Here is a 54669-nt window from a genome sequence, read left to right as displayed (position 1 = left end):
TCAAATGCAAATATTAAATAATTATCATTATTAATTAATCAATGATCGTCTGAAGCTAATTAATTGATTTACTTTTAATTGATTCCTTGAAGAAACAAGGGTGGAGAGAGGGAAACCCTATTTTTTCTCCGCAAACATTGTGTCACGTGACTGCCGTCCTTCCCTGTGCTGGCCATTTTCTATGGTAAGTAGGACGAGGTGTGTGAATTAGTTCGAAATCTTCGTGAAAAATGGTAACTGCGCGTTGTGCTTACGGCTGTTCCGAAAAACAAGTCAAAGGAGGACTCTTCACTTTTCACAGATGTAAAGGTCAAACGAAAACAACCCATTAGCACTCCCCAGATATCTGAGGGAAATGATAAGAGAAAAGAATAGAGCTAGAAGAAGGTGGCAAAGAACCAGAGATGCTACACATAGGCTCAGATATACAACATTACGAAACAATACACGTCGAGAAATCAGGGAATTTACAAGTGAACGATTTCTAAGGTTCCTAGAAGATGCTAATTGTGAGGATGGGTCGTTCTATAAAATTTATAGAGCACAAAAACCCCGTAGCCAAAGACTTACATCTATACATGGCCCGCATGGACTGGTATATACAGATGAAGATAAGGTAGAAGTATTTGCAGATACCTTTGAACTGCAATTCTCACCAAACATTAATACTTCAAATGTTCAGGTCGAGAGAGTGCTTAGAACTATTAATGAATATTTTGATAACCCTCCACCTGAAACACAAACAGCTCTCACTCCAACAGATATCAATGAATTAAAAACAATAATAAAACATTTGAAAATTCGGAAAGCATCTGGGCATGACCTAATTTCAAATATGGCACTGAAGAATTTGCCCAATAATATTTTAGAATATATTGTCAAAATTTTTAATAGATTGCTGGAGCTCAAATATTTCCCATCTAACTGGAAAACAGCAATTGTTAAAATTATACCAAAAGCTGGCCAAGATTTGCACTTTCCAAGCAATTGGAGACCCATCTCATTGCTTAGTAATTTTGGAAAGTTATTCGAGAGAGTTGTGGTAACACGTATCAACACTTACGAAAAGTCTCATCCAACAATTGGGCCCGAACAACATGGATTTAGAGACGGTCATTCTACAACCACACAAGTATTAAGAGTTATAGAAACACTCCAAGAAGCTAGAATTTATCATGATACAGCTGCAGTTGCACTGTTGGATTTAAGTAAGTCATTTGACAAAGTGTGGCGTGAGGGGTTGCTCTATAAAATGATTAGAATGGCCCTACCCTTTAGCATAATTAAAATTGTACGTCATTATCTTGCAGCAAGAACTTTTTATGTAAAAATCAATGACACAATATCTACAACTAGACGAATTAGATCATCTATAGTGCAAGGCAGTGTTATAGGACCATGCCTCCACAATTATCACATGAATGATTTTCCAGTGGCAATTAAGGGTATTACTGCGCTGTACGCAGACGATTCGATGATAATTTGTACAGATAGAAAACCACAGAAGGCATTAAGTAATTTACAAGAATTAATTGATCAAGTCGAAACATGGTGCGAAAACAGCAGAGTTGAACTTAATGCAGACAAGACAGTATTTATGTGGATCACAGGAAAACTAGATCTACCCCCAGATGCCGGAATAGTGGTTGGGGGGAAATTCATTGAACCTGTTATAAGTACTAAATACCTGGGAATAATAATTGACAAACGATTGACATTTGTGCAACAACGCAATTATGTAATACGAAGAGCAGACGTAGCAAAACACACTTTAAAACGCATACTTGCAAGCAGATCAACATTGACAATCAAGAACAAATTAAATGTATACAAAATGGCTATCAGATCCATACTTTTATATGCTGCACCAGTGTGGCTCTACTCGAGCAATCAACACATGGTTAAATTAGAACAATATCAAAACAAAACAATAAGAGCTATGCTGGGAGCCAATTGGTTCATCAGGAATAGAAGTATAAGAAACGATATAAGAATGCCCACCATACACGCCTTTACTCAAAAGCTGGCTAATAATCTCTTCCAAACTCTTGAAGAGTCAGAATTCCAACATCTTAGGGAAATATCCACTTACCCAAAAGATCAGATATCAGCTTTTTCCAGACCCAAAAACTTTTTGGTTATGAAAAGACCGGAGGTACCGGGATTGTGAAAAATGTATATAAGCAACTATATATAGTGTAAATAATTAGACCAACTGCAAAATATCAAATTTGTAGATAATATATATTTAATCAAATAATCATAATTAACTGCATTTAATAATAATAACATATAATCGCATTTATTAATATGATCTATAGTTGACGCTGAACATAAAAATGAGAGTAGGTAATATATGCATTATGATGAATGATTAATGTTAAAAGAATAGCATTAATTATAACTTAATGACGTCCTAACAGGCTGATGAAGTGACATTCTGTCACTGCCCTGTTGAGTGACACTTTCTGCTTTCTATTTCTCCTCCAGCCAACTTAAGCTTTCTTTTCCCCCTACATTAATAACCCAATATGGGTAATATTAAACTCTAAGTAGTTTAAAAATAAAACATATACAACCATGGCGAAAATAGCACTACTAGTCCAGGATGGCTAAGAAATGACTCAGGGGTATGCACTGATTGCCAATTTCAGTCGGAACCCACAGGCCTCTATGTCATATTTAGGATTTAGGATTATATGTAACATTCACTGAATTCGTCGAAGGCCTCAACTTCAAACTCGTTGAATTCAAATTGCGATTGTACAAAATTATCAATTTCTCGGAGGTTGACCGCGAAACTCCTCTGAGAAAAGTAAAAGCCATCAAACTGAAAAGTGTAGAAGGACGAAAACAACACGCGTCGCCAAATTAGAGATAGTAGCCAACCACTGAAACTCCAACAACGGCAGTCACGTGATGTTATGTTGGCGGCCGTGCATGAAAGAAATGAATAGACTGGCTTTCTCTATTTCTTCTCTAAGGCTTTTACCGTAACATTTATATTGCAAGTTCGTGCACTGCATTCAGCCAAAAGAAATGAATAAATGTAATAAAATATTAAAAAATATATTTTTTTCTAATGAAACAAAATCGAAGTGTTCCAGTGAAGAGTGTATGTATGTAGTACTAACATAATTCTTCAATTAAAATGTATTTTTTCCATGATATCAGAGACCAGCACCAGCAATTACCCCTTACGACCTTCCGACAGTTCCAGATGTATGTGCGGAAAACGTACGTCGTATCTATTCGAACAAATTCGAAGCTAACCACGAGATGTTTTCTGTCAAAAAATCGATCAGAGTATCGACTTCCACAGAAGATGACCTCAGGTACGTGCATAAGAATACCAATTTACCAATTTCAATTTCAATTTTTATTAATATGTTAGATAAATGATAACAATACATTAGGTTAGTGAAAACCACCAAGGAGACACCAAGGTCCCATACTGGTTGTTATAATGAAGTTAATTCAATAACATTTCAATTATCATACAGTGTAAAATAGTCACTATTTACTGATTTTTGAGATTGAAAACAAAAAATCATGAAAAAAACATCAAAATAGGAAGGGGGGTTGGGGGGGGGGGAATGTGATTACACACAAACACATATACTACATAAAATACAAATATATATAAATAATGCAATAATGCAACGGTCACAGGGGGGTGCTTTAGTGATCATAAAAAAAAAACTATAAATCAACATATGATTATGTATGAATTAGACTGGCAGAGCAGAGTTGACAGCATGGGTATTTTAATGAATAATTCGACAGCTGGAGGTGAAAAGACAGTAATACACTTACAACAGGGAGTGATTGAGATTCCGTGGATGAAATCAGAAATAATTTTCAATATTGAAAATTTGTAGCATGTGTTTTTTGAGTTTTTTTCTGAAAATTGAAAATGAGGGGGACTGTATGAGATCATTTGGAAGGCTATTAAAAAATTCAGGAATGAGAAAGCTAAAATGTTTTTTGAGGATAGTTTTATGAACTAAAGGCATTGAGTAAATAAAATTGTGTCTATTAGATGTTCTTGACGAGTTCAGAGGTAAAGAGAATTGGTTTTTTTTAATTATAAGTATGGATCGGTAAAAGTATAGATGTCTTAAAGGAAGGATGTTTAATTGAAGAAAAAGTTCATTTGTTGGAGTGATGTAATTGCTTGCCAAAATTCTAATAACTTTTTTTTGTAAAGAAATAATGGGTGCAATATTGGTGACATAATCACTTCCTCAGAGTGGCAGACCATAAAGTAAGTGTGAATGAAACATTGAATAATAATATGTTAACAAGAAAGATCGGTTTACATATGGTTTCAGGTTGAAGGTATTTGTATAAAATGAAACTGAGTTTTGATTTTAAATGATTACAATGAGATATCCATTTTAGATTTTGATCAATATAAATACCTAGATATTTTATAGAGGATATTTGTTCTATACGTTGACAGCCACATGAATTATTACTAGTACAATTTGGTTCATGGAAAATTATGTCATAGTCAATATGTGGAATATTGCGTAAGGAAAAGTTGATAAATTTACTTTTGGAAATATTGATATGAAGATCATTAGCAATAAACCAATTACGAACTGTTAACAGATCGGTATTTATAATAGAAGAAGTATTCTTAATAGAAGAAGTATATGTCACTGTGAATGTGATATATGTGGTTATTATGCATAACAACCGGTTATTATGCACAATCACCGATCATTTCGGTAAGTTTGATAAATTTCCCTAAATTTATAACTTTCGCCAGTGACCATGCATAGTACCCAAGCGTCGTTTGTAAACTTTTTAAGTACATGAAAATCGTCATCTTCTACCGACGATTATGCATAATACCTGAGCTTTGCGTCATTGGTAAACATGATAAATTCTACTAAATTATATACCCTGCATGATAATTCATGCGTGTATTGAATCATTATATCGGGCTCGACTATATATTCATCGCACATACACTCATTTGTATTTTTTTTTCCCTCATGTTTATCAAATTCACCAGTTATATTAGGGTATTTATGCATAATCATAGATGCGGTAAATTTCAAGTATATATTAAATTATGCATAACGCCGGTAAAAGTGATACTATTTTCAGAATTTATCGAACTTACCAATGCCTCTTGGATGTTATCACTTTCACCGGAGATTATGCATAATTTCTTTAGTACTATTAATCAAATTCACCAACGACGCTTGCGTATTATGTATATTCACCGGTAAGACCGAAATTACACTTTAAAATTTTTGTAAACGCTCTGCTACAACTTGAAAAACGCAACCAATTAGCGTATCCGTTACAAGGTTACAAGAGAATGTAACCTTAGTGGCTTAAGTGGTTTTCTCCACGTTTTGTAAAATATCTTTTGTCAAATTTATGTACTGTAATCTCGGCCAATTACACTATAAAAGTTTTATAAAAGCTCTTTGATAAAACTTGAAAAAATTCAACCAATAAGATCACCGGTTGCATTTGCCCGAATGTAACTGATGCACTTATTGAATGAATTTTTCAAGTTTTATAAAAGATCTTTTGTAAAATTTCAGTGCTACAACTCCGGCTTAAGAAGGATGAATTTAGCAAACTTACTAAGACGATTGGTAAGTATGCACAGTAACCGGTTTCTATATAATAACCGATTTATCACATTTACCGGTAACATATACAGTTAAAATGATTTTTATAAAGTTTTCACTTTAAGAAGTGAATTCAGGCTTCTGATTTGCGGTGCGAAAATTTTAAAAATTTGCTGTTGCATAATAACTGCGACTGTCCGCTTCATATTTTACCATCCACAATGTCTTTGCAACCTGTCACTTAAAAAATGCATAAATGCCTTTCTTTTTTACCTGATTATTTATTTATTCGTACCAATTGTTTTTGTCCAATTAAGTCCAGTTACGTACGGAGTGTTCAGCCCACAGAACTTGCCAATAAACTGCTTTGCGTTCAACACTGTTTGGGGCAAACCGAACTGGACCTTACCGAAAGATGGCGTCCAGATAAGTGAGTCTAATTACTGCATCTCTTGTGTTATCACTTATAACAGCGTTTCCTCAACCTGTGGTCTGTGGGCCAGAAGTTGTCCGCGACGATGACATAGGTGGTCCACAGGCAGATTTCATAAAATTAATCACTCGTTGTAATTGATATTACACTCGTGTGCAAAATTAAGAGAATTCGCACATTGTGTGTGTGTGTGTGTGTGTCTATTTTCACAAAAAGTACTGAACCAAAAGCACTAATATTGCCACCGAAGAAGTATGCAAATAGTCAGTGCCGAATACGTAAGCGTACACGTGCGTGTCGGCGGAGCTGTGACCACGGAGGGGTGATAAGCGCAAGACTACTCATACTCCTCGGCTACATTCGCTGTGTTTCTCGTAAGAGTTTGGTAAATTTTACAAGCTATCAAGTAAAATGAGTAGCCACGAATGTATATGGATGATGGAATGAGATGAAGAATCGTCGGTAGATTGCAGACAGGGCAATCAAAAGTGCAAGTGGTTACAGAGCTAGATGTTACGCCCAGTGTTGTCTGCAATTTGTGGAAACAGTTTTAAGACACTTGAACTACCAGACAGATACCCACGTTAATATTCTCTAACGTAAAGGGTATCTGTTGAAAGTTTCAAGACACTGGATTCATATCGAGAAGACCTGGACAAAATCCTCGAACAGCCACGACGACCAATAAGGATCGTTATTTGACACTTTCAGCGCGGTGCCACAGGACTACTACAGCACCGCAGCTCTCACGTGAGCTGCATGGAACCCGAGTTTCACGGTTTAGTGATGCCCGAAGTCTTCATGAGAGAGAGGGCTTTATGCCACAAGACCCGCTGTTTGCGTCCCGCTTACTGCAGCACACAAGAGAGCGCGTTTAGCATGGTGCAGACAACATCAGCCTTGGACCAAACTTCAGCGGAGCATCGTGCTCTTCACAGATGAGTCGAGATTCAGCCTAGACACTGATTCTCGACGCACACTCATCTGGAGAGAGCCGTACCCGATACGATCCCTCCCACATCGGGGAAATGGACCACTATGGTGGTGGAGGTGTCATGCTCTGGGCAGGCACCATGCTGGTCAGCCGCACACCACGGCCGTCTTAAGAGCTTCATGCGCTCCCGGGCCAAGTGATTTTTCTGAGGCCCCCACCAGGCAAATTCTTGAAAATTTCAACCAGATCTCATTTTTGTGAGGACCTTTTTCTCTTGAGGCCCCCCGGCCGTGCCCGGGAGGGTCCATGCCTTAAGACGGCACTGCCGCACACCCCTCCATGTGTTTGGCAGAGGGTCCGTGACTGCTAGGAGGTATAGAGAGGAGATCTTAGAGCCCTAAGTTCGACTTTTCAGTTGGCTTTCAGTTCCTGTTCATGGACGACAAAGCTCGGCCCATCGTTGACCAGGTGAGCCCCTGGTCAACGATTATCTGGAAAGTGAGGATATTCGGCCTATGGATTGGCCAGCCAGCAGATCTCCTGACCTAAACCCTGCAAAATATGTCTAGGATGCTCTTGGGAGGGCAATTGCATCTCGCCATCCTCCCTCGAGAACCATCCCGGAACTGAAAATTGCATTGCTGCAGGAGTAGGACCGATTGCCACAGAGACTCCTCAACTGACTCGTGCCCAGTATGCCGTCGTGCCGTGCGACCTGTCTGACTGTGAGAGGGGACCCATACCCCATATTAGACCCATTTTCGATTCGTTCTCTCAACGTGCATTTTGGACATTCCTGCAATGATGAGCTTTACTGACAATCATGCGTGCCTACTATGACTTCTGTATGGTACATCTCTTTCTCTGTTACAACTGCGTATTCGTACCAAATTTCATTAAAATTTGTCCAATAGTTTTTCCGAAATTCGACATAATGTGCTAATTCTCTTGATTTTGCACACGAGTGTAATAATATTCATACGGGTTTAAATAAAATTATATCTTCACACTAGGGTTCACCATACATTATCGAGGAGAATGCAGGAAATTGGGACCCTAAATACGGGATATCACTAAATTTTGCAAAAAATTGCAACTCATTGCTTTAAATGCAATTTTCTGAATACTGCTACATTTTCTGAAGGGCTACTACAAATCACAGTGAATAAAAATGTATTTCACAAAAAAATATTCGAATAATCACATTTCATTGAGAAAAATGCGGTAGAAACTGGGATCTTCAATAACAATCCGGAAAATATTCGACATCGCAAATCGTCACCAAAAACATTTTCGGAATCAGGCACAATCACACAAATCGTATTCAAAATTCTGAAAAAATTGCGGACAAAAACGTTAAACCTGACAAATATGTGAGATGGATATTATTTATAATTTTTGAAAATAATTATCAAAATATAATTTACACTGCTGGCCACCGTAAATGCAACACCCTGAAGGAAGCATGCAAATAATATGAAATTTACAACATGCATTAGCGGTGAGATATGCAAATGATTAGAATTTCAGCACAGACGCACATTACGCGCGCCTGTGGCGCCACTTCAAAGCGCTATTTAAGGCTTGGAGATTTGGACGATTTAAGGCTTGGAGATTTGGACGATTTGAAGTACGGCAATTGTGTTTTTCTTGTGACGACCACACGTGGCACGCATTGTCCAAAGGTTCTTCGTCAATCGCCAGATTGAATTGCTTCCCTGGCCAGCTCGCTCTCCGGATCTTTCGCCGATAGAAAACATGTGGTCCATGGTTGCTCAACGATTGACCCAGATTACATCCCCAGCTGCCACACCAGATCAACTTTGGCAACGCGTGGAAGCTGCTTGGTCTGCTGTACCCCAAGAACACATCCAAAGTCTCTTTGAATCAATGACGAGGCGTGTGGCAGCGGTGATCTCCAACAATGGCGGCTACTCTGGCTACTGATTTTGGCAGGAACCACACTTCACAGAAGTCTATAAGTTTAATCATTTGATGCTTGGTCAACATGTTATCTACAAAATAAATATTGTTGCGATATCTCTTGTCTTTCTTGGTGTTGCAATTTGGGTGGCCAGCAGTGTATATTATGAAAAAAACGCTGTGTATTTGCGACTTCAGTAAACATTACAAAATTCAAATAAATAATGTTGAAAAAACGGGACAAATGTATAAAAATAAAAATCGTTAGCAACCAAAATTACAGCAATATCACGTAATACGGGACACAAGTGGTCCGTCAAATTGTTTCACACATTTCAGTGGTCCTTGTTTTCAGAAAAACACTGACTTTTGACATTCTATTGCCTCAATGCCATTTGCATTTTTCAAATATACTATAGCGTTTAATGATAACTGATTGTTTAACGTATGCTATATTTTGATACCGAACGTGTAAATACTTTTAACTAGTTTAGTAATTTCGAAAAATATTGGAGCTTTGCGCTTAATTTTTGCAGCTTGAAGTAGTCTCATTACCTTCTCTCATCAAAAATATTGTACAGAGCGGGCTCAAAAAGCTCCCCAAACGAGATGTTTCGAAATTAATATAAAATCAACCAATTTGCATATGAGAGTCCTGATTATAGGAATATTCCATTGTAAATTAAATACATATATTTCATTTCAGAAAAATTGGCGCGTGCCAATGACTATTTTATGCCACTATGAGCGCAACCTGTAACAGTAAGAAAGTGTGTCTTGGTGTGTGTGTGTGTTTCGTTTAATTGTACAGGGTGTCCCGCAAGTACTAATTCGCATTTATCTCATCAACCGTTCGTCATAGAGGTATGATACTAATTTAGAAAATCCTCAAAATGTGTTAAGGAGTCCCCTCTGTACCAGTTTCGGGAGTGAAAATTCAGTGTGTTGCAAAATAACAAAATATAGATTTTTATACGGTCCCCCGTCTTCCAACTTCAAATTAGAAAGTTGTTGCCCTGTCTCTCGTGAAACCAACAAAAAAAAAATCCATGTTTCTGAGTGCAATATTTTATGAGATATTTCGATTGAAAAATCGGGAAAAATTTTTTTAAATGAGAGAAAGAAGCGTTGCCCGTTAGTTTCTGCTGCTCTTTCTCAACTTTTCTCCGATTTTTGTAATTCAATTATCTCGGCGAATATCGCACTTGGAAACATGATTTTTTTTAATTTGTCTCAGAAGGGACAGAGCTACAACTTTTCCTACGTTGGGAGTCAAAGGACAAAGGGACCGTATGAAAATTTAGGTTCCTTCATTTTAAAACACGTATTTTCACTCTCGACGCTGGTGCAGACACATTTTGAGGGTTTTTTTGAAATTATTCTACGACGAACAGTTGAAGAGCCAAAGGCCGAATTAGGACTTACGGGACACCCGGTACAGAGTAAAAATCACGAATTTTCTTTGCAGAGTACGTTTTCGAATTGCAATCCTCGAGAGCAAACGCTTTCTACAGCATAATACCAAACAGTTTCCAGATCGCAGTTCATCCTCCAGAAAAGATGCTCGATCCGTTCCGGTACGGCTTCTCGGTGAAAGCTTGCACACAGTATCGGATGTACATATCGAAGGTGAATCTTATAATAAAATGTATTCATCACGTACATTTAACGTGTGTATTCTTTATCTAATACCTACTTGAGGAACTCACGTAAAGGGTAATCGGCCAACGGTACGGTACGAAAAAAGTCATTCTCTTCAGTTCAAAGTCACTTTCTTTCAACTGGCTTCATTCACAGTTCCTCCTCCTGGAGACTTCCATGAGGAAATCTATGGAACGTACGGCACATTGTAGAAAATATTGTAATTACAAATACATAATTAGACGTTTCCATTCCAACTCCTCACAATTTCTGATTGATAAAAGCAAGTTTCTAACTCAAAAGTAGGGAGAAATCCTTTTTCAGAGCAATTGAAAAAAAAAAAATGCATGATTTAACATTTTAAAACCTATTGTGGGAAGAAAGAAAAGTTTATCCCGTTTCCGCACGTCCTGTTCTACCGAACGGGACACGTGGTCATCGTACTTACAGCCGGGATTTTTTCGGATAGTTATAAATCGGTTATTAATCGGTATTAGAAATCTCGAGTCCCGATGCCATAACTTTAGGCTGGGCGCACATCGGTTAGTCACGACTAGACAAGACATTTAGACCAATTTAATCACTGTTGTTTATGCTGATTTGTGTAGCGCAACGCACACGAGCTGGTCAGAGAAAAATTGAAACTTTGCTTCATACAAATCAATGTGAACAAAAGTGGCTAAGCTTGTCTAAAGCTGTATTGTCTCGTCGTGCCTAATCGATGTGCGGCCAGCCTTAAACGGCGTGCACTGTACTGTAGCCGCAAAGCAGGGGTAAAAGACGTCGAGGGAAAATAAAATAAGAATGATACAATTTTTTTTTTACATGTACAAATTTTCCGGAGATAAATTCTTGTGAACGTCGAATTCTTAAAAAATGTATGTAATTCTTGCCTTTTTCATTCTTCATGTTATTATTTATTCTGTAATAATGGGAAGATTAATTCTAGAAATTATAGCCCCCGGGGCCGTAGCTAGCCATTTCAAGAATTTGAATTTAGGCCCCCCCTTCTGACCCATTTTTGGGCCCATTTAGGTCCATTCTGGGCCCGCCCTTCCAAGTGGGCCCTGTGCACCTGCCTAGTTACGTCCCTGATAGTCTCATATTATATTCTATTTTGTACGCAGTTCATTCCACTATATTCTTACTGCTCTTTTTCTGATATTTTGACACCCACAAGTTTGTATTACATCGACAACAATTCTAAAACCGATGTCATTAAAATATAGTTTGCTTATTTTAATCAAACATTTCACGTGGCTCTGTTCGCTTTTGTAAATTTTGTATATCTGAATATTGCAGTAATCAGAATGTGATCTGCATATTGCAATAATCAGAATTAAAACTAAAAGTTCATAAATATGTACCTAGCGCCTATCAAAAGTGCTTAGCGCTTCAAATACGTATTTGCTAGAAGTTTTAATGTTTATGATCAAAAAGTATTATCAGTGATGGTCCATTTTTCTTGCGCAGAACGAGAAAGAGCTCCTGCCGGCCCCATATTCTACAAACTGCACCGACTATAAGATTCAATGGATAAGCAGAGGTGGACACGGACCACTCGATCAGACTGTATGAATGTCTATAAGTATCGGTATCGTAGAATTTACATGAATGTATAGTACCAAATCCTTAGATTGATGCTGATAAATTTCTCGGCAGATGTGTATAGAAGAGTGTTTGCTCAACAGATCAATCGAAGCTCACGGCTGTTTCAACCCAGAATACATCACTTCGCCGAACACGAAGCCATTTTGTTTCGGGGATGACGGTAAGCATTTATTATTTTGTTAAATTGGGAGTAAAATTATAATCCTTGTTAGGATCATAACAATTAAAAACTGATATTTTACATTAAAAACTTAAATACGGAAAAAAAAATCAAAACAAGAAATTGAAAAATCACAAAAATAATTTGCGGACCAGCAAATAATAAATGGGAAAAAATATTTTATTACCGGCAAGAAATAATACCGTGAATATGAGGAGGTTGTCAGGCAAATAATTAATAAATGCGAGAAATAATTCACGAACCAGCAAAAATGTAACAAACTGGAGAAGTGACGGCCTAGCAAAAATTAAATAAATGGATGAATAAATTTTACAAAAATACCATAAATATTCGTTTCATGTGTTTTTTTTGGCTTCGATCAGGGGCTAATAAAAAATTAGATTTATTTTATTAAATGACTTAAAAAATTTCAAAAAGTTGAATAACGTTGTATGTAATTTCAAAGTTTTTATTTTTTTTGGTCACGAATAAATTCATTTTACATGACTTTTCTCGATAGTGCGACCTTTGGACTCGGACTACCAGGAATGCCAAACACTCTGTCCATCTGCCTGCTTGTGAGTTATACCAAAATATATTATTGATCATAAATAATTGAAAGTACGAACGTTTTAACAACTGGCTGTTGCGAAGCGGAAAGTGACGTCATCCTTGTATGAGTTGCCATCTGGCGGCAGCGTCAGCAGTTGTGAGCTTGGCCTGAGTCTGGTCTGGCCGTCCATGTACGGTCCCTTTCAGTGTACACGAGCTCCAAGGAAAGATTGAGAGAGATTCGGTGCCTCTGTAGTCTAGTGGTCTAGGGTCCGGTTCACCCGGAAAATGAAAGGACGTGGGTTCGATTCCCCGCTGGGGGCAGTTCAATTTTCTCTGTTTCCAAAATATATCTTCGGAACAGCCAGTTGTTAAAGCCTTCGTATGGCAGCGGAGAGTGACGTCATCCTTGTATAATTGAAAGTGCCTTAAAATAGTGATGGGCAAACTACGGCCAGCGAGCTGGATCAGCACCTCCTGGAGATAGAAGGCCTGTGTATTATTTGCTATAAACGTCATTCAGACTACCTAGCAAATTTGCCACATTTAGAAACACAGCATCCTATTTCGTTTCTTCTTATTTTCTCGTAGAATCTTCCTGATTGGCTCACAAATACCGCATAGCGATTGGATGTGGAGCATAGAAATCGCCAATCCTGAGCTTGATCATTTTTTTCCCCACAAAGATGACACTGGCACGAGCAGGGGATTTTTTCCCCTTACTAAACTGGGGGAAAATGGACTACGTACTGACGTCACAAGCAGCGTGCAGAGGCCTTCTATCTCTAGGAGGTGCTATCTCAGAGGTTCCTTAAACGTATTCCGGTAGAAAAGTATCAATGCACACAACACAATAAATATCTAGGCTATTTCATGAAAATTCGGGAAAAAGAAAGTCGGTGTCCACACCAATTCTCGCCAAAAAATTATCAAATACAATTAAATTGCTAATTATAGCCAAAAATAAAACCTGTCAAAGACAATTAAAGTGGTCGATTACAACCATAAAAATTATCAAAGGCTATAGCGATAGATGGCAACTATCAAGTGAAACTGCCAACTATCGATAAAATTTCTCAAAAATCGCCAACGGCGGGAAACAGGGAGCTTCCAGAAGCCGCAACGGGTGAAAATTTGCAATTCACCAAACAAAACGCATACGCTTGACAAATATGTGAGATGAATGTGTTTATATGACACGATAACTATGACTAAGTCATAAAAAACAATCTTAATGCTGATTTCAAAAGTTCATGTGCGTGTCATTCAAAATAAGAGTGAAACGGGAAATTTTTCATTTAAAAAAAAAGATGTTAAAGTTCAGAATTACAGAAATGTCTCGTAAAATACGGGACATATGATCACACGATACATACAAGTTTCTGACCCACAAGTATCAAACAAACAGAAATACCGCATAATCTGGCCCGAGGACTGAAATGTTTGCGCACAACTGCCTTGAAACATGCGAGAAATCGGCACATACTTTTTTATCATTTGAGAATTATTCATATCTTTTTCTCAGACCAAAATATATCAAGGAATCGGATATTTTCTAGATTCCATGCTGAGGTGAACTCGGAAAGAAAATCATCGGGACTCGGACCCAGACCCTCTTTCATTCCGGGTAACCATGCTAAGATGTACGGCATGACCCAGCTTTCCTTATTTCACTCGCGCTGAAGTAGAGGTATTAATAGCCTCTCTTAACTTCAGCGAATGACTCCCAGTTGGGACGGTAGAGGACGGCTTTTTCTCAGCCCAATATATGAAGGAAACAGATTTTGTTTTTCTTCTCAGCATAAAATCCAGAAAAAACATGTTTCTCCCTGTTCTATATCTAGTTTAAATAATTTGTGAATTTCCAATAAATTTTCCGATAACTCTGATAGGAATCTATTTTGATATCGTACTGTATTTTTTTAGCTACGAGTCAATGGATGTGCGTCACGAAGAATTCACTGCTGAAGACACGAGAGTGAGTTCCTATTCCGTGATTTTTTTGTAATGCTTTCAAAGAGTCTAAAACAGTTAAATGAGAAAAACCATTAGAAAAATGATTATTTTTACAACATAGGAAACGGTAGTTTAATTAGTAAGCACGTATATAAGAGTAACCTTTCCTGGTCTTTGAATATACATACAGGGTGCTCTGTTAATGGACCGACAAATTCAGAGGGTTGTTAGTAAGCATCAAGAGGAACAAAAATTTCAATGGAACGTGGTATTGCAAACTACGTTTGAGGGGGTTAAGATAGCGAAAAACGCATGCAGGCTCTGAGTCCAGACGAGACGAGAGGTGGATGTCAGTTGATCGCTGAATGTGTTCGTGGGTTCGCTCGCCATATCTGACGTAAGCAGCGTCGCGAAACGCATGCGCTGGGGTAGGATCACGCGCTGCGGACGACGTAAATTAGCTCTATTGCGGTAGTAAGCACGTGTTAGTTGCCTGTTTCAATTAGTATCGTGATGGCGTCCGTTTTCGCGTCGTTGCAGACTGTGCAATGACGTCAGCGGCAGCCACTTCCAACAACTCTTGTAATAATTTATGAAATAAATCTTTTTCTAGTTATTATTGTACTTTTTATCGTTCCAGCGTGACGTCGAAACCTCTGTGCATGCGTTTTTCGCGATTTTCACCCTCTCAACGTGATTTGCTACACCATGTTTTATTGCATTTTGTTCCTATTGATGCCTACAAACAACCCTCTGAGTTTGTTTGTCTGTCCATTAACAGAATACCCTGTATATATATTTTAAGTATACAGTATTTATAGTTTGATTCCTCTTGGAACTTCTACTAAGAAGCTCGATTTTTTATATATTGGCACTTTGCAGGGCACTCCATTTTATTTCTTAATTTTTCTATGACTTTTGAATAGAAAACTGTCAAATATTTTTGTAGCGACAATCAAGGAACCGTGAAATTTTTTTTGCCGCTATAACCGAGGTGTTTTCACTCATTTTTGAGACATTGTCTCTTCAAAGTATAAACCTTCAATGACAAGAGGGGTGGCAGCTAAGTGATGGTTGCCAATCTCGTAGAAGAGATCTCATTTTTATTGAAAATTATTAATCTTCGAGTAGGCTTACCATGCGAATGCACCCCTGTCAACGCCATTTATATATGTGCACAAAAGATGGCGCCACTATACAAACAAAAAGAATGATATATTATTTATTATCATAATTTTAAATATGTGTAATTCGAATTCGTTGGGGGGGGGGGAGAGAAATGAAACAACTAAAAACGTTGCAAAACGTGTCGCGATATCTTTGGACGTTGTATTTCGTTGACGTTAAATCAACGTTCATTATGGAAATTGCTGTTCATATTTATGTTACATCTGAGGTATTGAGATAACTGTTTCGCATAATCGAGTTTAATAACATTCATATCACCAATAAACATGTCATTAGCATTCATATATAGCATGTGTTATTGACAATTCTCTGAATAACACGTTGAGGTCGTTTGCAGAACAGGCATGTGTTCGAAGTCTCGTGTGATAATGCACCGAGTGCGTGTCTGCGAATGTGAATCCAGCCTAAAGAAAAAGCAGAAAGGTGACACTGTCTTTGCTACAGCTGGTCAAAAGTTGATTCCGTGGCATGACACCATCACACGATATCTTGCGGCAGTCACGGGAAGCATGTCTGGGGATCGTTAGCGGTAAATTCCCGAAAAAAATAATGTCCAAGGACAAATGTGAAAGATTACACGTATCACAGCTGCCTGAAACGCCCCCCCCCCCCTCCCTATCAGGAGGTTTTTGTAACATTTGTTTCCAGATCATTAGTGCATCCTTTGAATGCGCTGAAAATGTATACAGATTTACGTACGGTAAAATCCGATGGTGGCCGTGAATCAGGACTTTCAAATGCATACATTTATTACACGACGGGGAATTATTATTCTGCCGTAAAAGAGGGGATGACCGCATCTGAGGGGGTGTCCTTTTAGAGGAGTTTTACTGTATCAATCCGACTATTGGTTGAAGCTGTTCTGACCAGGCCAAATCATTTTATGTCTATTTTGTTTATTTGAAGAATTGATTTCCCTGTAATTTTGCAAAGTATTTGTTGTTATGTAGAAGTAATAAGTCTGACATAAAATCACAGAAGGAACCAACGATATAGGCTATACTAGAAGCCGGATTAAGCTGGATTAATTCTTTACACGTACATCTTCAGAGGATATATGGACTGATATCGCGCTGACGGGGACTCCCAAGTGGGGTTTTACCAATTGATTTAACTTCCGTTTTCTCTGAAACGTACATTTGTTCAAGTCAAACGTTGTGTTCAGATTGAAACTGCATATCTGAAGAATGTAGAGCGACGTCTGATTTGAACGGTGTAATCCTGACCGGGAGTTAGGATTTGGTAACAAAACTATGCATTATCTCCGGTCAGCGTGGTAGTGGTTATATTTATCCTCTGAAGACGGCAGCCATAGCTGTCAACACATATTAGGAATTCCCTTTGCCTTATTATTTGTCTTTATCGTTGGTTCTATCTGTGACACCTTGCAATAAGTTACTAGACAAAGCTCGAAATTGGCCAGTTCGTGAACTGGCAATTTCACTGAATATAGACCTGACCAATGTCCGAATTTCGGGCTTTGGCCTGCTAGTTCACGAAGGGAACGGAAATCCCTGGCCTGGCCGATGTCCGATAACAAAAGACATGATTCGGAGTCATCAACAAGTCGGCGTATTTTTTCGTGGTAATTATGTCCTCGTTGGCTATGGCTACCCATCCAACCGCAGTCATGATGCGGTAATAATTGTTTTCCTTCAAAATTTGACACAAAAAACTTGTCAACGAGTGACTTGTCAACTTGAAACAAGTCTATTTTCATGCATGTAGCTTTTTTTCAAATTTCTCTCGTTACATGGACCCAATCCAATACAATTGATATACAGGGTGATTCAGAAAAACATCGCCAAGCTCAAAGGTCAATTTAGAATACGAAAACTAATACAACGCCACAACAGGCAAAATGCCCAACGAGGTTGCTGAGAAAAAGACGTCCATAACAAATATGAATCATATATATTTCAAAAATACAGCAACCCAATTAAAAATGCAATTACAAACAATATATATATACACTGCTGGCCACCCAAATTGCAACACCAAGAAAGACAAGAGATATCGCAACAATATTTATTTTGTAGACAACATGTTGACCAAGCATCAAATGATTAAATTTATAGACTTCTGTGAAGTGTGGTTCCTGCCAAAATCAGTAGCCAGAGTAGCCGCCATTCTTGGAGATCACCGCTGCCACACGCCTCGTCATTGATTCAAAGAGACTTTGGATGTGTTCTTGGGGTACAGCAGACCAAGCAGCTTCCACGCGTTGCCAAAGTTGATCTGGTGTGGCAGCTGGGGATGTAATCTGGGTAAATCGTTGAGCAACCATGGACCACATTTTTTCTATCGGCGAAAGATCCGGAGAGCGGCCAGGGAAGCAATTCAATCTGGCGATTGACGAAGAACCTTTGGACAATGCGTGCCACGTGTGGTCGCGCATTATCCTGTTGAAATATGGCTGTGGGCAATCCCTGAAGGTAAGGAAGGACAACTGGCTCCAACACCTCGGAGATGTAGCGCTGGCTTTTTAAAGTACCGGCAATGCGTACTAGAGGAGTGCGAGAGTGATATCCAATACCGCCCCATACCATAATACCCGGTGCAGGACCAGTGTGGCGGTGCATAACGCAGCTGTTCAGCATCCTCTCTCCACGGTGTCTCCAGACACGAATCCGACCATCGTGGTGTTGCAGACAGAAGCGTGACTCGTCAGTAAAGACAATTTCATTCCATTGTGCCGTCCACATCCTTCTTTCATCGCACCATTGGCGGCGGAGACGTCTGTGGTTCTGCGTCAAGGGTAGACGAAGCAATGGACGTCTTGCGGACAGACCACTCTGCTGTAAACGGCGTCGAATGGTACGCGCAGACACTGGATGATGCGGTACAGACTGAATGTGCTGTGCTATGGTTCGTGATGTGGCTGAGCGATCCGTCACTGCCATACGCACGTCATCACGTGAAGTGGTGCACTGAGGTGGATGCGATCGAACACGTCGGTCCGTCGTACCCTCCTGCATCCAACGATCACATATCCGCATTACAGTTGTTTGGTTTCGTCCAACACGACTACCGATTTCCCTGAAAGATAATCCACAATCTCGGTAGGCCAATATCCTTCCTCTGTCGAACTCGATCAAAAGATGATCGCTGTTTTCTACGAGGCATAATTGGTCGTTTTTTTGAAAAAACCACAAGAAAAACACAATTGCCGTACTTCAAATCGTCGAAATCTCCAAGCCTTAAATAGCGCTTTGAAGTGGCGCCACAGGCGCGCGGGATGTGCGTCTGCGTTGAAATTCTAATCATTTGCATATCTCACCTCCGCTAATGCATGTTGTAAATTTCATATTATTTGCATGCTTCCTTCAGGGTGTTGCATTTACGGTGGCCAGCAGTGTACATGATAAAATATTATACAATGCCCATAAAGAATACCTATAGTTGTCTTATTCTAAGAATGGATAGCTTCTCGATTTACTCCAAAATGTTTATCATACTTCTTTTTAAACGTGTAAATTGTGTTACAATTTACCACCTCCGGGGATAAGCTATTCCATTTATTAACAACCCTATTAGAGAAAAATTCTCTGCGACACCATAGCCTTGCATTGTCCCTCACCAATCGATACTGGTGCCCCTTGTAAAAGCAATCGATTGGCGGTGTACTAAAAGTTCATGTTCCATCCTACCCATCCCATTGAAAATTTTGAACACTTCGATCATATCTCCTCGACACCTGCGTTCATCCAATGTAAAAATATTCAAAAAATGAAGTATCTCTTCGTAACTCAAGCTCCGTGTGCCAATAAGGACACGCATAGCTCTTCTCTGCATCCCTTCAACCAAGTCTATGTACCTCTCTGCAGGTATGGTCTCCAAAACCTTACAGCATACTCCAGTCCAGGACGAACTAAGCCTCGAAAAAGCGGAAGAATGACTTTAAGAGAACGCGAAGAGACCATTTTGAAAATATAACCAAGCATTCTATTCGCTTTTTTTGACCACCGCTGAACAATGTTCAGAAAACCTGAGCCGCTCGTCAATAAGAATTCCCAAATCCGTGACCATAGTTGCATCTGGGATAGTGACACCATTCAACTCGTAAGAGAACCGTGGGTTATTCGAACCAAAATGAGCGACCATTCACTTGTTAACGCTAACCGTCATGCTCCATTCATTTGCCCATGCTGCAAACCTGTTTAGGTTGGTCTGGCGCGATTCCTATCGCTTTGATTCCCGATTACCCCCATTAGCTTCACGTCATCTGCGAATTTGCTAGTAATCCCATCGATACCCTGATCGAGTTTATCGATAAAAAGTGAAAAAAGTATGGGGCCAAGGACACTTCTTTCAGGAACTCCACTGGTGACGCCTGTCCAATCAGAGAATTCCCCGTTCACCACAACTCGTTGTGACCTACCTCTTAACCACGATTCTATCCAATTCAGCAAGTTGCCCCCTATTCCAATCTCGTGTAAACGTTTCAAGAGTTTGCCATGTTGGACCCGATCGAATGCCTTCTGGAAATCAAGGTAAACCACATCTACAATTTGCTCTTACCCAAAGCCTTAGTCACGTAATCATAGAAGCAAAGGAGGTTAGTTACACATGACTTCCCCTTCCTGAACCCATGCTGATTATCCGACAATACATTATTCTCGTCCATCCACTTCACAAACTGCCTTTGATGATAATTTCCAAAATTTTCGAGAGGGAGCTCGTCAAACTCACTGGACGATAATTAGACACCACTTCTCTACTACCCTTCTTAAATATCGGAACAACGTTAGCCAGTTTCCAATCCCTTGGGACGATACCCTCAGCAGCACTACTCCTATATATCTGTGCGACTGGCCCCAAGAATTCATTAGCACATTTCCTGAGGACCCTGGGATAGATATCATCTGGTCCTGGTGCTTTGCTTGCACATACGTTTTTTAGAAGATTTAGGACCATGGAGGTCTTCCACTTGAATATCGTTGAGGTTTTTATTACCCCATGCAACACCCATATATCGAATATCATCATCTCCATTAAAAACCGACGTGAAAAAGTCATTTAAAGCACTACACATACCTACATGCCTACATTGCTCTCTACCCTAGAGCCTCCTATCGAGAGGGGGCCCTTACAACCATTATTGGCGTATATAAACAATGATTTTGGGTCAGAGGCAATGTTATCTGCCAACCTAGATTATACTGCCTTTTTACAATCCGCTATCGCTTTCTTCAACGCATTTCTTTTATCAGTAAACAATGACAGGTCACCTCGTCCACTTTTATACTCTCTGAATGCTCTTTTGTTTTCAAGGTAAAGGTTACGCACGCTATCCGTGAACCATAGAGGGTGCGATTTACAAACACACCTTTTTCGAACATAGGGTCTGACGTCGTGTGAAACAGAGGACAACTTCATACTAATTTCGTCCCATTGACTTACCACCCCGACGGATTCCAACCGGTCTTCCTCTAACCTTCCTCTCAAAACATCATAGTTAGTTCTCCGAAAACAAGGAACAGGTCTTTTAGTATCAACCTTACCAAAGGAAAAGTTACAGTGAAATCTGGCAATACGATGATCACTAGAAGAAAACTTTTCCCCCACCGAAACATGTTCAACTAGATCCTCAGAACTAGTAAGAACTAAATCCAAAATAGCAGTACCCCTAGTGGCTTCTGATACATGCTGATACAAAAAATTTTCGAGCACCAACTCAAGAAAGGCTCTTTATACTGATTTCCAGATGAAAGGTTCTCCCAATCAATACCTGGGTAATTGAAATCGCCTAGTATGAGAACCCTCTTACGCTTACACATGTAGGAAATTTCATCATGCAATTTGGCGATGTAGTTGGGATCCCTATTCGGTGGATTGTAACAAACCCCAACAATAAGTTTATGACGTCTTTTGTTCTCAAGTTCAACCCATATGGTTTCAATATCACTTCTCTGCACGTTACACTCTCTAGCCTTCAAACATGATTTCACGTATATCAACACTCCACCCCCTTTCCTATCAGATCTATTTCTCAAAAAAGTATCGTATCCGGAGATGTGTAAGAAAGATTCATCCCCATCGTTTGCCCAAGATTCTGTAATGGCTATAAGATCCAAACCCTCCACAACTATCATAGTTTCTAAAAAATCTTTCTTATTACCCAAGCTCCTGGCATTTATTAACACACATTTTAATTTGCCCGGTGATTTAGTGTCAATCGAGAAGCCATTCAAGTCAGAGGTGGGTAATTCCCCGTCAGTACTGTTGTGATTATCATTAACTAACCCGCATTCCTGACTACGTGGTCTGGGAGTAAAAAACCTGACCTAAGCCTATCGTAAACCTCCCGGACCCCCTCCTATTTAGATGGATCCCATCCCAACGAAGCCACCTATCGGTAAATGGGGAAAGCTCCAAGAACGTGACCCCAAGCGAGGAGCAAATGTCCTTCAGGCCTAAATTGAATTGGTGGATCCTACACCTATACTACCCGTTGGCAGCACTGGAGTGACTGCCACATTTGAACCCTCCACCCTAGCGAATAATAGTAAATCCCGGTACTCTGACAGAGACACTTATATTCGCTTCTACCTGGTTCGTTCCCACCAACAGAATCACCCGCAAGGGCAACTTTCGGCGACAAAAAATGTCTCGAACGTTGCTAAGCTCCCCCCCCCCCCCCCCCAGGAAGACACGACAACGCTCGAAACCCCGAAAATCCCTACACACTCTGTTCCCAAGTTCCCTAACCGTAGAATCGTCGATAATTAAACCCCCTATCACTATCGCTCTCTACCTCATCCACCCATTTGCCCTCTACACTGTCGTTGTTCGTGGAAATTGCTTCTACATCAACAGGTGGCATAACGACAAGTGGCTCCGTTATAGCCGGGCCCTCTAGAACTCTAACTTTTCCCGTAACGCTTCGACCTCGAGTGGGGTTCGAACCCGCCTTGCTCTGGAAAAGTGTGTGACACAATAATTCCCTGTAGCAGCTCCGGATGGTGTTTACACGCTTATGTTCCTTTGTGATTTTTTATGTTATCATATGCCTCAATTGCCCTTTCAGTTTGGCGATTTTTTCTGAATCGACCGACCTATATATAGCCACGTACAACCCGTTGGCGATGAAAAAAAAATGGATGCTGCGACTGTCGGACTGTCTCACATCTGCACATTTAACTTTGGCCAGGGATCTCCAGCCACTTCGAGAATTGCTCAGCCAAAGCCCGAAACATTTATGAAAATCGGAGTTTGGCCACACCTCTCGGCCATGTCGTGAATTGGCTGCACTTCGGGCTTTGGCAGTAACATGCGCATTGATAAGCTGGAATTTCAACAAACATATGAACACATTGATATTATTAACATTTGAAGTTATGATAATTTTAGAAGATTAATATTTTTCCGTTATTTGTAGACATCAGGAGTTAAGTAAGCATTTCGTATATATTACGTTTTATTTTATTGCAGTATATTGCACGCAACTTCTGACACGCTTTGCTCTTTTAACCTGTTTACGATAACGGGCGATCATTACTTCCAAACACACTTATGCAATAAATTCAAACAAATTCTCTGTGTTTTCTTCCACTATCTAGAATCTTCATAGTAACCCTATTATCTACGGAAGTTGCTCTTTCTTTCCCCTCCTTTCTTTATAATATATCTTTCTACTATATATACACGTAAAAGCGAAAGAGAGCACGTAGGGTGAGGGTGAAAGTTTCCTTTTTCAAACGTGCAGTTAGGTTAGGACAAGGTTACCATATTTATCGCCGATTCGTTAAACTGATATATATATAATTCGAATTTTCTGCCAAAACCTTGTACGTGAAGTGGTTAAAACTCTCCATGGTGAATGATGACTTTTCCATGAACATGATAAATCAATCTCACTGTACTTTGTTTTGCCCCCAAAATTTCCTCTGTTTTTCGAATTTGAATATCTCAGTGAATATTAGAAACATAGAATATATTTTTGTTGGCATCAGGTGAGAGAGGGCAACAACTTTCCAATTGTAATTTAAAGAACAGAGGAACCGTATAAAAAATTAAATTTCGTATTTCAATACATATATGGCCCCCAGTGAAAAAAACATAAACATAACAAGCATTCATCGGGAAAAAAAAACAACTTTTTATTTGGTGCATGACACATTCCAACTTGCACCAATTTGTTAGAAGTTCCTGAATTGGTCACGAGATGCACTTACGGTGTATGATGGTAATGGTCATCATACTGTCATCAGGAATATGAGGGAGAACAGTGTGGTGCACGCCCTTGTCTGAGCTTCATTATATCCATAAGGGGTCATTCAAGTATTACGTCAGCATCGAGGGGAGGGGGGGTTCGTATATGCTGACTTTTGATGACAAGGGGGGGGGTGTTGAAGATTGCTTATGTCATCAACCACCCCTTTTTGAAGATATGAAATATTCTAAGATGCTGACGAAATTTTCCTGCTGGGGGGGGGGGGAAAGGGGGGTCAGTGTTTTGCTAACTTTTGCTGACAAGGGGGGGAGGGCGTCAAAAATGGCTGAAAATCTGCTTACGTAATACTTGAATGGCCCCTAAAGGAAAGAGGGAGGAGGGCTGAAAAACTCCAGGGGGGGGGGGGAATACTCTATTTTCTCTTTTTTTTTTTCAACGCACACCTATCAGAAAACATTCGTCAGTCGTGTTTCTTAATTATTATATTATTAATAAAATGAACAGATCGTAGCGATCTCTTGGGAATACGTGGTGATCACGATATTCAAAAAAAAAAAAAGTCAATGAAATTGCAATAAATGTCTGCTTCCGACTTTCTCGAATGACATTCTCTCGTTAATGCACGAATTTTTCTCTAGGTGCAAAACTCAGATAGTTTTTTACATGACGCGGATGGAGCTGCGCACGTACACGTACAAGCAGAAATATGAGGTAATTATTATTCAAATCCATGCTTTTTTTTATTTACATTCCATCGCTGAACCTAAAGCTGAATCAACACCCACGCACCGCTACGCAGCTTTAACCAGTGGAAAAACCGATTTTGAGGCGTGGCTAGCACAGCGTGGGCTATTATAATGATTGGTTTTTTTCGCCTTGGTCTTATAAAAACTTTCAATGCACTTATAAAAGTGCATTGAAAGTGCCTATTTGGTCAGTAAATTGCAACGGTGCGTCACGTGGCACTTTGATGTGACTGGAGATAGTGTTGCCTTGCAGCAGTCTTCATTTACATTCGCACGAAACGAATTATTTGTTATTATTCGTAACTGAATTACACTGTAAACATTCTTTTTCTGATACAGGATGAGATGGGAACGGGGGGGGGGGGGGTGGCAAACACAGATAAAACCCCTCTTAACGGTCATCCCTGTTTTACGGTCAATTAAAAATGTCCCGGCAGAATGCCTATTTAAATAATGTATTTCGAATCTTTCCTTTACAGTCGATCGCCCTCAGATACTGCCACGGACACCATTCTCATCATTCGTTCCTTTGAACTTGAATCCCTTCATGTACACCAATAGTTGCGGCGTTGGTTCCAATTATGCTCACTAGGTGGCAGCGCAGGTTCTAATATTTGATTTACTTTTCAATGGAATCTTGGATGGAAGTTTGCTAATTTCTGACAACTCTGATCTTAGTTTAGAATCTGAAAATTCGTCGGTAGGAAAATTCTCTCACAGCATTCAATACCAGTGAACGAGTGATTATGTTAGTAAATGTGTGAGCGAGTGAGTAACCGAATGAGTTATTGAAAGAGCTAGCGGAGAAGCTAGTGAGTGAATGACCATGTGAATGACCGAATGAATATGAGAGTGACCGTATGAATGACCGAATGAATATGAGACTGACCGTATGAATCACCATATGCGTAACAGAGTGAGTGACAATATGAACGACCTAGTATGAATGACTGAGTCAGTAGGTGAGATACCAAGTCAGTGACCGTATGCTCACCTGTTCACTCACTTGTTCATTCGCTCACTCAATCGATCATTTGCGATTAATTTTCGCGCACACGGTTATTTTCTCATCTTAGCATTACAGAACATTAAATAAACGCTGCTTTCTGCACTCGGTGAACAAAAATCCTTTAGCCTCGTTCGGCGACACAAATCGCACGGCCCAAGAGTCGCTTCTGGTTCGAGGCTGTAATTAAGAATAATTTTTACCTGTGATGAAAATAGCTATTTGTGTGAGTTGTGTTTTTTTGTTTATTTTCAAAGAACGTCGAACTGTTTGGTTACATCGGCGGGTACCTTGGAATGTGGCTTGGCTTTTCCTTGATCGCTGCTGCGGATTTCATGGAGACTCTTCTCACTTTGATGATTTTCGGATGCCGGAGACCGAAGAACAAAACAAAGGATAATTTCTTGAAGAAGAAGAAACCGCAAATGTTTTTATTTCCTTAAGGCTCGTCATCTAAAGTAATGCACATGTAATACGCTACAAGAGGGGTGCACAACCGTTTCAGTCCACGGCCCAGAAACTTTTATGAATAGGGTGACCGTATGATTCGTATTTTACGGGACGCTCTTGTAATTTTGGCATTCCCAAGTTTTTCGTCAAAATTTCCCTTTTTTCCTTCAATTTTCAACAAGGCAAGTTGGATTTTTGAAATTAAGAATTAAGATTATTCTCTCGTAACTCATTTTGTAATGTCTCTAACAGTATTTTTGACTGTGATTGGCAACTTTACTTGCCATAGATAATTTTTCGTTGTAATTGACATTTTCACTTGTTTCGGACATTTTTCTCTTCGGCCGTTATTGATAACTTCATTCGCCTCTGGCAATTTTTTTGGCTGTAATTAGCAACCTTAGACAAAATTTTTTCGGTAGGCATTTTTTCTGTCATCAGTAACGTTAATTGCTGTTGATTAACCGACAACTGGCGCTATATCCCGTATTTTTATGAAGGTAAATATAATCAGCTTAGAATTTTCTCGTGTTGTGTGTATTGATACTTCTGTACCGGAAAATGTTTTGTACGTTGGATGTGAAACTTCTTGGCGGACCGCGTTTGGCTGTAGGTTGCGCACCCCCTGCTCTTTAACATGTTTTCGGCTATTGATCATATGTGTTCGCAGTGAATGAAATTATATCTGAGGTTAAAGCACGCTAAAAGTGAAGAACAATAACTGAGGAATAAAATATTTTGCTTGCAAACTTATAATTACTATGAAAATTGGATCTTTTTTCTCCTATTTTATATTGTTTTTCTTTTCTATTTATCAAGGCATTTTAAGCGCAAATTGACGGATCATACTGTAATACACGGTTCAAAACTCTTTCTAAAATGTTATATTTCCTTTGTATTCTTCATTCTTATCATTAGAGCCCGGATTATATGTAAATGCATAAGTGCATATGCAATTGCATATTTCAGCACTTTTTTATAGTTGATGCATATAAATGCATAAAATTTTAGAATAAGTGCATATTTTTAGAATTTTGTTCTATCAATCACATTATATTGATGTTTTCAAGATTATTTTCAATTTGTTTTCCTTCGAATTTCTTCATGAAAATATTTCACGATTGAGCAGTGTTTGTTTAGAGCTTATTTTTAGGCCTTTTTAAAAAAGTACATATTTTTGCACTTCTAAATGCACATGTTCTTAAATTTTTACGCATATTTCTTTTAAATATACTCATTTTGTGAATTTTTTTCCTCTTTGTTTTGGTCATACTTCATTGCTTTAATATGAATATTTTTTCCCGCTTTTTGTTCATGGCTTTTTTTTCATGTTTAGTGTTTAGGGAAAATTCAGCATTTTTAAGTGCATATTTTTTTTTGCATTTCACGTAAATTTTTCAGAAATCTTATACAAAACCTATAAAGGCATAAAGCATAAAAGATCTATAAAGCATATTGGAGAAATTAATTTCAAAGAATATTTTTGTGTATTGCATAACATATTTCGGTATTTTTAGATGCATATTTTCATAATTTCCCTCAATTTTATTTGGATTTTTCGACACTTTTGAATGTATATATATACCAAACGACTTGGTAAATCCTAGGTTTTACCACGAGTTGGGGTAAAAGACCGGAAAACGCTTGTAACATACATGTATAGAAATGTTTATATTCGAATATCTGTTTCTTTCTTGCGGTGATAATTTCAGAAAGTTAATACTAAAGTTTTTATCATGAAAAAATGGAAATTATTAATACAGGGTGGGCAAGAAGTCCATAAAAATTTTAGAAATGCATAAAAACCGGAAAAATAACCGAAAGGAAAAACGGTTTGCAGGGTTAGCATCGCTAGGTAACGGGGAAATTTTTTTAAGAAAGGGGAAAAAAATCCCTCAAAAACAGCCAATAGATGGCGCTGACGTACACAAGTCAAAGAAAAGATACGCAAATAACGAACAGAATGCCTCCGAATCGTTTATTACAGCAGTATGTGTTCCACGTGACCACCACCACCACAGGGGATAACACATTGTAGGCGAGTCACAAACCCATCAACGGCAGAGTGCAGCTGGTACGGATGTATACATGACACCTCTCGGTGGATCGATTCTTTCAGTTCCGACAGATTGGATGGACCGTATCGATACACTTTTCTTTGACTTGTGTACGTCAGTGCCACCTATCGGCTGTGTTTTGAGGGGGGGGGTTTCCCCTGTCAAAAACATTTCCGTGACCTAGCGATGCTAACCCTGCAAATCGTTTTTTATTCCGGTTATTTTTCCGGTTTTTATGCATTTTTTAATTTTCTAGAAACTTTTTGGCCACCCTGTACTTATGCACCGATAACCTTTTGTGTACTGGTTGAGATGAAGCTCCTTGTTAAATTGGCACACGCCACCAAAAATATGAGCTGCAGCTCTGGTAGAGTGACTGGCAAAAGAGACATGAACGCCATACGTGTTTCTAAATACGGGGTGATTATAAAAAAACTATCCCGACATATGGGCCCCTAACTATCATACCATTCACAGAAACTGAATGAAATTTTGGCATAAGGTATTTTAAGGTATGCGCTCAAGAATGATATGGAAAACAACAGTGTCACTCTAACAGTTACGGTTACAGTGAGAAAATTTCGAAAATATCAAATGGCAACACCAAGTTTTTTGTATTGGAATGTGATCTCCATTGTGAAAAACCCTAAACACGTTCCAACGGCAACTGTAGCACGGAAATCACCGGCGGTAGATAGGCTAAAAGTGAGGACAACCAATAAAGACAGAGAAGCAGCATAAAATAAAGCATTTTATTGTGTTTCACAAATTTTCCACATGACCTTGTGGAGGACTAATCAGGCTGGGATCGAAGAAACGGTGTGACGAATGAAACGAACATTAATGCTCTGATGCACGGCAAAGTCCTTTTTACTTTTTTCCTTGCCTAGCTCCGGGGATTTTCGTGCTACGGGTGCCATTCCAACGCTATTTAGTGTTTTTCAGTATGGAGATCGCATTCCAATACAAAAAACTTGGTGTTGCCATTTGATATTTTCGAAATTTTCTCACTGTAACCGTAACTGTTAGAGTGACACTGTTGTTTTCCATATCGTTCTTGAGCGCATACCTCAAAATACCTTATGCCAAAATTCCATTCAGTTTCTGTGAATGGTAACATAGTTAGGGGCCCATATGTCGGGATAGTTTTTTTATAACCACCCCGTATATAATAGTAATAACTTATAAATATATTCATCTAACACATATTTGTCAAACATATAAGTTGCTTTTTTTGTTTTCACTTGCCCTTGAAAATTATTTTTGTTGTATTTGGGAACTTTATTTCCATTTGATAGTTTGTTTTGGGGATAATTCCCTATGCCCTGACTCTCTCTCGTACGAGCACCGATTTCCCGTATTTTTATGAAGGAAATATTATCAGCCTATTTATTCATCTACCTGTGTATAATGATACTTTTCTACCGGAACACCTTCCACTGGCCGGATGGAACCCCTTGGAAGGCCGCATTTTGCCCTCGTGCCGGAAGCTAGGCATCCCAATATATGGTATCTTGTGTAAGGATGTTAGTTTTTTTGTTTTTTTTTTAATAGGACCTTTTCCCATAATTATGTTATTATTATTATTATTATTATTATTAACTCTTTTACAGCTGGTTTCTTCCCCCTCAAAATAGACTCGCCAAAAAGTCTTAACTAATTCTTTTCACTCTTTTTCTCCTCACCCTTCTATGAGACTTTGGCCAGGATTATACTGTAAAAGCTCTTTCATTTCATTTCGTGCACCGCCCAGGCTCTATCGACCATTGTCAATTTTAGCCATTGCCCGGATGAGGGGGCTGGGCGATGTCGGGTGCTTTATTATGCATATAAAATATAAAATACATGAACATTGAATATAAAAACACATTATTAAAAAAAAAAAGTATATACAGATTTAAATATTTCTATTATACAATATACAATTTATTCCGATGAGCTCTTCTGATGTCCTTTCCAGCTTTATTGAGCCCGAGCCCCCTGTTCCACTCTGTGCCCAAGCGCCAGGTCCTGAACCATGTTTTCCCTCATTGGCTTGTTGGCTCGGGTGAGCCCTCCGCCGTGTCCAGGCCAGGTCCTAGACCACGCGTCTTCCCTCGTTGGCTTGTTGGCTCGGGTGACCCCTCCGCTGTGGCCAGGCCAGGTCCTGGACCACGTCTTCCCTCGTTGGCTTGTTGGCCAGTGTGAGCCCTTCGTATGACATTGGTCCGACCAGGTGCCAGGTCCTTTCAGCATGAGGGGAGGGGATTGTTCGATTATTCAAAAGCTCCTCAGCTTTTGGTTGGGTGCTTCACAGTTTAAACACTGATCGTTGGGACTTTGTTTCTTGATTACTCTTTCATTGGATCATCCTATTTGAAGTCAGAGTCTTCCCATATTTCGACCGCTTCTTCTCTCTCCGATTGCTCTCCCTCTGTGTCGTATTCTTCGTCTTCTAATTCTTCTATTTCCTGGGAGAGTACCCTATCGACGCTGTCTTCTGCCCTTGCTCTCAGTCTTTCGCTCCTCCTCAGTTGTTGCGTTTCATGTGGAGTCTGGATGGTCTCATCCCTCTTGTGGAGATGTTCCTGGTTGGCCTCTAGGAATTTAACCAGGTTCCTGATGGTTTCCAGGGCTTTTCCATCTCTCTCCATCCTTTTGAACCATTCATGCTCCAACTGAGGGAGCGGCTTAACCAGGTGGAACTCTGAGGTCTTTTCGCACTCTGTTGCGTAATGCAATGGGCTTCTGACTCCTCCACACAGGCACTTGTCATTGTTTGAGATTCCGAAGCGGAGGAAGTGGGTGGGGAACGGCCCGTGGCCCGAGAAGAATATCGTCTTCTCTCTGCTCCAAGATCTCTCTCTCCACTGTATTTTGGGTAGGACCCTATGGATTAACTTCCCGTGTGTGGCGGGGTGGTCCCAGAATTTCTGCCACTCTCCAAGGATGTGAATCTTTATTATACTTTTTGCAGTCGCTGCTGGAATCTTCTTTTCCAGGAGGATCGTACGGCTCAAGGTTGCTGCCTTGGCCAATCGGTCCACCTCCTCGTTCCCTTTCTCTCCGACATGGCCACGAACCCAGTTCAATTGGATGTTTTGATTTTTTAATAGAGCCCTGCGGACGGTCCTGGCGTCCTCGTGTCTCGTGAGGGCGTCTCTTATGGCTTCCAGGCTGGATCGGCTGTCTGTGTATACTTTGGACTGGGTCGTTGTGTTTTCCAAGCTGCTTACAGCTTCTCTTAGAGAGAAGAGCTCCGCCTGGAAAATCATGCAAACTGTCAATATCCTCTGCTTCCACTCCTGGGTTACTACGTCATCCTCGTATCTCACGAAGGCAGCACCCGTTCCATCCTGGGTTTTAGAATCGTCTGTGAATATGGTGGTTCCTTCGTATGAGATAGGGCCCGTTTCTTCCAGGGTGATGATCTAGCTCTCCTGGATGTCGGTGGCGGGGTGCACATCCCAGCCTATCCTTCTCTGCTCTAGCTCACTCCACTGGTATTGGGCCTCCCCCAGACTGATGTTCCTCTTGAGTCTTGTCACCATGGCTGCTTTGGCCATATACTCCGTCTGAAGACTCAGTGGGGGAACTACTGCGATGGCCTGCATGGCTGCTTTTGACGTCTTGTGAGAAGGTGCAGGAAACCTTCCTGCAGGCTGTCCAGCTGCCTTTTGAGCTTCTCTGATGGGTCCTGGTACCACGCAGCAGTTCCGTATGTTATTATCTTGATAGCCACCTGGTCGTACAATATCCTTCTGAGCTTCTGCGTTAGTCCCCATCTTCGGCCTGCCATGCTCGCCAATGTTTGAAGGTTAGCGTTCGCCTTGGCTCCCTGGGTTTTTACGTGTGATATCCAGTCCAGGTCTTTGTCCAGAGTGACCCCAAGATATTTCATCGTCTTCTTCCATGGGATCCTGGTTCCCTTCATCCTTATCTTGGGTCTCTTGATTCTTGAACTGTACCACAGATAAGAACTCTTTTCGACTGCCGGCTCCAGATCGTTGTTGTGTAGGCAGTTGGCCATCTGATCCACAGTCCTGGTGGCCTTTCCTTCCATTTCTTTCCATTTCTCTGTGGCCATGACTATGAGTATGTCGTCCGCAAAGGCCTGGACTCGTACTCCCTCTTCCCAGGACTGTTTAAGTAGGCCGTCCACCGTGACGTTCCACATAAGGGGGCCCGAGCACGAGCCCTGCGGACTACCTCTCGTTTAGTCATGTTCCACGAGCTCACCTCCCAGCTCCATGCCCACTTTCCTGTCTTTCAGGAGGTGCATCAAAGTCTGTGTTAGATTTTGTGGTGCGGGAATCTGGGCAAAGATCTTTCTCAGGTTGGTGTACCGAAGTGCATCGAATGCGCCCTTGATGTCGATGGACACCAGCGCCACGTGCTTTCCTTGTGTCCTGGCTTCCTTGATGTTGTCGACAACGTCACAGAGTGCTTTGTCCGCCGATCTTCCCATTCTAAAACCATATTGGTTCTGGTGCAAGTATTGGTGTCTCTCCAAATGGTACATCACCCTCTGGACTAGGATCCTTTCTAGAATCTTTCCGGCGTGTGGGAGCAGGGTGATTGGACGATACGACTTTATGTCGTCCACTGGCTTTCCTTGCTTTAGGATCAGAATAACCTTTCCCCTCTTGAAGACATTGGGAAATCTCCGCAGCTCCAGACACTTGTTGTAAAGCGTGGTCAGGAGCTCCGGGTGCTTGCCATTAATCGCCTTCAATATGGGCACGGTAAGCCCGTCCGGGCCCGAAGCCTTCTTGTTACCTGTCCTGCTCAGCGACCGCTGTACTTCCTTCTGGGTGATGTCCGGTTCCATCGGGCCAATAAGGGGTTCTTGCTGGTTCTGACCCCTTTCTTCCTCCTCGTCTGCTTCTCTTCCCAGCTCCGCCTCGTCAGTCGGGTACAGGGTTCTGAGTTGCCTGGCTATGGCCTCTTCCATCGTCTGGTCTTCTTCTCTCTTGATGAGCTGGTCCGTGTATTCTCTTCTCTTGGCCGTCACTCTGTAGACGTTGTCGAAAGCACCTGTGGCCTTTTCACAGTACTGACGCCATCCTTCAGTCTTCGCTTTCCTGAGCATCTTTGCGTACTGTGCCTGGTGTTTCTTGAATTCGATGCACCTGGTTGTCTTGGGTTCTTCTTTCGCCCTCTTCCATCGCCTGTGTCTGGCTCGCAGGTGCTTCCTCTCTGTTTCGAGTTGCTGCGTCCACCAAGGTGCCACTTTCTTGGTTGGTGGTTCTTTCCATGTCAGAGTCTTGTCCGCCATTTCTCTGAAGCAGTCTAGGACCTTTTCAGCGGCTTCGTCGAGAGTTTCTCCGTTGTCCGCTCTCATGATCCTTCGCAGGAGCTTAGGGATCTGGGCCGCCACCCTCTTGACAAATTTTTCCAGTCTCCTGATGGACGAGCTATACCTGGGTTTTGGGGGTACAAGACCTTCCGTACGCCACTGGAAGTGGATATATTTGTGAGAACCATGGGTGACTTCATCTCCGACATGCCATCTTTCCAGTTCTCCGGAGTCCTTCCAGAACGTCTGGTCCGGCCACCCCCTCTTCTCATTGTGCTCGTAGGTCGGTACTACATTGCCCCTGCTGGCCACTTGCAGCTCCATCGTCAGATTACGGATCGACCTACCTCACTCGTCATCCTCCCTGTAATTCCAGTCTGAGTGGTGGCCGTTCAAATCGGTACCGATTATCGTTGGTTCTCCCCACTGGCTGAGAACTACCTCTCTGATCTCGGCAAGGGTTTCCTGGATGAGGAGGACATCTACTTGATTAGTCGCTACTTGTTGCTCTAGTAGGTATGTGGTTCGTCCGGCCTTATCTGCATTGAATTGCAGAAACTTGAGTCCTTGAGGCTGGGCTACTGGTGTCTGGATGTCAACTGTACGTCAGGTTTCCTGACACCTATCTGCTGTAGGCACCGTTGTGGTGCCATCCGTTTCCATATCTTTGTAATAACTTTAGGGTGTCTTGGGCGCCTAATTTTTGTTAGGTGCTCCTCACTGGGGCCTCACCTTTCTTCTGAACGTGGCAGTTCTAATCGATGGGTAGGTTCCAGTACGGTCCCTGACATCTTCCACTGTCGTGATTGATCTGGACAATTGTAATTCTCTTCCGCCTGGGCAGTCCTTCGCTCCGTGCCTATCGGCGCATCTCGCCGGGCTTGTGAATTGCGTGGCCCGGTGGCCCATGGCTTGGCACCTCAAACAGCGTGGGGACGAGATGAAGCTCCGAATTTTCGATTGCCACTTATTAGTAGTGACCACCCCTTTTTTCAGCGCTGCCTCTAGTGTCCTGTTTTTTGTTACTTCCACAATTTGATGCACTCCCCCCGCAATTCTCGCTTTGAGCTGCGACTTGATCACAATGTCCTTTCCTGCCAAGTCTAGCGCTTTTTTGAGAGCCGTGACTATATTTTCCTTGCGTGTAGCGGCTGGAATGTCTCTCAGAAGAATTGCAGTCCTCTTGGTCCTGGGAGGCCGTGCCGTCATGACTTCGCGGAGGTTTCTGTCTGTGGACAATTCCACCTTGAATGATTGTGCGTTTTTTATGCTTCTGAAGTCCACTGCAATTCCCTTCTGTATCGACCGGATCCCGGCCTGTGATTCACCTATTCCCGTGCCGAGTGATGACGGGTGCCAAAAGACCAAGATCTTCCGGGTACTTTGGGTATACCAGTATTGTATTTATCTTCTCCCCGTTGGATATGACCGTGGCGTATGTTCTTACCTGTTGTGTGACATCGGAGATGCCAGCCATTACCCTGAGTCTTTCGTTGATGTTGGGTACTTTCTCGTTGGCTGTGCGCTCAAGAACCCTCGTTCCAACCCGTGGGCTCCAAGTGATTCTCTTCGTACTTCCAGGGTCCCATCGATGGGGCAGGGCTCCACTGGCGGTGTTCCTCCCGTCCGGGTCCTCCTGTAGAGTATGCCGATGTGTATGTCGAGATGAAGATTGGAGATTGCGGTTGGGATGATCAAGAGCTTGCTTTGGACCCGTAGGAAGGGCATGTATAGGAGATAGAACGAATCGAACTCTGCGGGAAGATATTTCCTTCTTCTTTTTGGTTTTTCGCCTGGTAACTGTGATGAAGTCGGAGTCAGAGTCCAGCGTCGCCTCATCAACTGTTTCGTAGGCAGACATGTCGGACGGAGGGCTGTCAAGCGAGGAAGATATTTCCGTGAAGATATTTTCTGGGAAAATATTTCTGCGGGAAGATATTTCCTTCTTCTTTTTGGCTTTTCCCCTGGTAACTGAGATGAAGTCGGAGTCAGAGTCCAGCGTCGCCTCATCAACTGTTTCGTAGGCAGACATGTCGGACGGAGGGCTGTCAAGCGAGGAAGATATTTCCGTGAAGATATTTTCTGGGAAAATATTTCTGCGGGAAGATATTTCCTTCTTCTTTTTGGCTTTTCCCCTGGTGACTGTGAAGAAGTCGGAGTCAGAGTCCAGCGTCGCCTCATCAACTGTTTCGTAGGCAGACATGTCGGACGGAGGGCTGTCAAGCGAGGAAGAACCATGGCCTTCCTCCGTTGATTTAGGGGATGAAGGACAATCTTGAAGTAGCGGCTTTGTCTCTTCTATAAGTGAGTCTGTTGTGTGTGTAGCAAAAGATGTTGTAGAAGAGCTGAGAGATAAAGCCGCTGAAGATGTAGAATTATTGGCAGTAGTAGTAGCGGGAAGGATAGATGACGGTTCAGCAGAAGAAGAAGATGTCGATCGTGTGAGATTTTCCCGTTGAGGTTTACCCACATATTGTTCTATGCCGCTGGTTTGCGTATGTGAATCTGTCAGTTGGCCGGGTCCTTCAATCCAATTAAGGATTATGTCTAGAAGTTTGTTGGCTCTTTTCCTGGGTTTAAGAGGTATGTTGTATTCGAACGATGGGGTTCCTCTAACACCAGTAAAAGAGTTAAGAATTTCTTTTATGTCAGTAGCCATGTGCATGATGTTCAAGTATTTTCGGTTGCGTTCGAAAATATGGAAGGTGAAGATCTGTTCACTATTGTCATTATCCGAGGAATAGATTTCAGGGCTAAGTAAGGAGGAAGGGAGGGCTTTCGTAGGAGACAAAATTGGCAAATTAGTGGCGGGCGATAAAGCTGGAATATGATGAGCGCATTTCTGTAGAAGTTTTGAAGCCGATCTTGTAATTCTTTTTCCAGAGAGGGAACTTCTTTTGGTCATATAAACCTGTGGTGTCGGTGTAGCTGGCTGGGTGAGAGGAGCGACTACGTTGGTGACTGCAGACGATTCGTTGGGGCGATTAACGGCATATTTTAGGCCCGGACATTCATTTAAACTATCTTCATAGTAGGTCGGTAATGAATAGCCCGTTGAAGAATCAGCTGTTGGACGATCTATATTCTGTTTGATGGTTTTCTTCTTAGCTTTATTGGTTTTAGCCTTTTCTTGCGTCGTGTTGACAGTATGTTCCATGAATTTATGCTTGTGGAGGCGCTTGGTCTTGGATTTGGTTTTAGGTACAGAGAGATCCACTCTCGTCGGAGAGTATTGGTGATGAGGCGGTAACTGTCGAATGCGTGTGAGCATCTTTAGTATATTTTGGCGAGTGCGTCTGAGGATATTTTATGAAGATCTGGGACAGAAGGCCTTTCGCCTTGGAAGACTTCGGTGTATCTTGAATTGATGTCATAGCTGTAGTATAAGGAGAATTTTTTGCATGCTGGTTCGTGTCATGCGTAGATGGCGAAGCATATGATGAGCGTTGTGTGTCAGGAGGTTGGCTGTATGCGGTTTCCTTACTCTTCTTCTTCTTAGAAATACAAATACAACGCCACAACAGGCAAATTGTCCAACGAGGTGGCTGACTTAAGAACATCATGGATCCCCGAGCTAATTTTTGGAGGCCCTACCTACTACTGCTACACCACACATGCACCCCGCCCACACACCCCCCGCGGAACCCCCAACGAATCGGTACATGCGCGAATGTGCGTGTACGTGTAGTGAAACCTGACGTGAAGTTTTTTGTTTCTCTGTAATTCTTGTTATGTGTATCATTAACTATGAGTGAAGTGTTATGATTGAATGATTTATCGTTATAGGACTGTTGCTCTCTGTGGCTAGACTTTTTATCGGGGAGATCGGCTCGCATTTGCGCCTTGAAGTTGGGAACCACAGAAATCCAACTTCAGCCGACCACCACTGTGGGGTTGGAACCCGGATCGTCGCATCACGAGTCCGTCACTATAACCACTCGACCACCACAGAGGCACAGAGTGACAATGGCTTCTTTTTGGGCGGTCGATATATATATGAAGGATGGATGCTCCGTATAGCTGTCTTTCCCGAGGTTTTGGCTATTGTTTCGGGACGAGTAATATGTTTTGGCATGCAGTAACTGGTGTCGTCGTCATCTGGGGGTCCGCATGAGTCGTAGCGTAACGAGGTGCTTGATCCTGTTGAGTATGCTGCTTAGGAGGCTGCGACTCTTGTATAGGAGAGGATCCGGCAACTGGAGAGATGTCTTTGAACAGATCTTCTAGGATTTCTCTGTCTGTAAAAGCTCTTTGAACGAATGCAACCAATAGACATAATAGGTTTTTTTTTCAAGTTTTATAAAAGGACCTGTGACGAAACTTTTATAGTATAATCTTGGCCTTTTAGACTTGTTTTTAAGGTTTCCGCCTCTGACGACATCTTCCATTCCCTTTTTTACCCTCCATCCAAAATATATCCATACTCCCTATCTGGGACGTCTTCGACAGTTTTGGACTTGATAGAGTAAGTTTTTTTTCCAAACACTGGTCAGCTAAGGCATCTAATAGAACTACAAGCAAATGGAAGTATCGCTTACAAAATGTATTTAAAGCCTCAGCGTGAGCGAATATATCCCCGGTATTTTTAACGTTGCTTTTAAAAACAGCATTGATTCAGAGGCGTATTCACAAGCGAAGGGGGGGGGGGGAGGGCTAGCCCGAGACGGCAAGTACGGACGGAGTAATGATAAAATTTGGTTTCTATTCGGGAATAAAATACACATATAGGGAAAAAAATGAACATTCAGATCCATTAAATACTTTTATTAAAAATTCTGATGGCGATCGACATATAATCTCATTCATATCACAGATGAATAAGTCTTCCGTTGTTATCATAGTAGTTGTAGATATTCGGCGATGGGTATGTCTTACGGCTTCCTTGACGCCTCGCTCTGCATTTCCAGAGTATCCATCTAAAAACCAGGCATGAGAATTCTATGACATCGCAGACTGCGACAAGTGACAAGCCGAGCCACATCCCTAAATAACCACCGATGAAACTGAATAGTTCAACTTCCTGGCAGAGGAAAAATGAAAAATTACGGACACAGTATCTAAACAAGGTGTCCCGCAAAGGAGCCCTTGATTTTAAAATGGAATAAATCGGAGACGGTGAAACGGTAAATAAAAATGAATCGGACGCCCTGGCGTGAGACCTACAGGACCCCGAGTCACGTTCATGCAGTACGGAGTCAGAGAAATGGGCTTTCTTCCAATTGAGTAGGCCAGTAGTGTGAGTACCTAATAGTCTAAAAACGTATATAGTGCTGTGTCTGAATTTTTAGTGCTGCCATCTTCATTACAAACTCTGAATGAATTAGGATGTTTGAATATTTGTACCGTTGTAGGCCTGTTCCTTTCTTTGGCGACACTTTTTAACGGGGAGATTGGCTCGAATTTTTTAACTACAGAAAACCAACTTGAAGAGAAATTGGCTATAAACTGTCCTTTGCAAGCAGTCGTTGCAATCACGTCACAATCGATTCAAAATGTGCACCTTTCGCGGCACAGAGAAGGTGCAAACGAAGAAAGAAATTTCCAGTCACCATCTGTTTGTGCCTCAACGGAAATGAACGCACATATGCCTGACAGAGCGAATCTTTAAGCTCGTCCAGTGTTGCAGGATTGTTCAGGGAAAACAGCGTCGTTCAATAATTTGCCCCACAGATAGTAGTTACGGGGGATGAGATAGGATGACTGTGGAAGCCAATCCATGCTTGTTTCAATAAATCTGAAATAGCTGAATGCATTGCCTAACAGCCTGAGTGTTCTTCAAGAAAGATCATTACCCTGGTGATACGGTGTACTTGGGTCTCATCTTGCACGAACCACGAAGTGCTTCGTCAATCCTCCAACCTAGGCGATTTATTGTTCCAAAACTACAAAGTAACTTTCAGTAAAGATCGTTTGCGCCATCTCTGTGCTGCGAAAGGTGCACATTTTTAATCGATTGAGATTACATTTTTAATCGATTTATGTGATTGCACCGACTGCTTGCAAATGATAGTTTATCGCGGGGACCCGGGTTCGAGCCCCACCGTCACCACAGTGGTGGTCGGCTGAAGTTGGTTTTCTGTGGTTTCCAACTTCAAGGCGCAAATGCGAGCCGATCTCCCCGTTAAAAAGTCTCGCCACAGAGAGCAACAGTCCTACAAACAGTACAAATATTCAGTCACTACACATCACTCACTTCACTTCTGAGATATAGATGGCAACTCTGAAAAATCATACACAACACTAGATACGGACTCAGACTGTTAGGTACACGCACTTACACTTCCAGCACAACTCACTAGGTAGTAAATTGCCTATGGCGATAGACCTGAGTTGTGCTCGGTTTGAAAAAAAAAAAAGATAGTTTATAGTCCATTTCTTGGACTCCGTAGTGCGACTTTAGTGTCCAGTGCTAACTGTCGTCGACATTTATAACTAACCTTTGCATCAGATTTTCTTTTACGGCTTTCAAAATAAATATTCCACTTGTTTCATCTTTCTTTCGATCGCCGTTTTTCAGAGTTATTTCATTTTAAAATGAAGAAGTCCTTTGTGGGAAACCCTGTAAAAGTTGACAAAAAACGAAACACTTTCTTTGGGAAAGATGTTGAATTCTAATGAAACAATTTTTTTATAATAATTAAAATAGTATTAAGACGACAATCTCCAAGAAATTGACAACGATATTAAAGTACAGTAGAGCAGTGTTCAGTAGAGCACGTCATTATAAAGCGTACATACCGGGTATCTCGTAAATTCGCAAGTAATTTAAGGCAACTGACTACATGCGGGTGAGTCACTTTTTTTGAAAAAAGAAAACACCGATTTTCACAAAACAAGTAGGGTTTGAATCATAATACTGTATGAAATAAGGAGGCGTTGTATATATTTTGTATATAATGTGTATTTAGATCATTCTCGAATATTCCACCTCAACATGCCAACTTCATCTCATTACTTGGCTCTAGTTTCTGAGATAAGAGGAAAATCATACTTCTCTCTCTCTCAATGCTAAATTGTTTCAAAAACTAGAACACACACACACCCCACATATACACAAAAACCCCATTTCTTACCTCATACTTTGCAACGTACTTGTTGGTTACTTCTTCCATTCTATGGAACGCGAATAAGATATTCGACGCACAGCTTTTGAAAGAGAGGAAACAAAAGATACATATAAATTAAATTATTATGATTATTTAAAGTGCGATAACTTTTGAAACTACTGATAGTGATATTCAAATACCAGCGTTGATTAGATACTTCTTTTTTTTTAAGTGAAACTTTTTATAGCCCAATCACCGTGAATCGGTTGGAATCGCGATTAAAACATCACCCGTGACCACATCGTTTTGACAAAAAGAAATTGTGCTTTAGTGAGGGGGTGATTCTAGTAAACACAAATACAGGTGACAGACCTTAGATTTTGGTTTTATAACTTTTAACAATATGTGGTAATTATATTAAAATTTCGTGAAGATAAAATGAATAGATTTTTATGAATCATGATTCAAACTCAGGTGAAATTTGAAAAATAGTGAATTTCGTGAAACGCGTTTAAAGCTTTTATTCACTGTTTACTTATATGTAAAAGCGCAAAACTCTAAAGTGGACTTGACTTTAGTTCTAAGTGTCATATAAACAAAGCAAGGTCTGTTTGGGGATCACGAAAAAAAACCCGGGTTTCATAAAAAATGAAAATCGATATCTTCTAAAATGACGTTTTCAACGTATTCGGATTCCTTAAGAGCGTCATGGGTCCCACGCCAAGTGATTTTTATGAGGCCCTTAATACTTGGCGAATTATTGAAAATTCGATTTCTCATTTTTGTGAAGTCCCCTCCTCTCTTAAGGCCCCCGGGCCGTGTCCTGGTAGGCTCATGCGTTAAGACAGCATTGAGCACGATATGACCCTGTAAACGGAGTGACGCGATAGAAAAAAGTAAGCCAGGGCCACGCTACTTCCTATCCCTGCATTCAAGATCATAAAACTAACGTTTCGTTATTCAAATGAGCTCATTATTGTAAACACATTAACATGAATTTATACTATCTGCCTCGAGGGTGTTAAATACTTTTAACATGGTGAAACGCTATACTCTAATGTAAACAAGTAATAGATGGCGATCTGGTTTAGTAAAAATTATATTGAGGTATCAAAACCATTCTTTATCAATTGTTTTTAATGCGAAATATAATCAATCGTTCATAATTGTAGTCGTTTCTTACACTAATACGAAATTAATTATTTTTCCTATTTTTTATATGACTTTGAACTCAAAAGCGATTGAGAATGCGTAACATCGAATGCAACCATTGAATTCAGAATTGAGTCTGCAATATCTAAAACTTTGCTCTGTCCAGAGGTTTTCTTCGGCACTTCGTTGGCACAGTTCGCACTTTAGCACATCGTCCCCCACAATCAGGAAAGCTCCTGTAGATAATTTTCCCTTTGCAGTTTTTACATAAATTATGAGTTCTGTTGAGAAGAACTCTCGGGGGGGGGGGAGGGGGGACTTCCTACTACCGTAAAGGGCCGTTGTAACAATGAAGTACCGTTGTCTTCTTATGCGGACCTATGTGGAGTCCACCTCGACATTACCACCGCAAAAGGTTAAACCATTTGCATCCACGAACGGAATATTTTCAGTTGGAAGGCATTGTAATATTGTACTTACACGTTCCTGGTGCTTTCATATTCCTGTTGAATAGAACGGAATGAAATATTATATATATATATATATATATATATATAAGTGAGAATATCTTAATTGGAAAATTTAAAATAACTAGGATGATAAAATTAAAAATTATTGGCATATTTAAATACCGTTGGCTCCGCTTAAACGAATAAAATACTTTTGCAGCACCAAAATTTCTCCCTTATAGACAATGTTATGATAATTTCAACAACTTTTCCCCACTTAATCGAATATTACGCTTCATACGTCAACCATTTGAAATAAATGGAAAATATGTTATTAGGTTAAGATAAATGTATTTGAGAGTAGATGTTTCCTTCAAGTTTTCAAGTTAAATCTTCAATACGTACATTTGATTATTTCATTTTTGCCCTTGTTAAGCTAATAGAGGGAGCTGACTTCCCTAATGAAAAGTAAAAATCTTGGATATTGTGATCAGATCCTTGTATTTAAATATAATTTCATTTCATTTTTGATGTCTGATCTATTCGAGAAGCTTTATTAATTAATATTGATCCTTCATCAGTTTTCTAAGTACAAACCATATTAACGTTGTAAAATGGCAATTGAATTGTTTCCCGCATATTCGGATACCCCGCTTAAACGGAGAGTGTGTGCTGGAATCGTTGATATCCGATTAAGCGGGGCCGACTATACATGATGTTATATATATATTTAAAACTTTTACACGTTTCAAGCAATAATTACGAAAATTGTTCAAAAACAAATTCACCGAAGCTATCTACACTATAATATATAGTAAACTTAGAGAATTCCTAATTTTTAAATTTCATAGCAGCAGGTTCATACAAGTTCCACATGTGAAAATAACATCGCATATTAATCGCATCGAACAGAATATTTCATGTTCAATAACTCAAGAAATTGAATTTCATTCGAAGTTATATAATGTTACTTACCTCATCCTCGAGATGCGATTGCTGTTGTATATCCACTCTGTAAACGATGCCCCTGTAAAATAAATATGCGTTGAATATTATATTCATTGTAAAACTCGCAACCAACCCATTAAATGCCAAAACTCTATTATTAAACTTTTTCAAAAGAATTACATCAAATTAATAGCATGTATAGAATATGAAATGAAAACTACTTGGAAAAAAAAGTAGTTTTAAAAGTTAATTAATCATTAATTATTATGCAAGGTTTGTATCAGTCAGTTAAAAATTTAAGTGCACTAATCAAAACGAAAAATTCTACTGTATAATTAGAAATTAAAAAAAAACTGTTATTTACTTATTATATATATTTCATTTCGTAACATTTTGGTGAATCGTACATACAGGGTGATCAGCGAATAAGCCCTTATTTCAAAATTAAATATCTCTACAACAAAGATCAATAGAATTATGCGGTAAACGGTACGTTTATTAGCAAAACTGTAGGAATGTTGTACAGAAATTTCGAAAATTTAGTTTTTTTTTAATTTTTTAAAATTAAAAAAAAACAAAACAAAACTGGAGATTTTGGGGTTCCGAAAATCCTCATTTGTGTGAAGAGAAACCACTGCATTGGCCCAAAGTTACTGCATGGGCTGCGGTATGCGCCATGTGTGCTAACAAATTGTTCCAAAATTGTAACGTAACGTTCAGTAGTAATCGTTTCTCGCACGAAGAAGGGGGCCGATAATGTCTCTGGCGCATACCGCAGCCCATGCAGTAACTTTAGGCGAATCCAGTGGTTTCTCTTCACACAAATTAGGATTTTCAGAACCCCAAAATCTCCAGTTCTTTCTGTTTTTTTTTTAAATTAAAAAAAAAACTAAATTTTCGAAATTTCTGTACAACATTCCTACAGTTTTGCTAATAAACGTACCGTTTACCGCATAATTCTATTGATCTTTGTTGTAGAGATATTTAATTTTGAAATAAGGGCTTATTCGCTGATCACCCTGTAAGTGATTCCATTAATGTATCCACCTTAATACACGCATTTATCGCATATTATTTCCTTTCACCACTGTAGTGGCATCCCCCCATTGTTCCGTGTCACGTATAACACTTGTCAATTTGTCTTATCTCTCATAATGTCAAAAATGATTGTTCACGCCATATAAGGCATTGAGGAGTGTTAGTTGGTTACCGATTTCGACGCCAGTACGAATGGTACACTGAGTTATTCATTCCTTGTTATGTTTATTTACACATATTCCTTCATTTATTTTTGAATTTACTTCTTTAAATTTTTCTGAAATTCCATCCTGTCCGCGGTTTCTTTTGCATCACAGTGTTTGCTTCCCTTTTTCCCCTTTTTGGTGGCGTTTTTCCCCTTTTCTTCTGAAGAGGGCATCTTTTAATCAGCCACCTCGTTGGGCATTTTGCCTGTTGTGGCGTTGTTTTTGTATTTGTATTTGTATAAGAGCAGTTGCACGACCTTATTGGCTAATTGAGAACTTGTGGTGGTATAGGGCAGCGTTTCTTAACCTTTTTTTGCCCGTGGCCCCCTTTGAAGCATATTTTTTTTCTCGTGGCCCCCCTCTCTTATCCAGAGTCTTCGACCCTCATCTTGAAACAGGATCCTTTATACGTATTGAATTGATTTTTCCGTAAATTTATACTGAATAAAAATTTTGCAAATAAGATTGGCCTCCAGACCACTGGCCTAGAATTTATTGAGCTCCACGCTAATCCGAGTTCTATTCAGGACCGTCTTATGGGCTCCCAGGCAAAGTAATGCTATGGTAGTCCCATACTTAGCTGGAAATAAACAGCCTTCATATTTGCTACTTATTTTCAAAATTTATTGTACTATACAAAATATCGTAAGATGGGGTCACTTATGGACATGAGACCCCCGGGCATGACCCCTCACAAGAGTGGGACTGACAGAGCTGCAGCCCGGGACCTGATATGGTTTTCATCATTTTTTGTTTTCACACTAAATGTAATATAGTGGTCTGTGAAAAATGTAGTCGGGGGCCTGCGAAAAACCCCATCCTAGGAAACCTGCTGCAAAATGTAGGCGGTGAGGCCAGGGTGGGTCCATACCCTAAGACGGCCTTGGTTTTGTGGATGGTTTTGTTAGATTCTGTAAGCGTATAGTCACTAATATAAAAGCATCATTTCTTCACCCCTTAATATTTCCTCTCAGCTCTCTGCAACCCTGCAAACCACCCGTCATGGGTCCTTTTTAAAGTTTCTTCCGTGGCCCCCTTGAAGTATCCCAGTACCACTAGGGGGCCATATGGCCCCCGGTTGAGAACCACTGGTATAGGGTATAGTCACTAGAATAAGGGTCTCCTTATCTAGTCGCCTTAGTATAGGGAGGGCTTGAGCTTCTGACCGAAAGATCTGAAATAATAACCTGATGGTGGCATTTACCGGACCGTCTGTTTTTTCCAAACTTGTCTACAACGCCCTTCATAGCCATCAAGGGCAGTCTTCAAGTCACCATGCAGTCCTTTCGGGCTTAGCAGCGACGAGAAGCACTAAAATCGGGCGGTCGGTAATTAGAAATGAAAACAAGTGCCCAAAAAAGATAGGCAATGGATAATAATGGGTAAAATAGAATATCAATAAAGACTGAAGAATGAAATGCAGGAAAAATAAGGTGATTTTTGCAAAAAAATTACCTTAAATATGATAAAATACGGGGGCATAACTACTTGCCATCAGAAACGTTGCAGGAAGTAGGCACAATCACTAATTTTTCTTAAAATTGCTGAAAAAACGTTGAACCTGACAAATATGTGAAATCAATGTCTACATTTTTCGCCATAATTTTCATAAAATAATATGTATTAGTGCTAAATATGCTTATTTCTACAAAATACATACAAATATTTTACGCCATTCAAACATCCGTGAAGCAAGTTTATCTAGTCGACTTCCCATAAGTATATCCGCCCGAAAAATGTGAGAGATGGATAGTCACCAAAAGAGCTTGTTATGACGTAGACTTCAAATATGGGAATAATTTCTGTCAAATTGGTACTGATATGTGAATTAGATATACGTCGCCAGATGGCATTATTATTACTTTTTTTGCTATAAAAAGTATTTAGTTTTCGCTGCATGATATGTGGTTATTTTTGCTCGATGTCGATTATAATGATCGAGTATTGGGAATCATTTTGCTACAGCAATAAATTGATTTTCGTTAGAATTAAGGTATTGATGTTTCGTAATCGAGAAGGAACTCTGCGTTATTTTCATCTGCCCTCTCCGACAATTTCGAGAAGCAGAACAAATGAAATTAATTTCCGAGAAAATCATTTAGCAGTTTTAATGAGGACAGAATAATTTAAGGGGGGTTGGTACGCGTAGATTTTCAAAAAAACACATTTTCCAATTATAAATACTATGCAATTTTCTGCGTCTAAGTGTATTCAGAGTTTTGGTTGTACCTGTCCCAAAATATTCTTAAAATATTTTAATATAAACTGCTAGGAGGCATTACACATATGCCAATGTTTTTCACTAAAATACATTTTTCTCAAAACTGAGTTTTTTGTTAGATAAGGAGCATTTTTTGGAACACCACTCATTCAAATGTCTTGAAACTTTGTGTGCCCCTCAACACTATGATGTTATATAGTTTATCACGAGGGTTTTTTATTAAATTTATTTTAAAAAAATTTTATTGCACAAAATATGGGTAAATTTTGGTGATTTTTGAAAAAGTTGCATGTTGTTAAAATTCAAGAAAAGACTAATCAACAATTAAAATCCTGAAAGCTCGCGCTAAAGTATGTAGCACCATAGTGTTGAGAGGCACACAAAGTTTCTAGACATTTGAATCAATGGTGTTCGAAAAAACTGTTTCTTGTCTAACAAAAAAAAAACGTAGTTTTGATATAACAACGCATTTTTTAGTGAAAAACATTAGCATGTGTAATGCCTGCCAGCAGTTTACATTAAAATATTTTGTAGTACAGGCGGAACAAAAATTTGAACACAGTTAGACGCAGAAAATTTCACAGTATTCAAAAAACTGAAAACTTAGCAAATGTGTTTTTTCGGAAAATCTGGGTGTCCCAACCCCCTTAAATCACTTTCATCACAGGTAAAAAAAAATTGACCAATGAAATACTCACTCGCATTCACGTGGGCATCTGTTGGAGCAGATGTCGTAGAACTCGACGTTGTTTTCGGCATCTTTTATTATCCACATTAGAAAATGACAAGAATAAATATACGTATAATATTAATGATGGATTAATTTTCATTAACTGAATTTGATAAATTTTAAGGGGGACTCGTATCTTTTAATATGGTCACTAAAGAACCAAAAACTACGCTAGCAGAAATGACATCAACGGGCATACAGGGTGCATAGCAAACGGGGAGGGGGGTGGCTATGTCATTTTACTGGCGGACCGTTGATCCTAGAGGTATAGTTCCAGTTAGAAAAAAGTTTCCAAATAACGTGTAGTACTCAGGTATGTCATTCATGTTTCAAGGGGATGTATAATTATTAAAATAAAATGAAAAAAATTAACTTTTATACATTCCCCGTGTACCCAAAACCCAACTGGAAAGTTGCTGCCCTGTCTCTTCTGATGCCAACAAAAAAATTACGTGTTTCTAGGTGCATTACTCACTGATATATTCGAAAAACGGGGGAAATTTGTGAAAAAATAGCGTTAAATGCGGAAAAACCGTTTTACCCGCATTTAACACTGTTTTTCCTCCACCCCTACTTCTCCCTCCGTTTTTCGAATTCGAATATCTCGGTGAGTATCGCACTTGGAAACATGGATTTTTTTTTTATTGTTGGAGAGACAGGGTAAGTAACAACTTGCTAATTTGGTTTTTAGGCACACGGGCAATGTATAAAAGTTAATTTTTTTTCATTTTATTAACTATACAACCCCTTGAAACATGAATGGCATACTCGAGTACTACACGTTATTTGGAAACTTTTGGACGGCGTTTCCCCGAAGTGGGCAATATCGCTCCCTGGTGAGCGATGGAATGGTCCAGGGAAGGGCGGGGTGATAGATCCTATTAGAGTCAATGACAGAAAAAAAAAATTAAATAAGCGTGGGGGGGGGGGGGGTATTGGAACAAAATGTTTGGGAACTTATACTCTAGGATCAACAGTTCACCAACAACATGTCATATCCCCTGTTTGTTATGCATCCTGTACATATATTAAATCAATTTTCAAACATTTATAGAGAAAACATCTTGTGTGCATGATAAATATCAACGAAATCCATGTAATTGAATAAAAGTTGATCCAGAAGAAAGAAAACTGTTCAGTTCATAAAATGAGGCAGAAATGATGTATTTGAGATCAATTCATGAAAAAATAGTTGATTTATAAAAAATATAAATTATTCAACAACAGCCACTGGTGTCATTAGGACACCGGATATAAATGACATAAATTATAAGTCGAAATCACGCTAATTGTACTAATTAAATGCACTTTAGTTTATGAAATAAAATAAAATGTTCATCGATAGATGATTTGTATATACAGAATTGTGAGAGGAAAGGTGAATCTTTTCTTCGAAAAGTACTTAAAAGCTTCTTAAATTATAATAAAGAGATAGATTATTTCAATTTATGGGGGGAAAGGATGAAAACTATTTAGTAATAGTCTTTACTAGTATTATAAATACAAATACGAGACCACAACAGGCAAAATGCCCAACGAGGTGTTTGAGGAAAAAAGATGCCCATGTCATATATTTCTAAAATACACCAACCACCTCCCAATTAAAAATGCAATTCTAAAAACTAAAGATTACAGTGTGTTAAAAAGATTGCATGGCATTGACAAAAAAGTTTGTTAATTATATTCATATCTATTAGCAATCCATACAAATAATACTTACTGCTAGATTTTACACAAACTGTCTTTTTATAAAAATTACAGGCTTTATTGGGCGCATTTCCTTCACATTTTTTCCGCTTCATTTTCTGCATTTTGGGAAAGGCTCCGACGTTAGTTTAGGCTGAGAAATTTTAACTTCACTGGTTTTTTTTCTCTGTTCAATGTAACTTGAGCGCAGTTTATTTGCCAGATTCTGCAAGAAATGTTTCCTTGGAATGCGTTGTCGGGATACAGATATGTGTGTATAATCCAAGAATTTATGGCGACAGTGTCTGAAATATTAAAAAAGAAGTATGTACAGGACATCATCTGGGAGCAGCTTTGACGTTGATGGCATGTATTTTCCTACTATTTGATCGAAAATGTCCACACCACATTTAGTTTCGTTGTGAAACTGGATGGTTTCAGGGTCTTTTTTTTCCATTATTATTGACAAAAACACTGGTGTGCAAAGTACTCAATATAAATACCCTTGTCCCTTGGTAAACTTTTTCCCTTGAAAAATATTTCTTACGGGAAATCTACCACGCGAATTGAAATCCACATCAATTCCTTCCACTCAGAGACACGTATATGGTGGAAGTTCCATCACGAGATACAAATCTGGCTTTTCTTGGGACATTATCAATATTACTTTCGTCAGATTCATTGGTTTGGATAAATTCTTCACTATCAGAATCCATATCGGAGATAAATAATTCACCGCCATCAGATTCATTTTCAGATAAATTTCGCAGCACATGTGCAATTTTTTCCAAATACGTGACGAACAGCAACTTTCAGCCCCTCCCCCCAGTATTTTCTTCATGTCGGCGTCTCTGTTAGTGGGTGATGGGTGTGACACATGCGTTTCAACAAATCAAGGTTGACCAAACGTCATACGAAGAAAGGAACAAAGACCTGTAAACAGAACGCATTCCTAACTCGTTGGTGTCGAAAGGACACCATCGGACGTTCTAGGTAAATCGGGTTGTAAAACTTCTCAATATTTAATAATTGATTTGAAAATTTTTGTGTATGTTTCGTAGAGAAAATGATGAAAAGCGATCGTGATAAAAATTCCCTTTTGACTACCGTCATTTGACGGACGTTCTAGTGTTAATTATTTTTTAATATTTAAAATTTTGAATTTAATTTTAAGTAAGACCGAGTCAATTAATCTTTTACCTCATTTTATGAACTGAACAGTTTTCATTATTTTGAACCAATTTTTGTTCAATTACACTGCCGTTACGCTATTTCATCATGTTCGTAAGGTGTCAATAATGCATTTTTGCTCTTAGTATTTGATAATTTGCAAAGAAATGAGTACTGGAGATATATATTGAAACATTCGATTAGCATGGCACCAGGACCGTAACTAAATGCTTATTCACCCGGGGCAAGCACGCGTTTCGACGTCAACTTGTAATGTTGAAAGAGAGGTTTCAAAATTACCCGGGGCACGAGATCCTCCTGCTCCCCCCTAGTTGCGGCCCTGTATGGCACAGCGTTTCAATAAGAAATGTGTGTACCAATTTTTTTTAAATTAATCAATAATTAAATATTATTTTTAAGCTGTTTTTTACAAGTTGATTAGAATTCAATAGTTCATAATAATTATTTCCTATTTGTTTAGTAATTTTCGCTAGAAATACCTGAACCACATATCGGTGCCATGTTTGGGGTGTAAGTGTATAGTGGATCGACGCATCCATTCTCCTCCAGTGAACGGCGCAAGAGGCAATTTTCAATACAGTCCTGGAGAATGAAATAAAATCGTGCCATATAATTTATCTGACAGTTATAAATTCGGTAAAATAAATTGAAATCGCGTGAGTCTTGAAGGCCGAAATCTTCACTTCCAAGGTAAATAGGACAGTTATTTGTTCATGAACTACACTCACTTTTTTCGAAAGAGGTCCACTGCCACCATTGTCTTTCCATGACTTCAAATAATCGAAGCATCTCGTGCTGTACGGTGGCTCTTTGTACAAGTTCAATTGCTTTATTTAATAATAAATAATTCAATATGAATATGAAAAATTGCAAATCCGTCAATGTGAATATGAGTGAAAATCGGTGGGAAAAAATTCAATTAAAATTTATTTTATGTCAATACTGAACATACTTTCGAAGCCCTTATGTAATAATTCGTGCATGGCCTAATCGAAAACCCATTTTTAAATGGATTAACAGCAGCGTAAGGACTGTGGAGCGACATCTGGATGGCGAAAGGCGTCCCTGTGTAAAACTGATCTAGTGTCGATCTTTCCGCTTGCAGTCTAAGGTATAGTACTGTGAGATAGCAATAAAAAAACTAGTATATATCATGTGAAGAAGAACCAATAAAAAAATAAACAATTAATACAGGTTTAGGTTTGAACTTTACCAGATTTCGACTTGATCCTATGAGGTTTTTCATCTTTGTGGGCTAGTACGCTATTAACTGTGAAGCAATTGTTGGGTAGACCCATGAAATCAAAAACGCTTGTGTTGTCCACGTAGTGAGATCTGAAATGAACAACATGTAAGCATTCATATCTGATGAATAACTAACAGTTCTCATGAATATGGGATAATAACAGAACATAAAAGGTATTCAAAATCCGAAAAATAAGCATTTTCTACACAATATTTTAATTCCTCATTAGGTTTTAATCTATATACGGCATGTAAGCGTTCTTGGGTTAGACAATAATACGAAATCATAAAAAAAAAGGCAGTTACGATAGGAAGGAATCATCAGTCAAATACAATGATGATATTGAATCACCGACAAAAGGCAATAACGATGACGAATAGAAGCATCAGTACGGAGGAAGAGAATAATTAACAATCATGGATAAGACTAAATGATTATAATGACGGGGATATGGATCCAAAAATTAATGTCAGTGAGGATGGCGTGGATTCATAAATCACAAAGGGAAATGGTGATAAGCAGTTACGTGCTGATGATGGAAAGAATTTATCAGTCATATGAATCAAATTAAACACGATGATTATAAGGAATTAATCAATGAGGCAATAATCAGTGAGAGCAAGACAAAAACAACAAATGATATTCATTACCATTTATTTCAATCATTATCTCTCATTGATGACATCTTATTACTGTGTAAGGCAGTGATTCTCAAAGTGAACGTCGCGGATCCTTGGGGACAGTCAACCTTTTCGTGAGCACCGCGTTGAGCGGTTTTTTTTCCTAATGTGTCTATTCAATACCATGAACCTGTCTTTTGTTAGGCTATTCTGGGGAGACAGGGTACATGCCCACTTGGACAAGGGAGCCGCGGAAGACAAAAGTTCGAGAACCACTGGAATAAGGATTTATCAATGAGAGTCGACAATGACGATGATGATGAATCAGTAGAAAACAATGACGATGTAAAAGAGTCATCAATAGACGACGATAAAAATGAATCATCAATAGGAGACAATGACGATGAAAAGGAATCATTAATAGAATAAATAGACGATGAAAAAGAATCATCAATGAAGAGCAATGGTGATGATAAAGAATCATCAATAGATTCACGATGGTGAAGAATCACGAGTCGAAGATAATAACGGTAATAATCATACAGGCAATCGTATCGACCAGGAAAGTCGATAACCTCACACTCCAGTAGAACCTCTGACTGCTTGTATCCCATATCCTTGTATTCCTCGCGACTTATCGCTGGTAACTCATTTGGTGTCACGATTGGAAACTGAAATTAAAAATAATAATAATAAATAAAACATGAAAAAAAAAAGAAGTGAAATATATAATCAAGAAACTGTATATGTAACGACGTCTGTGGAAAATAAAAACTTGCCAGGTCATTGCCAGGAAGGCTGTTCAAATCGCAGTATAAAGGATGCGTGTTGCAAAATGTTGACAGATTGTTGTGCAACGTGCAGAGGTTCGGGAAACGATCGCAGAATAACGTCGATTTTATCCTGGAAATAACGATGAGTTGTGAATAATTTTGTTGCCATTATTGTTTTGTAATTGCATCGAATTCAGTTCTCATTTAATTAGAATAACATCACACCATGAAGGGTTTAGTCATTTCATACAAAACTATATTGCCCACATTTATGTGAATATATATATTTTTCGAGTTAAGCATATAAAAAATTCTCTAAAACATTCCATTATAGCAGAAAAGAAAATTCTATTTTACATCCATTTACAACTAAGTGAAATCACTGACGTTATTCACATCAAGTATATACAGGGCATCCTGTAAGCCCCAATGTGGACTTATCTCATCAGCCGTTCGTCGTACAGGTATTGTTCTGATTAAAAAAAAAAAATGCTCATTGTTAATTTATCGAATGTGAGGTACTAAATTTTAGCTCTAACTAAACAAAAGAATGATAGAGCTGATACTCACCCATTGGCAGAACATACGGACAAAGCCGGTAGATCGAATTCATCAAGGTACTTCGTGTGCACGGACATGACCGTAGGGTACTTCCAATATGCTGCCAGGAACTCGAATGTCTGCGCCAGAAGGCCGGCCGCGCATAATGCAAACACGATCGTTTTCAATATCCTTCTACTCACGTTTTTCATCTTCACGATCTGAGGCAGACCGTTCACGAGACTCTTTGTGAGAATACGACGAAACTGATGAAGAAAATTCATATTCAACCAGCAAATCATTTACTTGAAAACCTGAGGTGAATTTCGGTACGAATTGTTTTGTGTAACGGTGGCAGTTTTTGACACTGGAATGTAGGCATCTTGATGTCAAATCGTATAGAATAACAACGATTATGCGAGTTTACGGACCTGATCTTTCTGTCGTTATTATGTAATATTTTCAGTCAGGATTCCGTAAATATATACTTTTAGATGCGTCAATATATTATTTTTGTCCTTGATGGATATTTTTTCGTCCATCATCATCCGGATAGAATATCATAGCGATCATTTCTTAATTCCAGACAATTCACAATTCTTGCTCCATTTTTTTTTTAGAGTACTTTAGTACAGAAAGAATGAGGAATAATCATCATTCGGTATAAATACCCAGAACTATGAATAAATATTGATCGATAAGGATGTTCTCGAAACGACTGTGATGTACATAATTGCTCTATAGCTCCTTGCTACCAATTTTTGCTAGTATAAGTTCAGAACTTACGTTCAGATTCTGATCGAGTTCGGGCGTGATCTCTTTTTTTGTTACTACCATACATCACCTCAAACAAGACTATGAGAATATAATTATCAGCTATTATAATCTGATAACTCTTATAATTGTCTCATATATTTTTCTTATACAGAGTTTAATGAATACAATATCGATGGCACAATGAGATTTCTGCACGAAGAAAAGTTGTCACAACTGCTTTGTGTATTAATTTGAAATCAGTAATGATATTCTTATCTCGATTTTAAAATCGCAGTTCGATATTTATTTCTTCAAGCAGTTTAGTCTAAGTAGCGATCGTTTCGTGTCCTATCGAT

General features: G+C 39.6%; 1 protein-coding gene across 1 annotated transcript; it reads left to right on the top strand.

Moving 5' to 3' along the window:
- Positions 1-12205: 12205 nt before the first annotated feature.
- LOC149084099 (uncharacterized) lies at positions 12206-26864 on the top strand. The gene is made up of 5 exons (XM_089234450.1): positions 12206-12302; positions 12823-12880; positions 14781-14832; positions 24813-24885; positions 26184-26864. Exons 1-5 carry the CDS (start codon positions 12297-12299, stop codon positions 26367-26369), a joined length of 375 nt encoding a protein of 124 aa, XP_089090576.1. The 5' UTR covers positions 12206-12296; the 3' UTR covers positions 26370-26864.
- The last annotated feature ends 27805 nt before the right edge of the window (positions 26865-54669 follow it).

This window comes from Pholcus phalangioides, unplaced genomic scaffold, assembly GCF_987345545.1.
Source record: "Pholcus phalangioides strain wild (caught in Gottingen) unplaced genomic scaffold, Ppha-v1.0 ptg000008l_1, whole genome shotgun sequence".
Classification (NCBI taxonomy): domain Eukaryota; kingdom Metazoa; phylum Arthropoda; class Arachnida; order Araneae; family Pholcidae; genus Pholcus; species Pholcus phalangioides.
The sequence above is the reverse complement of the archived record's forward strand: the minus strand, read 5'-3'. Positions and strand labels throughout refer to the sequence as shown.

Excerpts from the sequence above, each read along its gene's own strand:
- LOC149084099 (XM_089234450.1), top strand. Across the intron at positions 14,833-24,812 it reads TCACTGCTGAAGACACGAGA|GTGCAAAACTCAGATAGTTT; the intron begins GTGAGTTCCTAT and ends ATTTTTCTCTAG. Across the intron at positions 24,886-26,183 it reads CGTACAAGCAGAAATATGAG|AACGTCGAACTGTTTGGTTA; the intron begins GTAATTATTATT and ends TTATTTTCAAAG.